This window comes from Falco rusticolus, chromosome 4 (genome assembly GCF_015220075.1).
Source record: "Falco rusticolus isolate bFalRus1 chromosome 4, bFalRus1.pri, whole genome shotgun sequence".
NCBI lineage: Eukaryota > Metazoa > Chordata > Aves > Falconiformes > Falconidae > Falco > Falco rusticolus.
Window position 1 is genome coordinate 110,555,237 of NC_051190.1, and position 72,089 is coordinate 110,627,325.

Here is a 72,089-nt window from a genome sequence, read left to right on the forward strand (position 1 = left end):
AGTGTATAAATGATACACACATGGTAGGAGCAAAGATACTTGCTTCTATTTCTTCAATTAATAAATATATTACAGGAAAACAGATATGATCACCCCCAAAAGTGGGTAAGATCTTAGAAAATGAAGAGCTCAATTTTTAATGCAATCCCCCGTTCTCCCTCTCTTATCTGTGAGGTTTTTGTGAAAACCAAAGCTTACAGGAATGTCTGTAAGAGATTGTTTTTGCTCAGTTTCAAAAGTGTTTTTCTTCGTTGGCATTCAATGGTTTTACAAGAGAAAATAACAAAAGCAAATAAAACCTGTAACCATCCCCAGTGGGACAGAACTCAAACGAGAGAAAGCTGATGTCTTTGAGCTGACTGAGCCACAATAGACAGGTCTTAACACAGTAAGGCATTCCAGAGACTGCATTAGGGACTGTCAAACCTACCTCACTAACACCAATTAACTGGGAGATAGGGGGATCTCAGAGTTTGGATCAAAGCCTTTCTTGTCCAGATGAAAGATCACATCAGCTTTGAAAGAAAGCTCCAGATGTCTATGGAGAAAAAAATAATAAAAATATCCTTCTTCCATTCAGCTTGCTTTTCAGCAAATTTTGAATTCCTTTGTCAAGAAGCACAAAATAACAACCCAGCTGGAGAATGTCAGATGTTTTGTTTAAAAACAATACGAAGTCAGGAAGGTGGTAGCCAACTTAGATGGGCCATTTTATCCTTTCCCAAGATTCCATTGCTTTTGAGGAAGAGCAATATTAAATCATTCGCTCTAACCAGTTTTCCATTTAAGAAAAAGCAATCTTTTTAAAAAAAACAAACAAACAAACAACAAAACGCAACAAACCAAACCAAATAACTGTGCTCTCCTCCTTCATACAAGGATGTCATGGCATCAGCAAGTAGTGTATGATACAGCAAACCACATCCAGGAATAGTGACCTCATTGTACTATAACTTACTAAAAAGTTTACGGTGGTTATCAACCAAATTGACTTAATAGTGTTCCATAAAAAGTTATATGAATAGTAAATTCAAATATATTTGATGCATTAGTGGATCAGAAAAACTTACCGGAAAACGGTATCTGACACCATGTTCATTGCCTCATCCATTTTGGAAAGCATATAGATGAGCTGATAGCTTTAGAGATTAATACACTCAAGTGCTTCATTGTTAGCAAGGAACAGACATACTAGGGAACATAAAAGAAATGCAGTCAAACATACTACAGGCTTTGTTTTGTGACAGAGAGTGCACACGCACACTTAGTGTCAGTGGGCATTTTGCCAGGGTAAGGCTGCAACACGGACCGATCCTCTGTTTACTTGTCGTAATTCCTTGCATATGCTTGTGTTTTAATTCTGAGTGAAAGCACAGTCAAGGGACATGTGAGTTTCTTTGTTATACAAGTGGATCAACAGTCTCGAGTTATTTTAGCATTTGTTTTGAAGGATTTTCAGGCAAGCTTTCACAGAGCACTTAGAAATGCATGATGTCAAGATTAAATTGTTGGAGCAAACAAAATGGATCTAAGCCTAGGCACTGAAATAAGAAGGTTTTGTAGCTTAGGAAAAGGTTCCTAACCGATGTAGTCTGCTAGTTCAAGAATGAATTCTGCTGTGCTGTACCAACTATATTATGTTCAGAAATAGTTTTGCCTGTGCCTTCTATGACTCTGGCCATTATTTAGACTCCCTGTAGAAATCTATTTACCACAAAGACGGGTTTCTACCAAAGACAAAGTACTCCAAGTTTTGGTGAAGTATGGATTGAATTCAAAGATGTTTTTCTCGGCTTCTCCTCGCTGAGAGGAAAAGGAGCACAGTGTTCCCTCCATGACTTAGAATTCACCTGTGTGCAGCGATCTTGCTTGGACAGAGATCAGTATGCCAAAGGCACATGCCAGAAGACTGCAGAGTGGAAAGCACACAATGGCTCAAAATACAAGACCTAAATTTATGGTTCCTTTGAGCTGTGTGAGCATAAGGTATTTGGATCAGGAATGTGCAGTACAAATTCCTGATTTTCAGCTTATTTTGAAAAGAAACAAGTTTCAGATACTGTGAACACTTGTTTAGATGGTGTTACTGCTGCTCATTTTTGCTCTGATTTAAAATTACAGAAGCAGAAGTAAAAATATTCCAGCCTCTTAAATATCAACAAAATGCATGAATTATCTTATAAATAAAAAAGTCCATAAAATAACAGACTTGGAAATATTCATATCAATATTCTGCTGTAAACAAACCAGTTGACTGAGCAAAATAAATTTCTAAATTTAGGGGAGAACAGCAGCAGAAAACAATGAGCATTCATTCCCTTTGGAAACCAAAGTGGATAAATAGGTTTAGTCATCTCTGTCCCAAGGGAGTCTCAAAGCATGCGGTTTTTCTCAATGTAAAGTGCAAAGAATTGCATTGCATTTTGAATTCCATTTTAAAACTAATTAAAGGTTTGATTGTGCCACTTTCTCTGTGTTGGAATGTACTTCAATATGTACTCAGCTTAAGGCATGTGCTCAAGGAGAACTACTCAAGCACTTAACGTCATTAACTATGACTTTATATGCTTTGCTGGATCAGGGCCAAAATGTATAGAGCATATTATTCATCTTGCAAGTGAATGACAAAAATTAATGTCATCTAGGCAATTAATGAAATGGATTTACTCCAGATCTAGGTTGCTATATTTCAGAGCAGCCTCCTCATTTAATTTAAGTGTTCAGGTTATTTAAGTCAGATGTGCAGGACTATATGGAAGATTTCAGACTTTGTTTACAGAGGAACCAAAATAGCATCATAAAAATATATTTAGAGGCCAGGTTAACTAATGGGGATATTTAAAATCTGTTTTGATATTCTTTCCTATCCACACTATATTTTTGTTTGTTATTATATTTTAGCTTAATGTCATTTGCAACAATAATTTGCCAACTATTTTTGATTGCAAACAAAGAGCTAAAAGAGCAAGTGACAATTCTTATCCCTGTTTACCAGTAAGGCTTTCCATCATATATTTCCCATCATATGCCTAAAAAAGCTCTCTTAAATAAATATCTCATGCCCCCGTGTGGTTAAATTGAAACAGTGCTGAATAAATCCTTTGGAGTTGCTTTTATGTTTTGTTTTATTCGCATACAGCACTGTACGCCCAAAGGAAGAATGATAACCAAACAACATAATAGCCTAATTTAGATATTTTACCAATAATTAAGGTCTGCACATAAGTAAAATTTAGAAAATGTTGAGCTGCTTTAAGCACTACCATGGCCTAACCTAGATAGAGCACACAAAAGCCTGACAATGCTTCACGTGAAATTGCAGTATTGCATTTACCAGTGCTTAGGAAGGCACTAGCTAAACCCACTTGTTAATATCTAGGCAACTTAGGGGTTTAGGTATAGCTTAATTAAAAATACACTCTGAAAATACCAACTTATGACCTAAACCAGTAGATATAGCATCAAGGAAGAGGGTGCGTGGGCTTTTTTCTTAAACAAATTTTCTGTCTTGAGTATTGCCAAAGAAGATACCAAGACAGATATTTTTTTTTATCATATTTCTTCACATTGCAGACTGAAGAGTAAGACAGAATGATTATCATGTGTCACATCCAGCACCTTATTGTTTACAACAAAAAGAAACAAAAGTTTCCCCACATGTGACTGATCCTATGACTCTGCACTGGTGATTTTCTGGATTAGAATTGGAGATAGCTCAGTATTCATAATAAATCTCCTTTCCAATAATTTGCGTTCAGCTAATATCACAGTCCTGCAGACATGTCTATTATATGCCCATTAGTCTGTGTGTGGAGACAGTGGTTTGGTTCTTCTTGGCCACAGACATACCTTTTAACCTGTAGTTAAATCACTGAAAGTTGTACTGAAAGATGTTAGTAGAGACACTGAGTTTTTCTAAATGCCAAGGTCTGTTACTTCCATCAAAATCAAAAGCTTCTGGGTATCCATTACCTCTCTATTTCAAATGCTTTTAACTCTCCTAAGTTGCTCCTCAGCACAGCTGCCAAGTTGTGATGACTCTGCTTTCAGTGCTCGGGGTACAATCAGTCCAGCTGAGATGATTGTTAGACGTTTATATTTATTTATTTGCACTAATTGGCACAGTTACCTGTGGAGCAGAATACGGCTGTGACACTACAGCAGCCTAGCACATGACACTTAAATTAGCTACCTACTGTGCTCATCTCCTTGTGCTGCGATTACCTCCCTGCCACACTCATAACTAATGAAATTAACGGTTAAGTCCATCTGTTCTGAACCAAAATCCATGGCATGGTGTTAGGGTGGGATCAAGCCCAAGATCTGCCTCTTGCTCAGGCCTGGTGTCCACCTGTGATGTACCACACTGACCTCCCCTCAGCCTTCTATTACGGCGACAGCCTGTGTGACAGCCTGGTAAGATGAACTTTAATTGAGAAATTAATATACAGCAGGGGGGCAAGAAAGAGAAAAGAAAATATGTGAAAGTGGGAGTCATACAGCTGTTTGTCATACAGAGATGTGAAATTGATAGTCATTATGCCCTCCTATGTCTGGACAAATAGCTGCTAAATTAAACAGTCTTTAAAGAGACAAAGAGAGGCAGAAAAGGAGCTTTTCCCCCCCTCCCCCCAGCCTTTGGCAGCCTGCTCCTAAAGAACGATTTTAATTTTTTCTACAAAAACAAATATAAGAGTATAGGGAACTATTTGATAGAACTAGGTGACTGTTATCAATATCTCCAGTGATGTACTGTTGTAAATAGAAAAATAAACAGCTCACTACTGTAAAAAATTACAGGGCTGTAAATCCACCAGGGGATTGTGGTGATATCATAAACTATAAGAGCAAAGCTCAGCTGGCCTTATACAGTCACCACAATCCAGCAGTGGAATTACAGCCCTATAACTTGAAATTTACTTAGTTCCTACACTTTACAGAGCAAGGAACAGAGCTTTGGATTGACACTGCACAGACTATTCAGGTTTGCTCTTCTGCTCTTTCTGCCTCTTACTCTCTTCCTTCACAAGCACCACACACAACTCATTGCTCCTAGCATTTCCCTTACAACGCAGCAACTGCCACCAGAGCTCTTTGTTATCGGGACTAAAACTTCATTTTGCCTCTAAGAAAATTTGTGCAAGGTTCAGGGAACTGAGTAGCAAATGAACTGACTTGGCATCCGATAAGGATTTTGACAAACTGTGTCATATTAGAACTTCCTCCAGTACATGTTTATCTGATGCCCAAGCCAATACATGAAGAGTTAGAAAGCGACTCTTCCAGGCCATTGCCAGCCCACCCCAGAAATGTTGGGCACTACTGGTAACTCCTAGCGGGATCAATAAATGTTCTTTACTCATAAAATCGGGACACACTGTGAAACAGTTTTGAAATGTTCTCTTTCAAAAAAGAGTAAGGTTGCACATAGCTGTTTCAGTATGTATGTGCCCCAAATCAGCACAGCAATTAAACTTGAGTAATCCTAGGGGGTTTTTTCTCTAGATTCTTTCACTTGAAAATGGTATGTCCCAACCTGTATTCAGGTGATAGATTTGTCCTCTCAGTGCCTTTTCTTTATATTTCTTCATGGGCTTTCCCCATTCAGCTGCCCTGAGGTACGACAGAGGAGCTGCAGAACAGGCAGTGCATGGGTGCCAGTACTTCCTTGCATCTTACCATTCCCATTAGAAACCTTCTGATCTCATGGCCACACCACAGGGATCAGATCTTCACAAGAATCTGTCCTCTATATTTCAGATTAACAGGGATGCACAGACAATTTAAAAAATAATAAGCTGAGAGAGAGAGAAAGCAGTGAAGAGTGATCCTTTTCTCACAAGAACATAAAAATTCCAGTGCTAAAGCAGCCAAGCTGTCCAGCTAGCCTAGCATGCTACCTCAAGCAATATTTAGTACTGCGTTTCAAACAAATCTGCATAAAATCTGCAATGATCAGACAATTGTCTGCATTGTTAATCTTGCCTGTTTTCAGTCAAGTTGGTACCTCTCTTCCCAAGCCCTACTTCAACCAGCCGACCAGCTCTTGACCTGTGAGGTGGCCATAGCAGGAGGTTTGCTCAGTGGCTTCCTGGCTTCTGGCAGGTCCTCCTTTCTTTCAGGTGAGACGACAGCAGAGAAGTCTGTCAAACCTTTTTCTGGCTCCAGCTTATTTGGGCAACAGCAACAGGAGCTAGCAGGCCTCTGGAGCTGGAAAGGAGTGGCAAGCTGCCTCTTGGTGGCCTGGTTTGTCAGAGGTGAGCACAGCCCTGACCCTGATGCAGGGGGATGCATGCCTGAAGTGAGGCAGAAATCCACCCCGCCTCTCCCCACGCTCATGGTGGTGGGATGGGGACCTTCTGAGCTAGGATTGTGCCTAATTATTTCTACGCAAGCAGCAAAAATAACTCCCAGTCATGGACCATGGCCCCAGGGTGGTGGCTGTGCTGCTTTACATTCCCTGCTACTTTTCCACAATGCAAAGATATGTTACAGACCTCGAGATATGTTACAGACCTCGTGGCTAACACTCAGCTCAAGGTCAGTTGATGGCACAGTCAGCTCCTCCACCACCACCTGCAAAGTTCAGCACTTCCCAGTGAAATGCTACTTTGCATTCCAGGATACCGTCTAGCATCACTGTTGTAAAACAGCAAGGATGAAAAGAACAGATTTTTTCTCTCTTTTTTCCTTTAAAACACTACATTTAGAAAAAGAGAGAGACAGAAGCTTTATTTCAAATAAGCTGGACCTGCTGCTCCAGCTTTGTCAGTAAAATGCTTGCAGCCTCTTTCTCCCTCCAAGAAACATAGGTGTTTTCCTTTTAATTTCTTCCCTGTCCTAAGTTGCTTACATTTTTTCCTAAATTGAAAATCAGACCCTGCAATCCACAATTCAGCTAATAAATCCTGTAATCTTCATGCTCCTCAGTGTTTATATACAAGGCACAGGGGAACTATTAAGTGAGCACAATATTTCTAGAAAAAAATCACTCTGAAAAAGGGGAGAGCAAGGAATGAAGTTATCTGTATCTATAACTAACCCAGGTTCCAAACTGAAGGGGGAACAGAGAATAATGATTCTATTAAGAGTCCCCTTGGTTAATAGTTAACTTGAATAAAAGCTGCTAATGATTTTTTAAAGTCCTGAGGGAATTTTAAAGACATAATTTAATATTGTATTTTTTTCTCCTGCACTTTCCATTGCTGCCTGTGGACTCTAGATTTAATCAGATTTCTTGTTCCTCTAAGACTTTATGAAGTCTTTCTTGATTTGCAGCCAACCAAAGCACTTTTAATAATGTATGGTAAAAGGGTTTAATTTTTAATAGACAAAAATGGGCTAGAGTTGCTACACACTGTAGTAGATTGGTAAGTACAGTATTACACTCTGCAGAGTAGTTCGTAAAAAAAGAATCTATTTATATAGCAAATGTTATTGAAAACATGTTTATTACTAACACAAATTTATAATTTAAGAACGTGTCTAATCTGGAATTATTGTTCACACCTTATTTACCAAGAAGATAAAGTCATTTTCAGCTTGTTACCATAATAATTCAAGCCTCTCATTGTTTTCTTTCTCTCATGCTGTTCTGCTGCTCCAAAAGCTCAGGGAAAAAAGAAAAAAAAACCCTATTAATAGGTGACATTACATATTCATATCCTGGAGTCAGCTAATCAAGAGGGAAAATACTTCTAACACTGCAGACTGCTTCATAGGGGTTAACCTTAAAATAAGATTATTTGTATTTTGATATTTGCATGCATTTGCCCTTTGTTTACTACTACCCAGCTAACAGGAAAGTTCAGAGCTACATGCAGATGAAAACCGAAGGTCTGATTCTGCATATCAGAGAGGGCTGTTTCATAAATGTTGTTTTTCCTTACCAAACTATAGTACGCAAAAAAGGGGGCTTTCATCATAAATTCCCTTATTCTTCTGCAAAATCCCAAAAGCTGACCTAATGCCTCATTAATAAAGATAGAAATTATTATGGTGCCCACAGTAATTGTACAGATGTTGAGGCTTTATACCTGCAGTATTTCAGCAGAGTCATTCCTGATTTAGTATTGGTTTCCTAATGAAATGGAGCAAATCTGTTTCTCTGTGCATAAGTGTGTGCCTGCCAATCACCCTTGATAACTTTGAAGTCTAGAAGCCAAGTTCAGTTGAATTTGGCAGGGAGAAATCTCACTGAAATTGTGCTTCATGGTAACAGGCATGGCAAGAGAGGACAGATCACTCTGCTCATGCAGGGATCCTACAGTAAGGTTAGTCCTTACCGGACCTCAGAGAACACACACTGTCTTTTATTCTTCCACCAAAAAGTCATGGGAAACCAAGCTTCACCGGTTCCACTGATCACTGGAATATCTATTGTCAGTATGAGAGGGACACCAGGCCTACATCCATGATCCATATACAATGTCAGGACACTGAGTGCACTGAAGGTTTGACTATCTTCTTAGACCCATATAATACTAGAAGCAAATACACCTTGGATTGTGCACCAGAACCAAAGCACAACAAAGCAAAGCCAGCACAACCCACTGCACACCATAGGAACGGGTGAAAAATGAACAGAATTGCTTGCCCATGAAAAAATTATACATTTAAAAATCTTCTTACTTCAAAACGAGCCACAGAATAGGTCATATAATACATAATGGCAAAATGAATATATTATGAATGATTTATCATTATGGAAATGCACAGATGCTCATTGGTGGCATGAGTCATATAACATGCAATTTTCATACAGTATGTTGTTAATAATGGATAAGGATTTATCAGTATATTCTTAATAAAGAAAGAGCAATATTAAAACTTTCACTGGAATCGAATAACTTACAGTGCATTGAGTTGCTTATGAAATTGAGCTACTCTTACCATTACTACTAATTACATTTTAATGTCAAATTTTTAAAGTAGCTATACATACATCAAGTCACTGCAGTAACTCATCACAGATCAGATCCACCTTACTGTTGTACCACTAAATGCTCTTTCCTGTGCCTACCTACACTAAAAAAGAAAAAAAGCAGCAAGCACTACCTTGTTCTAGTTTGTAGCATGCACCTGTAGGAAAACTTAAAATTACCCCTCCTTGTGAGGCTTGTGGATGGGATCCACATCACATGTGGATGGGAGGGCTCATTCGTATTTAACTGGGGAATTTTCAAAATAGAAGTTCAGTTATGGCCAAGTCCTCTGAATAGCTTGGCTAATGAGTGAGGTCAGATAGCAAGACAAAACAAGTGTCGGACAAGATGTTAGGAACTCAAAAGTTGTTTTGAACAATACTCAGAGCCCGATCCCCTCCATATGCCTTAATCAGACCCCTTAACCCTAGGGTCTGCTAATCCTAGTGGATCTAGCTGGAGTAATTCAAGAACAGACAGCCCTCTTTCCCAACACTGTTGCCACCAACAAATATGTCTTCCCTCCCCAAAGAAATAATAGTAATTAATCGTGCCAGGATGCCTCAGCTGCCTCAATTTGCTGTCTAAACACAGCAGAATTTGCAGTCACATTGAGGAAGAGTGTTCACATTACCTATTCTGGTACCTAAACACTAGGGTCTGACAAGGTCTTCCTCAGGAAAGATAATGAACAATCATTGTATCTGCTTGACTTGAAATTTCCAAGGAGTTCCTGCTGTAGAGCCATCACAGGCAAATTAACCCATAAGAAAGTACAGGGACGTACAAGTCTCTGACTGCCTGGCATGCAAAACACCTGAAACCTTCACTTTATGTTGATTAGAAAATCAACATACATGGGAGACAAAATGAATGTCAAGAAATCCTGATGTGGCTTAGGCAACAGCAATACATTTACCTATTCTGTCTAGGGAAAACAGAACTTGTATTTCTGCCAAACAGTGCAGGAGAGTTTTTCGTTCTTGCCAGTTCCTTAAATTAGAAAGCAGATATCTTCACACAGTTAATTGAAAGACCATTGATCAAGAGAGGTTCATAAACCAGCAGCTAGGTAAAAGGAAAGCCCAATGGTAAATGACCACATGTTAGATAGATATTAGGGCATGAAATGCATTCATTATTGCCTTTATTGTCACCACAAACAAAAGAAACCTGGAAAATCCATCTTTCCCACAGATGGAAGCCCTCTGATATGAGGCTCCAGAGAGTCAGGAACCCACACTCTGCCCTCACTGGAAAGAGACAACTGCTGCCCTGATCTGCCAGAGCACTAAGAGGACGTGGGTTCCCTTTAGAGGTTTTCTCCATTGACATCCTCCTTTTAGTCACTCTGTTTTCCAAAGAATTTGGCCCAAATTTGCACGCGCCAAAATTTTGGTGACCCCAAAACTCCATTTCCCTACCAAGAATATTTATTATTTTTTTAAAAAAATAGTCACCTGCTCTGAGAGGAGGGCTAATACCAAAGCATTCTGAGAACAGATGAAGCTTTCTCGTTTCCTACATACATTTATGTATGCACATACAACCACCCTTTGTGAATCATTACTGGTCTATCTTTTCCCTCCCATCTACCAGATCCCACTTTAAACCAGCATCTTGTGGAATAGTCTCAGAGAATACCAAGAGGAAGCATTGCCCCTTGAGACTGTGCAGAATTGTGCTTATTCCCATCATACGTCACTTTTTCCAGCAGTTTTCTGAAAGAAGCGCCAGATCTTTGAACCCAACCTTTTCTGCTGTCAGCCAAGGCCAGAAGGTTTACACACAGCAAACAAAGAGAAAATTAATGTAAATAATGTGTGCTACGAGGGAAAGCGGCACACAAAAGCCGGTGACTGATTAAAATGCATTCTTTTCTCACAGGGGCTCCTAATATAGCTTACTAATACTATTCTCATCCATCTTAACAATCTAATGGTCTTCTGCCACATAAAAAGTGAGCAGAACCTTTTGCGCCCTTTCCACCTGGGGAAGGTCACCTGAGAGAAACTGTTCCCTTTTCACTTCCAGCTCTGCCCGTGGGATTTCTCTCCCCTGGGAAGGGAGGTGCTTCCTCACACACACTGTGCCGAGCAGGTTCCCCTTAAGTACCAGTAGCGAGCCATCTGGGTAGACACCACTCCGCACCCCCTGCCCAGCTCCCCCCATGTAGCTGTGCTTCCAGATGTTACCACTACATCTGGTTCCTAAGTCAGCACTCTCACCTGGTTGACCCCTTAGTCTGAGCCCCACCAGAGGATAGGTTAGCACGGCAAACCAATCCTTTGATGTCCAAAAGTGTAGCAGTCCTTATCTCGGGGACAGGTTTACTCCTGATCCCTGAACTCCTTCCCTGTGGTTTGGAGAGCTCACGGAAAAGCACCTCCCAGGGCAGGTACACTATTTACAGTTATGTAAATGATTCACAATGATGACAGGTGGGCTGGCTTTGGAGCCGGGCTAAAAAAGCGGCATTTCACAGGAGTTTCCAAGCAAGATCATACACTGCCTGACTAGTTCACTGTTTGCCACTCTCCCATAGCAACATGCCAGAAATTCACTAAAAAGTATGAGTCTGGTAGCAGGCACTGTGCAATATCTCCACAGGTGCCTTCGTGTCATCCTCTCAAGAAGGTCCAGATTCCCTCTGAAACTGCTTACCTGTGTCCCTTTCAAGGAGACACCCACAACACAGCATCCTCCTACCCTAGATGATTCCCAGTAATTACAGGAGTTGGGAGAGACAGGAACAGGAGTTGGAAAACAGGGATTTGCTGCTCCTCCTGCTATTGGATAAGGATTAAAGTGTGGGAGAGGGAAAGGGTAAGTTGTTAATTCTTCCAGGCAGATCATTCAGTGGAATTCAGTTTTCTTTTTTCACTCTAGTGGCAAATACACCTTGGCTAGTGGCTCTAGTAAACAATTTAGATGATACATTCAGGGTTTCCTGTTATCTTGGTCAAGTTAGAGTAGCAGTCATGTCAGAGCAGTTTCCAACACACAATCTGTGGTTCTCATGAGCCCAGAAGGAGGTCTGAGTATTTTGTTAGCTCTAATACAAAGCTGCTTAAGGCCTTCAAGTTCTCAGTTTTTGTGAATCTAAGGCAGAAATGACTCCATGCATGTCACACAGCTGCAAAACCCTAAAAAAAGCCAACTTAATTCTAAAATGTGGTTACTTGCAAACTCCTCAGCTTCACAGTGTAGTAAACACAGTAACATACTGCCAACAGATAAACAGTCCATACTATTCATGTTGCCCACAGGATAAAACATGTTCTGTCAGAACAACAATGCCAGTGCTGCGATAAACGGACATTTTTCAACCCTGGTATTGAATTGCAAAATAACTTGCCTAATGCCCAGTTTTCCAGTATGAGTATTTAACATAAGGAATCACATTTTCTCCTTATCCATCTGATTTTAAGTATTAACATATGAGATTTAGGCAATAATTTCGAGAATTTAAGAATAAAAAATGGAAGAACAACACAATATGTTGTTGGGTTTTTTTACAGCAGCCTGGCTCACCAGCCTATCTAGCAACTAATTAAATGTGCACTTTAAGGGCACAATTAGAGTGAGCCTGAATCCCCTTCTGGAACAGAACATAGACGGGCAGTCCAGGGCTTTCACCATGTGCAGCAGAAAGGCGGATGTCTTTTTAAAAACTGCTGTTGGAAATTTGGCCTTAAGAATATAGATGTAACATAACCTTTGAAATTTCTAGAAACTTAGCTGATGGGCGGGGTTTTAAAAGCATGTTCTTAATTCACTCTGAATGCAAATGAACATGCTCAGTTTAGAGCATAGACACTATGTACGTCAATAGATCTCACTGATGCATAACATCTCTTATGACCTGATCAACAACTTCAATATTCAGCATTTGATTTTAATGGGCCAAATGTCCCTAGCTGTACATAACAAACAAGCATTGTATGGTGCAAAAGGACCATTTAAGCAGAGGAATACATACATGGGGAAAGCTTTCTTTCATAGTCCTTCTGAGGACACTGATACAAAAGAAAGAAACAGGGTGGTTTTGTCTACTGGTGATGCAACATTGTGGCTGTTGTATGCTACTGTCATGGTTCTCAAATTTAGCTAATTAAGAAATATTTCACCAGAAGAAAATATTTGTAAAGTCAGTGTGTCCCTAACAAGAAGCTATGTTGGTTAAAAATGTTCACAAAAGAAATTCCCAACATTTTTCAAATATATTCAAATTACTTCCCTAATTAATATTAAGAATGGAAGCTTTTGAGACTGATGTCATAGGGAACAAAATCTTTTTGTTTTCTGATCATATAAAATGATGGCAGTTTTATTTTCTGTACAGATTCTGAGCTCTCTAAGCAAGCTTAATTTGAGAAAAATGAAAGTCATCTCAACCAAGAAGTTTATCCTATTTGCTTTACCTATAGTGGTCTTTCTAACATCAAATAGCATGTGCCTAGATGAACCGATGAAGTCCAGTCTGCAGAGCAGAGAAGACGATGATGGTAAATATTACGAGGTAAGATCTATATTACTGTGACATTATTTTGGGGAACTGTGGGTTAGATCCTGAGCACTTTGAATTTCTTGGCAAAGGCTCTCCTAACCTCATTGCACAGTATTCAGCATTACAGCACTAGCAGAATGAAAAAAGCTTGTTGAAAGAATTTTCAGGAAATTCATTTGCTTCGACACACATACTGTGCAAATCAATTCATGTTTCAATTTTCTTGCAATACAGCCTTGCGATTAGGTTGAGACTTCCTCTGAAATGTTTCTTACTTACACAGTGGGGCCTCAATTCACGTTCCTGTCAGGCATTTTATGCACATAATATAACAGATACATTATTAATAGAAAATTAATAAAGGCATGCTTGTAATACTCAACGAATAATGATAAACTGAGAACATTTTAAATCTAATATAGTTAATGGTCTTAAAATTCTACTCTGGAAATTGACTATAAAAATATCTTTGCAGGGTTACACATTTATTGTGTCTCAATAGATGCCAATTTAAATTTGCACAGCTCATCTGTATTATTTTTCTTGTCTGCCCTGTAAATACTCCCTGGGAAATGAGAGCCAACCTCTCTTTTTGACTCATCATCATTGGTGTAATAAAGATCCCTCAAACCAAACTACAACTTTAATTATACTAGCAAAATGGTCTGGTCTTCAGCTCACTGTCTTTTATATATTTCAGAAGGGGTGTGCAGGTGCAATCAGTTGGATAATTTATTAAATTTTTTAATCATGGAGTATGAACTAGAATGGTTCATTCCCCTTCTCTTCGAGTAGCTGGAGAAGCTCCTGGGGAAGTTACCAAATAGGGGCAAGGAACTGAAATTAGGACTAGTAGCATTTGTGTCTTTAACTGAAATTAAACACCATATTTGTACATATTTGCTGTTGAGGCTTGGAAACTTATTTTTGTCTCAAAAATACGTGATTTTTAATATGCCCAGGGAAGGAACACTGCTACATAAGAAAGGGTCATGTTGATACAGCTATTTTTCAGGACACAGCTGCCCTTTACATCATGAGACAGGCAATATACTAGGCTTAGTTCTCCGTTGTATGCCAGCATAGACACAGAAAATAGATCTTGTGCTGGCTGCGCAAGGATTGGGAGCCCAGAAGCTCCTAATGCATCTTGTGTACTAGTAGAGGACTAGAGCAACTTAAAGCTCAGAGCGCTTTAAGTCTCTATGCTGCAAGGCCAGAACAGGCATGATGTGGACCTGACCCTTCCCATTAATCCCTGTGACTGTTAGCCCAGCAGAATACAGGGTCAAAAGCATCCACTCAGTGCTTAGGAAGAAACTTGGCCCATCCTCCTGTTCATCCCAACCAGATAAGTAAGAGGCTGGGTCTGTGTCAAGTCACTAAATACAGTCAGCATCTTCCCCCCGCAGACAACTTCAATTGATATTAGCAAATGGGGACCTGACAATGACTCGTGTCCACACTTAACTGATGGCACAGGTACCGACACCTAAGCCCAGAAATATTTCCTACTGACACCATTTGAACAGTTGTGGATACTGATACAGATATGTGCTCTTGTGGCCAGTATACTGAAAAGTTGAGCAGGACAACGTCTGCATATGAAATAATCCATACGAAGTAGCTCACATTACAATGGAGTTTAGCAAATACAGCTAAACAGCATTAGATATCCAAAAAAGAGTGTCAGCCAGCAGTTTTCTAAGGAGATATGGAAATGAATACTTTGTGTGATTGGTAGCTGGAGTAATGCCCTATAAAATGATAGTATCTTTTTTAAAATTATTTTTCTTTAGATTAAAGATAATACCTTGGAAGAAAAGCAAAGGAGTCTCAATTTTGAAGAAATGAAGGACTGGGGATCAAAAAATATGATTAAAATGAACTCTCCTACAGTAAACAAGATGCCAAATTCAGTTGCTAATTTACCTCTTAGGTTTGGAAGAAATTATCCAGAAGAAAGAAGCATTAAACCAATTGCTAATTTGCCTCTGAGATTTGGGAGAGCTTTTGGAGAGAACATACCTAGGCATGTTCCAAAGGTATCACACAGGCTTGGGAGATCTCCACTTGTTAAGAGTTCCAGTCAATCACTTCTGAATTTCCCACAGCGATTTGGGAAGTCACTGTCTGTCAATCTGTCTCAAGATGTTCAGGAATCTGAACCAGGTAATACTATGCAAGCGTTCAAGCCATAGATTAAAATGCACATTAAATCATAGGTAAGCGATGATCAAATACCAGACTTCCTCAAGGGATATTCCCTAAGCATTTCAATACGAGTCCAGTTTGTCAAAAGAAAGATCTGCAGTCCATCAAATCAAAAAGTCTCAACACAAGAGCTAGTAGAGAACCACTTTATGAAATCTTTTCTAATAAGAAGATGTCAAATAGCCAAAGCTGAAAACGTTCATGACAAGATTAGGTTTGACAACACTTTTTTTAGATCAGGTTTCATTTTGAAAAGTTTAAAGCTCTGGTGAAAATGGTTCAAAATCATTAAAATATCCCATTTCAGCACTATAAAATAATGAAACAAAATTACCTAAAAAGTTACTCTTCCATTTTCTAAATCTATGCAAATCTGAGTTAAAAAAAAAAAAAGACAACATTCCAAGCTGAATTTTTAAATGCTGCCTTTTTTCTAATCTGAACGTGGTTTTTTTCCAGATTGTCTTACTGAGACAATGCTTGAGATTTTGATTTTTTGTTCCAAGTTAAGATGAAAAATGTTTTTTAACATCTCAGAATTTTTTTCAATATAGAAAAAATATTTCCTGCCTATTATTAAGAACAAACTAAGCCAGCTTTTCAATAACAATCTTCTTATCATATCTGCTGCTTTATCTGAACTGTCCATTTGTCTTATAACCAAGTTTCAGTTGTCTACAACCAACTTGCATCTGACACGCGTAAAGTAGAAGTTCAGGCCAGGAAAGATAACTGATGTAACAGAAGCCAAGGTTCTTTCCTATTTAATTTGATTCCTTTCATTCCTTTCTCACTGTCTCACCTCATTATAACAGATCTTGTTTTATTTGTCTGATATTTTCAGGAATATGAATTCCACCAGTTACGTTAATACTGGAATGAAATCATGAAGACAGAATCTGAAAGACCTGGAAAAGCTGCAACGTGTTTTCAAAACTAAAGGTCTTGAAAAGGAAACATGAGAACTGAAATACAAATCTGTCCTCATGTTATGAATAATGTATTTATTCTGTACAAATCCTTGATGTATAAGGCAATGATATTTGTAGTGACTACTGTAGTAGCTTACTTTAGTGGCAGTGCAGTATAAATTCTATCTAGTTCTGCGTGACATGTCCTGTTGGTTGTAAACCTAATTTCAGAACAATGGCTGTATAATTGAAAGCACTTTAAGCAAAATTAAAGAAGCGTGGTATGAATAAAGAAGCATGCTACAAATAAAAATAAGCCTATGATATGAATAACAAACAGCAGCAGGATCAAAAGCACTGGTACCTTTTGTGTCAGACACAGCTAAAGAAAACCAAGTAAAAGGTAGAGAAAGCGCTTTTCCTGTTGTTTATGAGTCATGTTAGACATAAATCTGAAAGGCAACTTGTCAAGTATTTGCCACAAATAAAACCTAGCATCCTGGATCCCCACAGAGGAGTAACATCTAACCAAAGTCATATCGTAATACAACTATCTTGGGTTTTGTATCTGAGATAATGCCCTCCCTAATGTCCTACAAGATCTGCCCTGCGGGTGTCCCGACTCCTCTGTTAATGTGACATTACAGCTACCAGATACACATGCAGAAGTGGCTACTCCATTATAAGCCCATATTTCCATTTCATATTTCTTTCGAAAACCATTCCCTTCTAAGTAGAATATCGTGTGGTTAGGCTTTCTCCAAAAGTTTTCAATATGCTTTGAAAAGAAGCTGAATTCACACCTGTTACAGGGAAACCAGATCTAGTGGACTATGGGATCTAAAGGATTCTTTCTTCTGGTCCTCAGATGCTGCATTACCTTGACACCATGTCTGACCAATGGTGGGGCTAAGCATCCCGCAAAAACACACCACACGTACATACACACACTATACAGCCACAGCAGGCTACCAACAGACAAGAGAGCAGCACCTTTAGAGTCTCCCCATACACACCAAGATGACTGACATAAACATACAAATGGGCTGATCCTCTTCTCACTCACAGGCTAATCAAACTGAACACTGGCTAGCATGTCTCCCGCCCAAACACATGCAAACAGATCCCTCCAGCAGCTGTTCCAGACCTGTGGCCTCTCCAGCAGCTGGCTCTCAGACCCTTGGTCCCTCCACTGTCCCAACCTATAGTCTCTCTGGTAGCTGGCTCCCACACCTCTTCTGCTGCTCATTAGCTAGTCCGGCACTAAATTCTAACAGAATCACAGACACAAACGGGTCCCTTCAGCAGCAGCTGTTACATGCTCAGTCTGTTCAATAGCTGGTATCCAGACAATCGATCTCTCCAGTTGCTAGCTCTCAGACCTGCAGGTCCCTTCAACCCTCAGTCTCTATCCCCAGCTGCTGATATTCAGACCACTCACTCTACTCACCAGCTAGTCTGGCTTGAAATTTGCTAGCAGATCATGCACACACACGTGCATGCGGAACAGAGCACACACACAGGAAAACATTCCATTATTGAGTTTAACAAGAAGACAAGGCACACTGTGATGATCAGACACAGGGCGTAGCCTGACAAAAAATACTGACAGCAGCTTGACTGCATGCCGCTGACCTCTTTTATCCCCCTCTTTTCCATTTTCCCATGCTTGTTCTTCCCCCATCTGTCTTGATCCCTCCCTTTGACTGTCTTTGGCTCTAAACCTCTAAACATCCCAAAATAAGTTTAGCACTTTCCCACATCCTTTCAAACATCCCATAATAAGTTTTATGTGATCCCACAAGCCCTCTCAAATATTCCATTGTAAGTTTGTGTCTTCCCATGAGATCCATGATAACCAGATGCAGAGCTCTGGCTGAACCTCCTCAAGGCATTGAGTGGTTCCTTTTAGGTCCCATCAATCACTGATCTAAGAGTTCTGCTCTTTGTTACTGTCTTGTTATCTCCTCTTCCTTGGGGTTTGGCTATCTGAGAGTTTAATTTATTACTTCTCCTGTCTCTTGTCTTAGCCTTTTATGCTAAATAACCAGTCACCAGATATCCTTACATTCCACATATCTTTAGAGGAACCTGGAAAAAAACCTAATCAAATCGATCCTTTTTATCAGATAAATTCATAACTGGAACAGAGCCTGAGTTGCCATTCCTCTGTGAAGTTAATGAGGCTACTTGAAACGCAATAGCATTCAACCTGTGGCTGGTGCATCTAATTTGATCCAAAGTAGTGAGACCATAGTCCTAGAATATCTAGTCTCTCTTACTCACTCAGACTTGAAATATCACAGATAGGGACATCTAAAGAAATTACAAAGATTGCACCTTTTGAAAGTAAGAGTTCCAAATCAGTCTTTGGGCTTGCTTCTGAGTCTCAGAAAACACTTTACCTAACACGTGCTGGTGAAAGACAAGTTTTGCAGCAGAACACTTGGGTACTGCAGCCAAGTCTACGCTGAAGGACACAGGTCAACAAATTGTGGGGGGGAAGTCCAAGACCCAGCCTATGAAGCAGAAGCCTTGTCATTGCCTGCTACCTGTCATTCTTTGTTTTTAGTCAGGAAAACTGGGATCTATCTTTAAATGATTTACAGTCAAACGAACAGCAGAAGGAAATGTCCTGAACTTTGAGTTGTGTTCTGGTCCTGCAAAACTCACTGCACATCATGTGAACCAACAGCAAACAAGATTTGTGAGAATCCCTGAGCAGCAATAGAAGCTCCTTTTTTTAAGGCACATATCACCTAGCAACAGGGAAAGGGTAGTGCGTCAATTGGCATTAATGATGGCTGTTATGGGAGGAAAGCAGAAGCCCAAACATTGGCCAAGCAGTAAGTACAATTAGGTTGCCCTCTTATTGCAAGCTTCACAGCACGGATGCAGCAGATGGCTGTTGATTTATTTTCCCTCAGCAGAGGAAGAGCTAGGTGAAAAGTACATACAGGAGGAATTATGCTATGCTGTGCAAAATTTCTGTTTGGCTTGAGAGCATGTGAGCCAAGAAAACAATCACTGGGTAGTGCAATGAGAGGAGAAGGGGCACAACAGGCAACATACATTGCTATAGCTATCACTCATCAGGTTATTTATTATACATATACAGATATTATTCACGAGTTGGGAAAAAGCAAGGAAAGGACTCAAGTAAATTAAGTGAGAGACTATTGAGGCTTACCAGCGTGAATTCTAGTAGGGTTCAGGAGCTCTCATCCTTTCTTGCCACACTTGTAATATTTATGTCTGTTATTAAAGCCTCTGTGCAAAAGCAACACCAGGCTTATTTTGGATTCTGACTTAAGCTTATAGAGAAGACAGCTGACAATCTACTGATTAATTTATAAGTCTGAGGGGTCATCATGTTGTTGATTTCAATATATCATTTGGACAGATATAATGGAATGTAGAGAGCCACTGTTGTTCTACTCTCAGAAAGAGCCAAAGCCTCGGTCATCTGGCATTTGAAATCTGTCAGTCTTAGATTCAATTCAACCTCTATTGCAACTGCCTTTTGCATTTTCTTTCTAGAAATTTGCAAACCCTAAACAGAACATTTTTTAAATTGCCCTCTCTTGAAGAATACTCATTAGCAGGAATTGAAAATGTTTTCATTAGTGACATCCACTAAAGTAAGCTAGCTAAGTAAATCTAGCACAAATGCATGGATACCCATAGATACCCAATTCGCCCTTGTGCTGCTCTCCTGATGACATAAGATATAGAAGGGCCTCAGCCAGTACCACTCAGATCTTTTGTAGCATGGAATATGGATGAGAAAAATCTGTGCTGTTAGGAAGGGAAAAAAAGGCTTAAGGCATCCTTATGTGTATTTTATCTCAAGAATGATGGAGAGTGTAAAATACATTTTTTCTTCTTTTCATAACTATGTGGATCCTATGAAGTGATTAGCCAGAAGTTCAGTCCCATGGCCTTACCTGGAACCACATCCAATTAAAATGTTGGTAAAAACCAGCAAAAAATGGGTTTCTCTTACAGATGGTATTCTAGATATGGATTTTCTGAAAGCCCATATATTTTGCGGTCTACAGTTGTACTTTTATTATAAGAAAATTACATGGTTATAATAGTTTTCTAAAAACAGAAGGTATTAAATGCTACTCAAGTTCATTCCTTCCCTTTATGACCATCCTCCAACCTGCTGATAGTGCATAAAGTAAAAGGAAAACCAGAAGGTTTTTTCTATTGTTTGCAAGTCTTAAAAAAGGAGTCAGGTGATTAAGACATAGATCAGAAACACCCTGCACAGAAAAATTCATTTTGCTACATCCCAGATTTTCAGAGGCATCTAAGTATTGCTTTGTCTCACACAGCAGCACCTCAGCAGATAATTATTTCTTTTATGGTCCTGCTTTCAACAGGACTTTGGATCAGATGAACCCAGAGGACCCTTCCAACCCAGACGTTTTGTGATTCTATGATTCTTCAAGCTTGGGAGATGCAAAGGTAAGACAAAACTATTACTTCACAAAGGAATCTTTATTTCTATTTCCTTATACACTTTTATAACTCTGACCCCAACTCCCTCACCAATTGTAGGTCACTTGCCACAGCAGAAGGCCTCCTAGTCAATAGCAATAATGGTGCAGGTAGTTAGAAGCCCTTAGCTATTCCCATCTTCTGGAACTTGCTGACCACTTAGCTCTTTCCCCCTATTTTGTCATATTTAGGACACCTGTTCTTGTTTTGAAGCTTTTGCACTTAAAATATATTCAGCTCAGGTCTGATGTTCTTAACAAGTGACTTCTACCACACTTTCAATTACTATGTTTATTGTCCTTAGTATGACAACCAGCTACTTGGTCTCTCACAACACACTGAAAATTCTATGCATAAGCCAGAAAACAAATAGAAGTTAGTTTATGGTTCAACAGAGCTGAAAGCAAAGCGTGTATCAGAAACTTCCCTCTTTCAGAATTCTCTCAGAATTCCTGCAGTTCAGATGTACCTAGAGGGTTGGTCTTGCATATATAGCTAGAGGCAACCAATAACCATTCAGGTGATTTTTCAATCCTTTCACTTACAGCTTCACGTTCTACCTATTGCAAAACATTTATTCTCCTTTCTTCTCACATATATTTGATAACTCAGCCATAATGAAAGAAATGGTTAAACATTAGAAACAGGAGCTAAACTTCATATATCGCATACCGTAGCACAGATATGCACAATGCAATATGTATATTGCAGGGCACATTAAGTCATAGAATAGAATCAGAATGGTTTGGGTTGGAAGGGACCTTAAAGATCATCTAGTTCCAAATCTCCTGCCATGGGCAGGACACCTTCCATTAGACCAGGTTGCTCAAAGCCCCGTCCAGCCTGGCCTTGAACACTGCCAGGGATGGGGCATCCACAGCTGCTCTGGGCAGCCTGTGCCAGTGCCTCACCACCCCCACGGAAAAGTCACCATACCTGTCTTTGCAAATACCACATTTGTGCATAAACTGTGACAGATCTATCAAGTGATAGATGAGCAATGGTTCAAAATCAGAGGCAACTATTAGGCATATCTTAACTCAAAACTTTGCTTGAGTTTTGACCCTTAGCTGCTAAAGCACCTAAATTACTTTGCATCACTAAGATTCAAAGTATAAAATAGTTCATCTTACTATCTGAGGAGCTTTATACTAACTTTTTCAGTTGCAAGAAAATAGATTTACAATTTGTGGAGATGCTTGTGGTGGGTTGACCCTGGCTGGACACCAGCTGCCCACCAAAGCTGCTCTACCACTTCCCTCCTCAGCTGGACAGGGGAGAGAAAATACAATGAAAAGCCTGTGGGTTGAGATAAGGGCAGGGAGGTCACTCAGCAATTACTATCACGGGCAAAACAGACTCAGCTCAGGGAAATTAGTTCAATTTATTGCCAATCAAATCAGGGTAGGGTAATGAGAAACAAAAAATCAATCTTGAAACACCTTCCCCACCCCTCCCTTCTTCCTGGCCTCGGCTTCATTCCCGAATCCTCCGCCGCCTCCCCCACAGCAGCAGAGGGAAGGGGGTTGCTGTCAGCTCATCACTTGTGGTCTCTGCCGCTCCTTCCCCCCCAGGGGGAGGGCTCCTCATACTCTTCCTCTGCTCCAGCCTGGGGTCCCTCCCACAGGAGACAGTCCTCCATGGACTTCTTCAACATAAGTCCTTCCCACAGGCTGCAGTTCTTAAACTGTTCCAGCATGGGTCCCTTCCATGGGGCGCAGTCCTTCAAGGAAGGACTGCTCCGGCATGGGTGCCCTGTGGGGTCACAAGTCCTGCCAGCAAACCTGCTCCAGTGTGGGCTTCTCTCTTTCCATGGGTCCTGCCGGGAGCCTGCTCCGGCACAGCTTCCCCCAGATCACAGCCTCCTTTGGGCACCTCCCCGTGCTCTGGTGCGGGTCCTCCATGGGCTGCAGGTGGGTATCTGCTCCACCACGGACCTCCATGAGCTGCAGGAGGACAGCCTGCCTCACAGGGGTCTTCACCAGGGGCTGCAGGGGAAGCCCTGCTCCAACACCAGGAGCACCTCCTCCCCCTCCTTCTTCACTGACCCTGGTGTCTGCAGAGCTCTTGCTCTCACATATTCTCACTCCTCTCTTCAGTTGCAATTGCAGAGGTGTTTCCCCCGCCCCCTCCTTAAATATGTTATCACAGATGTACTACCACAGATGTACTACTCAGCCTTGGCCAGCACTGGGTTTGTCTTGAAGCCTGCTGGCATTGACTCTATTGGACACAGGGGAAGCTTCTAGCAGCTTCTCACAGAAGCCACCACTGCAGCCCGACACCTCACCCCACCCCCCCAAAAAGCAAAAACAAAACAACCCCAACAACCAAACAACTTTGCCACACAAACCCAATACAATCCTGAACAGAACCAGTAAGGTCTGATGAGCTCCATGTGCTGTTCATTCCCAGCAGGACTCAGCTGGCCTATTTGCATGAATTTGTGAAGAACAGAAAGGAACTTTTTAAAATCAGCTGCTTCTCTTACCTGTTCAACTATGTGGGTACATAAAATACATCTGCATCTTGGGGTAATAAAAGTATTTAGTACTAACTATATTATATGGCCAATGTGGAGAATTTTATTTGTAAAGGAATGGAGACAAACTTTCTTTGAACCCTGCTGTTGAAGAGAGAGGCTCAAGCTAAGAAAAAAAAGCATACATTGGGTGCTGAGCTTGTCTTTGAGTGTGGTTACCTATTTGACCAAGTACCTACTTGTCCTTAGAGACCATCATCAATTATGAGAGCTCCAAGTTTGCATCTCCCTCAAGAGACATTTCAAATGAAATGGTACAGCCTAATTCAGCAGATGATTTATTTTGGCAGCTATGAAAGAAAAGTCACAGGTTTAATTTAGATGCCTGTGAAGAAATCAAACACCAGTGAAGGTACAGCAGGGTACCTATAGTGTAGTTATACTGGGATCACATAAGGCTTATGAAATCCTGAAGGAAGTGCAAATGCAGGTGATTCTGAATTGCTCTTGAACTAGAAGTATCAGCCTTGTGTAGAAAGAGTAAGGGAGGGGAAAAGAGCAGATTGTCTTCAGAAGGTACTTCCTGTGCCTACTCAGCCACCACCATATGCTTCTTGAAGTTCTGTATTTCAAGACATTTCTTAACAAGTGTATTCTTACACATATTTACACTGCATATGAATTTATGAATACCCAGGGGTGGCCTAGAGGATTGTAGAGCCCACCCCCATCTCAAATGTATAACTGGTGATAAATTCTCTGGGTCTTATTTCCCTCTCCTGTTAAGTGCAGATGGTGCACAGTTTGGCACTGGCACAACAGCAGCACAGGCTGTGCCTATGCAGTGCTGATTCTCCAGAAATCAGAGATGAGAATATGGTAACTTGGGCTGACTATGAAAAGGAGCACATAGCAAAAAGTTTGCAGGTAATGTATAAAGTAAAGGCTTTTCCCCCTCCCTGTTTTCCAACATATAACAGCAAAATATTCTCATTTGTTAGTATTATCTCGACAGTGAATAATCTATTCTTGTTTTGTATAATACTGTTCTCTTAAATCACTATTGTATTATATGCTTTCACATGTCTGCTACAGAATTTCTTGTTCAGATACTCACTAGCTAACAAGCACCAGAAACACCACTGTGTATGCATGTAAACCTATTCAGTCTTTGCATACTGGACCGTCAGAAACTGTTAAAAGCAGAAGCCTTAACTGTAACAATACTACCCTCTCTAAGCCTGTATTTGACTGCATTATTCATACAAGTGATACATGGTAACCTTTAAACTGTATTGGATGTTCGTAAAATATAGATTGGCATTGTGGCCTAATTGTGCTCTCAAGTCTGGGATAAATCTACAGTAACCACTGGAATCCATGGATTGATTGATTGATTGACGTGGCATGGAAACTGAGTGCAATTTAACATGTAGATAAGTTGAAGAATCACTGAAGGTGTGAAGAAGCTGCCACATGCATTTACACAACATTTTTCAGTGTGAACAGGCCAGAAGTGAGGCACAGGCCCTTGAACTAAAACTATTTTAGTGACTAGAAAACAAATTATCCTTACCTGTTTCTTCTAACATGCAAGTCATATCTTTGTATTCCGAGTTATGATGAAAAACTAAGAAAATTGTGTATAATTAATTTGATAAAAAGTCACATGCTGTACTCAAATGAAAGATATAAATACATTGTATACTGAAGCACTAGCTCGGAGACACAAAATTTTATCTTTTCTCTAAGGTAAAAGCAAAATATTTGGGATTATGGAAATGCAATGCAAATCTGAAATTCCCGTCGCTGCAAAAGTGGCCTGTGGCCACGAGAGGGCAGAAAGAACGTTCCTTGTAAAGCTGATTTTGGGGAGAATCATGTATTACAGAATTTGGGCTGTAAATCGCCATAAGAAGCTGCTGGAAGAGTTAAGAAAATGCAAACTAGAAAGCTTTTGTAAAGCTAACTATCTCATGAACTGTCAACATTAACAAAGTCTGGTCATATTCAAATTTCCATCTTCAAATAACTATTCCTAGAACAAGTAAATAAAAAAAAAAAACCAACCAAACACAATGGCATTTGACATAAAGCCTGAAAAGAGCATTTCTTGAAATGTGTATTAAGCTGTCTAGCACTGCTTTCATCATCTTAAGGACAGGAAAACGTATAATTTCTTACTTCAATAAACAGCTTGCTTTGGCTCTTTTTGGATCCAAATGCATATGTAGTTCTCATAACACCATGGCTATCAAAATCCTTGAGAAATCCAGAGAATGACATCTCAGTCCTCTTCCCTGAAATGCTGATATTCCTCTATTTTCTCCACCACAATTAGAGGAAAAATATGAATTAGAGAAATTACTTTTCTCCCTATTCAGCTGAGCTGGCCTCACCTTCTTTCTATCAGCCCACCACCATGTAGGTAACAGAAATACAGCTTTAATCAGTTAGAAGAGATCTTTCTATTTCCTGTTTCTACTGGCTGTATCACATTACACCACCTGAAGCTTATTCAGTTTCAGCATGGGGGGGTACTGGTTTAATAGCTGCCTCTGCAAATCCTCATCTTTTCTGCATTAGTCAACAGGAAGGTTAAAAAAGTTCTGATTTGACATCACACGTCTACCAGAGCCAAACACAAATGACTCTTTTATCTGTCTGTCAGAGCCATCAAGTGATTTTATTCCCTGAGAGCTGAATATTTTGCTGAAGGCGGCAGATTATGCTTCCAACGTGAGGTGCCTTGTTGCAGGGCTCCTTCTTCCCTTTGCCCTAGCAACAGGGGTAGTTTTCCTTATCCCACTTCCCACATAACTGCCACAGCACGGGCACATCTTCAACAGCCCTTGACTGTGGGACTGTAGGAGCAAGCAGTCAATAGGGCACTGGGATAAGAGAGGAAAACTGTGGGCAAGCTCTTAAGAAAAGCCGTGGAGGGTTAGAAATGGAAAGCCTACAGGGGGAACTCACTGCAAGGCATCTTTAAATGCTTGAGTAGACAGCTTAGTAAAGTTGTCAGCTTGTAATTGTCATTTTTAGGGTTGCATTGAGGTTACCTCTTCTTGGGTGTCCTGAATAGTCTGGGAAGAAATCTTAAATGATCATGCTTCTTAATGCTACCTCATTTTTGCTTTTGCCTTCTGACTTCCACAGCATTTCCGAAGTAGAACTGGTTGTAGTAAGCTTATTCTTTATATTCTTTATGACACAAGATGGTACCAAAAGTCCAAGAATACTTTACTTAGCAGTCACAGAAAAGCCTTTTGAACACACCTACACAAGTCTATGGGCCCTGATGGGATGACTGTTGATAACATCTCAGGGCAGCTCTAAACCCTGAACAATTGTGGCAACTGTGAGAGGTGTCTGAGGACGGGAAGGAAACAAATGCCATCTGTATCTTCAAAAAGGGCAGGAAGGAGGACCCAAGGAACTACAGGCTGGTCAGCCTCACCTCCATCCCTGGGAAGGTGATGGAACAGCTCATCCTGGAAACCACTTCAAAGCACATGAAGGACAAGAAGGTGATTGGGAGTAGTCAGCGTGGATTCACCAAGGGGAAGTCATGCTTGACCAACCTCACGACATTCTACAATGACATGACTGACTTAGTAAGCAAGGAGAGAGCAATGAATATTGTCTACCTTGACTGCAGTAATGCTTTTGACACTGTTTCCTATAAAATCCTCATGTAGAAGCTGATGAATTCTGGTCTGGATGAGGAAACTGAAAACTGGCTGAATGGCTGGCACAGAGGATGATGATCAATGATACAAAGTCTAGCTGAAGGCCAGTAAAGAACAGCGTACCCTAGGGGTCAATACTGGGCCCAGTCCTGTTCAGCATCTTCATTAATGATCTGGATGATGGGGCAGAGTGCATCATCAGCAAGTTTGCTGATCATAGAAAAATGGGAGGAGTGGCTGATACACCAGAGGGTCATGATGACACCCGAAGGGACCTCAACAGGCTGGAGAAATGGATTGACAGGAACTCATGTAGTTCAGCGAAGTTAAGTGCAAAGTCTTGCATGTGAGGAGGAACAACTCCAGGCACCAGTACATGCTGGGGGCTGACTGGGTGGAAAGCAGCTTTACAGAAAAGGACAAGGGCATCCTCATGGACACCAACTTGGACATGAGCCAACAACACACCCTCACCGTAAAGGCCAATGGTAGTGTGGAGTTCATGAGGCGTGTGCCAGCAAGTTGAGGGAAATCATCTTTCTTCCTCCCTATTCAGCACTGGTGAGGATGCACCTGGAGTACTGGGTCCAGTTCTGGGCTCCCCAACACAAGGGAGAGATGGAGCTACTGGAGAGTCCAGAGAAAGGCCACTAAGATGATGAAGGGTATAGAACATCTCTCATATGATGAAAGGCTGAGAGAGCTGGGACTGTTCAGCCTCAAGAAGAAAAGGCTCGCTCAGAGGGGATCTCATCAGTGTGTACAAAGATCTGAAGGGACATCACAAAGAAGATGGAGCTAGGCTTTTTTCAGTGGTGCCCAATGACAGGACCAGAGGCACTGTGCACCAACTGAAACATGGAAGGGTCCACAGGAACATAAAGAAGCACTTTTGATTGTGAGAGTGACTGAGCACTAGCACAGGTTGCCCAAAAAGGCTATGAAGTCTCCCTCCTTGGCAGCACGGTCCTAGGCAGCCAGCTTTAGGTGGCCCTGCCTGAGCAGGGTTGGATCAGATGACTTCCAGAGGTCTCTTCCAACCTCAACCATTCTGTGATTCCCTAATTTTGTGATATCCATCTTTCCCTGACCCTTTGTCATGGAACAGTCACTGTAACCTGGTAAGGGAGCTATACAGAGAGGTATCAGGGACCTTAATCCTCCCAATTAGAAGAAAGTCACCAACCTGGAGATACAGATGGCAAAGATACATCCAAGTTAAGTACTGATAGATTCACATGTGGAGTGACCTCCTGTGTGAAAAGATTTAGAGGGTAGAAGTAATGTCCTAAGCCTTTTTCCTCCAGTCAGCACACCCTCTATAATAACAAAAAAGGCAGGTCATGGCCATAGTATCTTAAACCACAACTCTAAATCTTCCATAGTATTTTTCTGGAAGGAAATAACAGAGTTTTTCAACAGCTGAGTAATTAATGAAATGAAGGAAAAGTTTCTGCTGAGCCTTCCCATACATTTAGCTCTAAACTAAAATGAAGCATGAAAAAGAAACACTGAAAATATTTTTTTTTCAGAATATATTAAATTCGTGAACTCTGGGAATTACTGATACAGCTATATCACTTGTACATGGCACAAACATTAAAGTATAATTCACTTTAATGTGATGGCCAAGCCATCCATGTTAAAAACAAACCCGTGGTCCAAAATCATAACAAACAAATTACCAGCTCTACTGGATAATAATAACATGACAGTGCATTTAATAGGTATTCAGAAAAGCTATTTATGTATTATCACTTGCCAAAAGACTTGCTTCCAGCTTTCTTCACACTGCTTTTCCAAGAAAAGTAAGACCTCCAGCTAATTTTGCCTATCTGCTGAAAGAAACAACAGAACAAAAGCACTCTTTTCAAACACATCCATTTATTTTGATGCCAATTCAACTCAAACAAAAACCACATTGAGAGAAAAGAAAAGGTCAGCAGAAAAAAGTAAAACAGATCAAAATCTATGACCACATCTGTCAAACACAGGAAGGCAGAAACACCCAGCAAGCCAATTAACCAGAATCCAAACTCCACCAGTGGCCAGGTCCAACTGTTTTGAGGGATGGTGTGAAAATCCCACACAAGATTTAAGCAAAGAAGAACAGTATCTCCGAGAATAAGAAGCAGCAATTCACAGACATCCTGCTGCTGTGCTGCCTGCCTTACTTGAAATGCTCTAGGCTCAGCCAATTTGTTAAGAATTGAACTGACACCCACATGACTTTACACAATTCTTTCTAATCAAATTTTCTGTAAAAAAATTCTAAAAACCTTTTGGCTTGGCTTGTGGCTATATTTACTGCTTTATTCAGGACAGGTAAAACAGCACATTACCTACTTGTATATTGGATCCCAGCCCTCAGGTATGCTCTAGCATCCTTCCTGCTCGTGCACTAAGTAACAATCTGCTGCCATCACCAGCTGCCTATTTCCACGTATCACCCCAAAAGATCCCCAACACCCTCTCACTGTGATGTTAAATACTACCAGAGCACAGGCCAAAGCATACTCACAGAGCACTGCACTGAAAGAGAAGACAGGCTTAGTTCATAGTTCTCCCCTACACAGTTTTCTATTAATCTTTTTTTCTGGAGACAGACAGACAATAAAGCTTGGGATGAGATGGGCTACTCCCCAGATATGGTGTTCTGTTTTGAAATAATATCTCTTTGGGGTTCAGTAAACACAATATTTGAAAGTTACATTTAGAAATTAATTTTTACTTATATATCATTCCTCAGAACGTGAATGTATAATTCTCCTATACCTTCCTGCCTTCTCCCACTGGAAGCTTTTCCCCATCAAAAGACTTAAAGTAAGATCAGTCTCTTAGCTGTGGATTTCTGAAAGCTCTGGGGCTGAAATGTGAATGATCATACTTCCTGCTTTGAAGCAACAACATCCTGGAAACTAGTGATTCCCTTTGTGGGTGATTTCCGCTGTATCAGTAAGAACTTGAGGACTTTGGTCCTGCCAGCACCTGGTTCCACCTCACGTCATCATCTTTCGCCATTATCTTACCCTGTCCTACGGCTAGCCCTCTAGGCTGAGCGGACTCACTGAGCTCTAACTCCCTCGGCTTCTTCTGCCCAGGAATTGGGACAGTTTGCCAGGGAAGAGAACTGGACAGAATGTGGGTGTCCTTCTGCATGCATTGGGTGCGTCCAGACAGCATTGTTCACAGGGATGCCTTGACCCTGCATCCTGCTGCTAAAGGTAAGGTGTCAAGGGCTGGGAATTTCAGGTTCCCAAGCCAGCCACCTGGAAATGCTGTGCAATTAATGATGTCTCTGGAGCCACAGGCAGGTTTTAGGATCTGTGTGGTGGCTTTGGACTAGTGCAGCTGCAGGGACATGGGACGTACGTGTTCCAAACCTCTTTGATGAGGGGCTATGGGCTACGTACTCTACCTATCAGTGTGGCTGGTGTTGGTATGATGAGTAAGGCTGCAGATGGCTCTAAGTCTGCATGTATATTGTGGATTTGGAGTTGAATGCAATCTGGTGCTATGGATGATGGTTGAAATGCCAGGAGACTGGTGAAGTAAAATTGGTGGTGTAGATCCCTGCCTCAGCAAGCAGCTGCCATCACGGAGCTGCAAAGAGAAGCTATGAACCATGGCATCTCCCTATATATGCAACAGAGAAGGGCAAAAAAGTTACTAGTCACAGGCCTCAGCTGTAATTCTGGCAGCCAGAAAAACATTTCCCAGAAAGGTTAATAAAACTGGATAGAAAGAAAATTCTGCTAGGGTCTGACCAGTGTGGACTCAGTTTTCGGGCCGCTCACTACAAGGAAGACATTGAGGTGCTGGAGCACGTCCAAAGAAAGGCAATTAAACTGGTGAAGGATCTAGAGAACAAGTCTTATGAGGAGCAGCTGAGGAAATGGGGTTTGTTTAGCCTGGAGAAAAGGAGGCTCAGGGGAGACCTTATTGCTGCCTACAATGACTTGAAAGGAGGCTATAACAAGGTGGATGTCAGTCTCTTCTCCCAAGTAGCAAGTGATAGGACAACAGGAAACGGCCTCAGTTATGCCACAGGAGGTTTAGACTAGGTATTAGGAAAAAATTCTTCCCCAAAAGGGTTGTCAAGCATTGTAACAGGCTGCCCAGGGAAGTCGTTGAGTCACCATCTCCAGAAATATTTAAAATATGGGTAGATGTGGTGCTTAGGACACATGGTTTAGTGGTGGACTTGGCAGTGTTAGGATAACAGTTGGACTTGGTGATCTTAAAGGTCCTACATTACAGAACCACAGCAGTCTTGCTGGAAGGATAGTCTGGCTTCTGTTTCTTGCCCACTTGCAGATTGTGAATCAACAACTCTGAACATTTTTCTCTTTGCAAGCCAGTAGTACTTGAATCTGAGTCATCTGTGTAAGATTCCCATAGTGCTCATGTAGATACCATAGCAGACCACCCAACACTCTAGCAACTGCCAGCATGACAGAATTCATTTGAATTTTTTCCCTCGAACATGCTACGTCAGCTACTTTTCTTACAATACACATGGCCCAAACCCCCAGACATCCTAGAAGAATAACATATTCCAAATATTTTCAAATTAGTTTCCTGTTTTAACAAAGCAAAGCAAAATCTTTTGTGTTTCACTGGCGTATGCTAGAGAAGAATACTAGAAGAATGCTAGTAAGCCAGGGCTTAATCAAAATATCTTTTTTGTCGAAGTTTTGCCAAAGTCACAATAGCAAACATGTACCAGTGAGATGAACATATATTGGTCCTTTCTCCTTGAGACTTTCCTCAGACTCCTCTTGCAGCTGTAAGACATATCCAAAAGCTGGCAGACCATTAAGTGCAGAGCAATGCAGAAGCGGCCTTAAGGTAAAACTCAAATTGTCAGGAGGTAAAACAAAGGCCTCTCAGCCTTTCCCATGTGATAAGCCATTGTTTTTAGTTAAAAGGAGCCTTGTCGCAGCTTGCAGAGAGAAGAGTGAATTCAGTGCTTCCCTTTGTACCTGTGAAGTTCTACTAAATGTTATTACACACCTCTGCTGGGCTCGTCACAGAGCATATAGGCTCCTGAGGGCTTTCTCAGGAAACCCAAGCGTTATCCCAGAAGCAGCAGGGCACAGACATAAGGGAATGCTCTGCTGGCTCCTAGTGGATATGGGGGAAGCAGTAGTGTTTGTTCAAAGACTTAATCTAAGAAATTGCTGGTGTTTTTTGAGAGAAGACTCTTGATGCTGTGAACCAGAGCTTCACTATGTAGAAAGTACAAGTCCTGGTGCTTTTCCCTTGCACAACAGTGCAGCTCAGAACAGAGGCAACTTGTTCAGATATAAATGCCTGCATAGCGTTCTAGAGAGCAGAGAGTTTTATATAATATAGCACCTCTCCTCACAAAGAGCTAATCAACCAGTGCTGAAATACAATTGCAATCAAGTGAACTGAGGACTAAAGCATTTCCCCTGAGCACAGAGGTAGAAAGGCAAAAAATCATGGCAATTAAAGAAAAAATTGTTTTCTGGTAAAAGTATGCTGGGTTTAATATCACCCTTTTCAGAGCGGGACTGGAGCTGTACAGTGAATCTGAATTTACCAGGTGAGACTTTCACAAGAGACTTTCTGAGTCCAAGTCCAAGCTTCCTCCTCCCATTACTTGAAAGCTTATTTCTAGCTTCTGTTTATCAGTAACACAAAGCAACAGTATCACACTTCTTTAATCCACCTCTTGTCTGTTTTATTTTTTAACCTGGTGCAAATAACCAGAAGCAGTAGTAAAAGCAACCATTGTTTCCTGTTGACACTCACCAGAATTAGGCAGAACTCATCTATGTTTCTTCCTTATCACCCAGATACACTAACAAAACCTTTGATTGGTGTTTTATCCCTATATCTTCCCCTAGAAGCTCAAATACAAAACATGCAGCTGCTGCATGACCTGCCCCACTACTATAGAGAAATTGAGGGAACTGAAATCCTATCAAGAACCTTTGAGTCCAATGAGGTATTAATTAACTCCACTTCAAATTCCTCCTCATCTAACTGTCTCATAAGACAGGTAAGAACAGAACTGGTAAAGGTAAATGATTCCATTAACAGTATCTCACATCTGTTTACTGTTAGAAAAAGTATTTTCTAATGGATATGTTTTTCTGGCAAGACACAATTTTTTCTTTTTGTTTTAATGAAACAAAAGGTTTTCTACTTTGCGTAATAGTCTGTCAGTTCCCTGGGAAATATGTTGATTACAACTGAAAAGAGGACTGCTAAAATATGTTATACTGTGGCTTTAGGGCTCAAAATCTCCTGAAATAATTTTCATAAAGAATAAAATCAACATGTATATTGTATTTGTAATTTGGAAAAAAATGAGCATATTTCACAAACTGATCACCGTCATTTATCATGTTATCTGTGATCTAGTCCTGTTTTGAACTTTTTTTTTCTAGATCACAGGTTGACCTAGAATTACTGAGATAAACTTCAAAATTAAAATTTAAAATTACCGGCAGCCTGCATTTTGCTTTTGTAGTCATCTAGGTGTAATCATGAAGTTTCAGGAACCAGTATATTTTTTTACTGTATTTTACAGGCCAAATTATACTGTTAGCTAGGGGGCAGGATATGGCAGAATTCCTGCAGTTTTTAAAGTTCTGGAAAGCTGAACCTCCATGTTGCTTAGTACTCATGATAAGGGGTTTTTTTAATCTAAATTTCTATTTTTTACACACATGACAGATTCCAGAGTTAGCCTCAGCCCTCCAGTGTTCCTTCATGTGAGATTTTATCTCTTTGGTTAGCAAAATCAATTCTGATTTTCCATCTTACTGACAGCCATTTGGTTTACTAACCACTACTAACTTCTGTTATTTGTAATGTCTCATATCCAACATGTGAATTCCAGTCAAAGTATTTTGATATTATTGGATTATCACACTTATCAAACTGTGTCTTGATGCCTCCCACTTAACATATCTTCCCTGAGGCAAGTTTTTTTTCTATTCCTTGCATTACAGGAATACGGGTGCATTGCCATCTGAACTATTTTAACTATTAACACTTGAAAGTTTACTGAATTATAGGCCTGATCTATATTTTAGTGAATGTACAGGAAAGATTCATGTTGGCTACACATGTTACCCAGCCAAAGGAAAAATTAAGCTCAGGCTGCCATGTCAGGTTCTGAACGTACCAGCAAAGTATTTTTCAGATGCCAACTATGTTAAACCCAACTCTTAAAACACAAAAAAGAAATAAGCATGGCCAGGTCATAACATTCTTCCCTCTGTGAACAGGAAAATCTGTACTGTAACACTGGCAGTGAGCTACATTTTTCTGCAGATGTAAACACACACTCACATGGACTCACAGATTTATATCTGAAAAGAAGGTGGCTGCATGTTTTACAATATCATATATTAAAAATTTTTTTTCTAGTCACATAATTACAAGCAAATAAATCCATAGAACACAGTTGTTCTCAGCTTTTAAAAACAGTGCATTCATAGATTTTATTACATTATTGTCTTGGACTAGAGTATTTGTCACCAATATTTGCACTGATAAACTTTGACAAACTAGCATTGATAATGCTGTGTTATATATATATATATATGTGTATATATATATATGCACACAAAGAAAGTACCCTAAGGATTTTACCCTATGATCAGATAGTCAGATTCAGCATTGATATACTAAGTTGATGTATGTATTTATTTATATGCTTATTGAGCATGAGTTAATTTTAAAAAGTTCAACCATTCCCACCCCCCAAAAAATTCACTGAATTCTAAGTCAGTATGTTGCTCGGTGACTATGTCTGCGTTGGCAAGTATTGTGGACTACAGGAGATGATGTGTACAGTGAAACAGTTGGTGCAGAGGATCTGAGATCCAGAAAAAATGCATTTCAGGTGGTCTTTATTTTGGATTACCTCTAGTGTGATCCCAGCGACTGAGGATCCATTTGTGGCTGTGGTGCCCTTCTGGTGCATTCCTGGAGTACATCTTTCACTTGATTTCATCCGAAAAGCATTCCAAGACCAAGACACTGCAAAATAGAGACCATTGGGAGATTTATGTCAAAGTGCACTCCTGATCCAAATTAAAATGTCAGTGTGAATTCACCCCACGTGAAGTCATACAGAGGCAGGTCCTAATCCTATCCCTTTAAGAACTCTTTCAACAGACCTTCTGGAAGCTGCTGGCAACATGTCCTCTCAGATGTGTTGGCTTCATGCAGTGATCAAATCAGTTACTGGAGCCCTTCACAACCTCACAATACAAGACACTGTATTCATACACTCTGGCTTGAGCTCCCCTCAACAAAACGAAGGTGAAGGGAAAAATATAACTTTTTAAAAATAAAGGAGGCACTAGCAAACTGATGTTCTGAACCCAGAACGAACATTAGTGCTTTTATTATTTTTTTTTGTCAGAACAAAAGAGCCAGAAAGCTAGAAGTTAGTTGTCAAGCTTCAGAATACATCTACAATTGTGGAAGTCAGAAATGGTAATAGTCTCTGCTAAGTCATTTTCTACATTGCTGAGACTCTTAAGGATTGTTCATGATGTGCTCTTTAAAACTCTGTTCACTCTAGCCCTCTTTCAATATTCTCTGGGCAGAGACACTTTTTTTCTGTGTCCTTGAGATCTTCATATCACTGGATCAATATCAGCTATAAATCTGTCTTTGTAAGAAGGAGACTTTGAAACATTTTAAGCTTAACAAAGTCCTGTTTGGGCTGAAGAGATCATCATACCTTTGTGTGCAACACTTCTCTTTTCTGTCTAAGGTAAAGTGGTAAAATGGTATGGAATATCCCCTTGGCTAGTTTGGGCCAGCTGTCCTGGCTGTGCCCCCTCCCAATTTCTTGTGCCCCTCCAGCCTTCTTGCTGGCAGGGCCTGAGAAACTGAAAAGTCCTTGCCTTAGTATAAACATTACCTCGCAACAACTAAAACCATCTCTGTGTTATCAACATTGTTCTCACACCAAAGCTGAAACACAGCACTACACCAGCTATTCTGAAAATTATCCCAGCTGAAACCAGGGCAAGCGGCTAGACCACAGTCAACAAAGGCACTCCTACTGGTCTGCAACCATGTCCAGCTGCTTCACTCATCAGTAAGGAAACACCCAATATCAGAAAAAGATGGTAGTAAAGATGAGGTCTATCTAAACCAAGAATCAGGGCTACTCGGTGATGGGAGGGCTGACAACAAACACAGACCCAGCTGCTGGTTCCCAATCCATTCACCTAAACATCACTCCCTGGTTTCACAGGAATGAAGACTGCACCCCAATAAAATATCCTGAGGGTGACCACCCCCATCACATACCACAATTCATTACTTCCTTGACAAGGTTTTCAGAAAATCCTGGACAACAGAGTGAGATTTAATCACTCACTTTGGCTCTTATACAGTTATAAATCCTAGAATATCTCAAGTTGGAAGCATCATTGAGTCCATTACCTGCTCCTCCCAGGACTTATCTGCTTAAGAAGAAGATGGTTAGTTGTGCATATGTTCTCCTGACTGGAAAACTGCTGCCACCCAAAAGAAAAGGAAGCTTTAAAGTTTCTGTGAGTTTGGTGTCCATATTTACAACACTGTAAACCAAAACTTTGTAGAGGTGAACAAGCATCCAAACAAAGTAAACTGCTTGATTCCAAATGACATGGATGTATGGAAATGTACTGAATAACCTCAGCCACCAGCACCTCCATGTGAAGTGCCTGATGCAGCTTGCATTCAGTGTGAATTACAGCTACTAAACAGTAACATTTCTCACCCCTCTCTAGAGATAGAGAGGGGAGGTTTGCAAAGGCACAAATAACAAATTCTGAAATCAGTGCGAATTAGATGCTAAGGCTTCCATCTGTGCCATTGCATATATTCACTGTCCATATGCCACTTACGTAGTACTGAAGGGACAGTGCAGGTATCTACATGCTGGCAACTGAAAAGCAGTTACACTGTAAGATGTAAATGCTGCATCTATCTATCACCTTCTTTCTTCTTCCCACCGATCAAAACGCAATAGACTTGATTCAACCTTCATTAAACAATTGCCAATCACCATTGTACTTCCCTCTCCTAGTGGCAGTTCACCATAATAGCATTACCCAGAAAATAAGGCTGAGTAATTCAGCCAAGAAAATAAAGCCAAGTTGCCGTTGTTTACAAGATCTCAAGTACCCATCACTGTTGCTGCCAATAAAGGTCACTTTGGGTTTGTTTTTTTTCTTTCAGATACAAAGAGTTCAGGGAATCCCTTCACTGCTGCAAGCTTCCTTGCAGAGCAGAAAGGACGCATGGAGGAGCTGCACTACCTGTATGCCAGAAGACAACAGGGCAAAGGATAAGTCTCCATGTGCATTTGTCAAAGGACATCAACCTTATGGTAGTGGTATAGACCCTTGGCCAACGCAAGCTAGACATATATGTCTCACAGTCAAAACGTTTAAGTGAAGTGCTTTTAACAAGAATTGCAACAGACAGCTAACAGGTTAGACCGAGATGTGCAAATATCTGCATTCCAGAAACGGGCAATTTAAGCTTCTACTCTTTTCACAATGCCCTAAATATTAATGTGGGAATATACTGGTACCCACAAATCTCCACACAGTGTTTTGCTGAAACACTTAAAAGTTCTAAATTTCCATATTTATTTTTTGCCCATCATTTGGTAATTATTTACTGTTGGCTATTGTCCCAAGCAGCCTTCCTGACCTTAAAAATGTCACTACTGGTCTAATTTACACTAACCACAAATCCCATAGGCATAAAAAAGAAGTCACTGCTCATCTTTTTCAGAAAGCTGTTGTAAAAGAAGAGATCTGTCTAGACAACAGCTAAGGGGAAGAGCTCTGGGGTATGCCTTCTGAGTCAGGGCTTTTTGGGGTTGGGGTTACCTTTTTTTTCCTGATGTCCCATACTAACAATTGCTTTGTTTTCCATTGTTTAAACTCAAACACAGGCATAGTGGCGTCGTCTCTTCAGATTCTTTCCAGTGATAAGCACCACGCAGTTTGGCTGGATTCTGGGAGCTTTTTGGCACCAGAAAGAGCAGAAAGTGATCCCTATAATATAGAAATAACTACTTATAGGGTCAAAAGTTAGAAACTGCACCGATTCAAGGCATTCCCACAGCTCCTACCAAGTGTTAGGTGTGTATGGTGAGGGGCTGTGAAGGCCAAGCTTTCACAGGTAGAAATGCTCAGTGTTCTCAGGAACTTTGGATTCAGTCATGGGTGCTCTGCGCCTCTCAAAATGCAGCCATGCATGACTTAGATTTCAGAACCCAGGACAGATTTCCACACTGGCAGCATCTATGAGTTTGGATATTAAGAGTTATATGAGAAATCAAGACAAAACCATATCAAATTATTTGGATTTTTATAAGCAAATAGAGCGTTAGCTCTATTTATGCTTTCTCTTTGCACAGAGGCCTTCCCACTGAGGAATACTATGATGTCACAGCTGAAAAAAGTGATGTGCGTATGAATGATGAACTGTAAGTTTAAGTTGTGCATTAACCAAATTGTGAATTTAGTGAATATAACAGCAAACTGAATATTCATTCCACTCTGGTGATATTACACACATATGATATGAACTGCAGATATGATAGGAAATCTGAAGGGCCATGTTCTGTAAAAAGGATTAGCTAGTAACAAAGGAGAGCAAACACAGCTGGGATAGAAATTCAGAGTACAGCTTTGTGCCCCTCCCATTCAGTATCTCTTCAACAAAGGTCTCTTGAGTTTACTTTACAGGTTGTCCACATCTATCAATTTGTAATACTCAAAAATAGTAGCCTTTCTACTAGTTAAAATCCAGATTAAACTGAACACCATGTGTATTTCACTCCATTCTTCTGGTGTGTGCATATACGCGTGTGTGTGTATGCATTTTTGGAGAAGTCTTGGCAAAGATTATTTTCCTCGCTGCTGCTGTTCGGAAGAGCAGATTGAGTGAATTTGGCTGCTGATGGAGTTCTGCAGTCCAACGTTTTGCCACTTGATGGCACCAGCAAAACGCTTAAATTTGATCAAACTACTGAGACTTTAGATTAACGTAGTTTGAAGTGTTAAATATAAATTCTTCCTAAGTAAAAAATGAACAAGTTACAACTCTTATATTAGCATTGCTAACTTGAGCATATTAGAAACCTGAGAATAATTCTGCGACAATTTCTCAGTTATCTTTATAGGGCTGTGAGGGACATCGTTTGAGCCCACCACTCTCCCTTTAGCCTCCCTGCATGTGAAGTACTTGTCCCCATTTCGTGTAAACTCAGACATTCTAGAAAAGCAGGTGAGCTAACCGTAAACAGGCCACAGAAGCTACACGAGGAAACCTGCAACCCTGCTCTTTGTAATCCACTGCTTTTCGCAGGCTTCTCTCTTTATTGCCTCATTACAGCTTGCAGCACAAGCAGAAGTGAGTGTGATCACCTACAAGAATGTACAAGCCAAAACTCCTTTTTACTGGGACAGCTCATGGCTTTTGACCAGCAACGCACATTGGAGACATTGGCTGTGCTTCTTCCGCAGAATTTGATTACAAGCTACAAGGAAGTAGCAAATTTCCCTGCAAGCTTCTTCCTACAAGTTTCCTAAGCACTAAGTGACAAGAACTGGCCTGTGTATTTTCGTAAGACAATGGAACACTTTTAAGGCTGTTTTAAAAGCAATATCCATGCAAAGTGGGCACTTTCATGTTGCACAGTCAAGCTGGGTGGTTCTGTTCTATTACCTAATTCATCCCCCAGAAAACTCCACTGACTGCAGTAGAATGATGCTGGGGAACAATTTGGTCTACTGCAACTTGCTAGTCAAGTAAGTGTCCTGTTACGTGACATTTATATTGGTATCCCTGAAAGAGCAGAAACACAGACAAATAGTGGAGTAAAATTAAAAACTGCACTTCACATGGGGTAGGAGGCCTGATGTGTTTTCAGTAATTCCTATGTTGGCCAATATCAAATGTTTCTTGGTTATGGATGCTATGGGACTCATCCACTTGACAGCAAGAGCATTCCTCGTGCCTGTTGCTCACCAAAATGGATCATCCATGTACACAGGCTGAGGCAGTGATCACAGCCTGTTTCTGGGGATTTGCTTCCTTAAGAGGAAGGAACCAGGGACTGCTGTGAGTTTATGCCCTTGTGCTAGCTGTACAAGGAGGAAGGAGGTTTTATACAGGAGTATATCAAACTCTGCCCCCATACATACTGAAAAGTACACAACTTGGACTCTGAATATTTGATCAACAGCACACTAATGTACTTTTTTCTCCATTATTTTAAAAGCACTCACATCTTAACCTGAAACATGCTGTGTCTCTAAAAATATTTAATGATCTATGCTTTGTCTTAGTTCGAGCATTTTCTTTTCCTATAAGGTTGCATTTTCTCAGTCTTCAAATGACTTTTAATTGAAGGAAAGCATATATATCCTTTAAAACAAAAAGTGAAACACACACACACAAAATAAAATCTTCCATGTTCACAGTCCAAGGTCTTTCAGAGAAAATATCCTTCCTGCTGTCAGGGGCTATTAAGCAGTGACAGCCACATGGAACCTTTCCTGAAAAATGCCCTCTGAGCGGTGCTCTGCAGGCCTGCCTGGGAGCTATTGACACTCGGTTTATTTACCTTATAGCCTGTGAGGGCTCCTTTCAGCCATTACTGTCTTTTGTGGGAAATTAATTACCAGGTATTTGCAATAACTCTGTACACTTTCACGGAACAACTACGCTTTTGCCTTAAGCATGCATACTACATATCCTCGTGCAGTTTTGCACTAGAGTGAATCAATCACTGGGTTTGAGCAGATGTGCTTTTGTAAGTGCATTAGCAGTGGGACACACACATATGCCCTCCTTGTCAAATGTACTGGAGAAAAGTAGTTGCCTCCTCCCTTCTGAAGGTGTAGTAAGACCCTCAAGTTCATGTCAAACAAAACTGCAAAAATCATGGAAGTCCTTGAGAAACACCCTTCAGCCATTGCCAAGAACCCTAGTTATGCACACACAATACATCAGGCTAGAGCGTTTGCAGCTGTCCTTCCACAAATAAGTCACACCAACGGGGTTTTCAGTAGGTTTAGTGACAGCACAGACTGAATGAAAACTGGCTTTTTTCCATGTGGGTTTTAAACTGCTTTCACTGTTTATTATGCCACACAGCACTTACATTCCTCTGTCTGTCCCCTACCTCCTTGATTGCTGGTGGTTCCCTGACCAAGCGGGTTTTAAGGTTAGGCAAGATAAGTGATTGCCTCCCTTTTACGAGTAAAAGGCTCCAGAGAAAGCCAATTTACACATGTGAAATGTTTTATTCCCCAGTCATAATTTCCTTCTTGTTAAAACTGGCAAGAGTGATACATCTTATTCTCTTAATTTACTGAGTATGTGGGAAATTAACGGGAAAGAACAGCAAAAAAATTCTCTGGCCTGATCTAGAAAAGAAGCTGATGGTCACAAGGCTTCCCACACTGCATCACTTTCAGGCCAACACCACAGCTGAGAGAAGAAACAGATCTTCAGAGGCTCCTACCACGTGTCAGAGAATAGAAAAACAGTGGTAAGTGTGAGTCCTCAGGAAAGGTTACACCGGTTCCAATGTGTCTTTCATTAGCATTACTGAACAAGTGTGTCTCTGCACCTAAGTGCTCTCCACTACATCAGGAGGGGAGCTGCAGAACTCCTGCAGGTGAAGCCACTGTGTCCCTAAGAACACTCTCATGTGAAACTTGGCTTATGCCTATTTTATCAAAAAGTGTTTGAAGAGTGCCCACAGTGCACTCATGGCTAGGGAAATAGGATGGTGTCCATCTGGACCGCTCCCTGGATTTTTTTCTGGGGCTTTCCAAACTGGGAGGGTAAGTCACTCCAGCTTGAGTCTGACTTCTTTTCAAGAGACTTATAGTCTCCATATCCTCTGTGGACTGAACATAAAGGTGCAGATAACACAATACTGAGCGACTGCTTCTTGTGTGATACTGGCAGACTTCAGTAAACATCTACAAGAACTCCAGAAAAAGCATCTCAGTGCCAAATTTGAAAAAGCTGCTATTCCTTTCTTTCTTTCCAGCCAGAGCTCTACCTTTCTATACTGACACCCATTCTGGGTGGCTTCAGGCTTGATTGCCCAGTTTAAGTTTTAAAAATAGAAGGAACACTCTAAACAACTGTCCACCTTTGAAAATGCAAAGCTTTGCTGGCTGTTACAACCTGAACTCACAAAGCTTCTCTAAATCATAGTAGAGTCATGAAAACGCATGTTCATCCTTACTTTATTGCTGCTTTAAGTTTAGGTATTATAATGAAAAGTGCTCTACAAATTCAACAAAAAGTTCTCTTAAGAACTACTTAAGTAGTTCTGCCATGCCAGAGCACAAAGCAGACTGACTGTCCTTATTCATGCATATTTGTATCAGGAATATGGCCAGTAAATGCAATGAAGTATGTTAACAATTCACATTGTAACAGCGTGAATGGAAATGGCAAATGGAAAAGAAACACTAAGGAAGTATTCTCCTTCATGTCTGCAGAACCAGTAGACATACAGCACCAGTTCTAACTGTACAAATGGAAAATTAGTTAGAAGTATCTGTGGAATAAACTTTTAAAGATTGCTGTTCCGTAAGTATGGCTATTTCTGTAAAAAACTTGATTTTCAAGACAGACACAAAGGTTGAATCAGAACCCCAGGTCATCACAAATGTAACAATATACAAATGGTTAGCAGAATCCAAGACTTGGTTTAAGTCCTGTTGTCTTTGTAGTATCACTGATTAAAAATAGACCTTTTGTTCGGGTCATCTAAGGCATGAGTTATGCTGGCATGGTAATTTGTGAGATAATCACACATGTTGATTGCACCGAGTCCTGTAGCGTCACAGCACAGATTTCACAATGAAAAGCATGACTTCTGTATGTTGTATCAGAATGTGTGAACAAAATTGAACTGGCACTTGAAGTTTATCTTCAAAACACTCATGTCATGGAAAGAAATAAGCACAGGACTGTATTTAAATTATTTGAGCAAGGAAGCATATTCCCTCTTTGTAACTGTGCAACACCTATTTTTACAGAGACTAATTAAATGATGGAATGGCCAAGTTGCAGCTCTTGAGTCACAGGTGACTTGAAGACAGCTTGGGTGCAGCTCCCATGCCGTGGCTAGGTCCTAACCCAGGCTAGAGTGATCCCCAGCTGTGGGAGGAAGAGAGTTCCCATGGGAACTGCTAAGGCTGAAATTATGGAGTCCCCATGGGGCTTATTAAACATCCCACATGGCTTAGTCCTCAAACTAAGTGGAGGAGCCCTGAGAAGTTATCACCATCTCCAGCTTGGGAATGAATCTGGAGGTCCCTCTCCTCACTGGGAAAAACAAAGGGGTTTAGCAATATGAAGATTTTGGTACATGGCTTGAAGGATCAAGGACCTTTGTGTGATCACTGTACAAATAACAAAGCCTAAAAAAAAAGACTATCATCAGACAACCTCTCCTACCCACATACGGTAAAGACCCTTTCAAACAAGAACTGGTAAGCAAGCCTGTCTCATGAAACACATGAGATTTTGGAGCTCCAGGTGAACCACTTAGAATAGTCCTGTAATACTGTATTTCAGACATTTTAATTTTTTTCATTATATCACAAAGAACCATTACGCAAATTAATTATTTTTTAAATCTTAGATATTTTTCTGACTTGGCACAATTGCCAAGAGACTCTTGGCTAGACTCAGTGATGAAATTCTTGCCCTTTAAAGTTAGTGTTTTCTTTTGATTTTTTTCTTAATGTATTTGAAGCATACAATAAAGTCTCCATGGTAAAATATAAATGATTTATCAGCATGGAATAAGTTTTCTCTGCAAGTATAAACATAATATGTTTTTTGGTTTACATTACTGATAAAAGGATTTATTTTTACTAGCACATACTATTGTTAATTAATATAGAGCTTATTACACAAAAGTGTAAGAGGCTAGATATTTCCTCACTCCTTTTAAAAAGACATTCTACCCATCACTCGTTCCTAGTGGCTTTTCAGTCTTTGGCATCTGGCAACACAAAACTTTCCTCATGTAATGAGTGGCATCAGTAAGAATATTGTCTGCATTGTTTGCACAATGATTTCTCCCTAATGTATATTGATTGCACTGATTCAGATAAAGTATGGGAGGTGCAAATGAACATGAGTCACTTCAGGTAACATTGTTTTTCTTCCCTAATATAGGCTCCACACACCACCAGACAGTTTGGCCTAAGTCCATTTCACCTACATTCTATCTTATTTTTCCTTGATGAAATAAAAAGGCAAGTTGTTTCTCTTATAGCTGTAATTGCACATTGCAGGGTCTTTGGCAATAAGCAACAGTAACACTATGACACAAAAAGACTCTCTCATGAACGAAGCACGTAACGATAGCTTTAGCCAGTTATCAGTATTTGCCTAGCACACCCGCTCTCCTAACAAATACTGACCTTGCTGACTTGCCTATGTGCTAATTGTTTTTTCTTGGCCGTGTTGTTCATGGCCTTTTTACCTAACGTGAATTAAAGTGTTTGGGAGCATCTACCAAGCACAGCTAAGGGATCTAGAGTATGCATAAAGCAGATTTATCAGGGAGAAGCCTTGGAAAAGCCCAGTTTGCTAATACATCTTGTTATATCATGCTCAGGAATGGAATTGATTTCGCTGCTGTGTAAGTTTGTGACTTTGCTTTATACAGCCATTGGGGAAAAGTGCTCTCAGTACACTGCTGTATACAGCTGTGGTAAAGTTTAGAAGAATCTAAACAGGGTGCTAGTCTCTTTTACTACGATAAACTGCTGCTTTCATTTTCCTCAGATTTCAAGATTCCCCTGTTTTTAATAACTTTTAAAATTATTCTATCATGAAAAACATGACATGTGGTATTAATGGTATGTGGGCACTCCATAAAATCTCATTTCTCAGTATCCCATAAAACTCTCCAGTTGAGCTTTATTCTCCTTCTTCCCAGAAATAAATGTCTTCTTAGAGGCAAATTTTGATTTCACAAGCACAAACTCACTCACTATTAATTGGAGCTGTGCAAGAACCAGAAGCCCACATTTTTTTACCCCTAAGCCTTATAAAAGTAAATGTGAATTGGTATGACCAGTTATGTACAAAAGCTGCAAGGGAATTATGATGGTGAATTATTTGCAAGACATAAGCAAGAGGAGATTAAAGAACTAGAGATACTGCCTTTCTGATTCTCACGTCTCTCCCAGTTCTTGCAAAGTGTTATATTTAATGATAAAACTCTGTGAAATGTGAAATAAAGAAATTTTCTTTCTGTCCTTCTTGACAATTCAAAACAACCCAAGACCACTGTGCCTGCCATTTCCTGCCTCTCATCCCTACCAGACACACATCTCTAAGTATGCCATGCTCCCAAACTTGAGGATCGAGGCACTGGGATCAATGCAAGCAGTCGTCAGCCTTTCCATCCCAATATCCCTACCAAAGCTTTTGATGTGGTTGCTCTGAGGAAGACCAGAGGTAAGAGAACTCCGCTGATTTACCATTTATTCTTGAAACTTAGAAACACTACTGAAGTCATAACTGTCTTCTACTGAAGTTTAACAGAGCTAGAATCTGAATACACCAGTGGTCAAGCTAAGCATATCGGCTTAAATTGAGAGCCTCCATGGAGGATACCTCAGCACTGAGAATGATGAATAAACCTGACTCATGACCACCTTGTAGCCTCAGAAGGCAACAGAGCTATTAACATAGCTGCTGATCCCCACAAAAGCAAGATGAAACATTTACTGTATCTGATATCTTCTGGCAGAAAAATAATTCTTCACAGTCCAAAACACTGGAAGAAAAAGGAAAAAAGTGCACCAGTGGGACCAAAAACTAGCCATTTTGGGGCCAAAGTCATGCCTGCCACACCTTTGCTGAGGACAACAGAAGTACCCCTGAAATGCACACTGAATTATTTAAAATATTTTACCACTACACAGATAGTAGAACGAGGTCCAGGGAGAAAATGCAACTCTTTCTATCCCTTACGAAGACTGAGATGAAGCCCTAGACATTAAATTTTTACAGAACACCATGTAAGCCATCATGAGGTGTTTGTTTTAACCCCAGCAGCATTTTACCCTGAGAGTGTTTTACATAATATATTGGAGGAAAAGGACATGATTTTTTTGTTCTTATTCTGCTTTTCCCTGGAGGCATTCTACTACATTGGGATTTTGACAGGTATTTCATTTTGGAAGACTTTAAAGATCACCTGCATGAACTGATAAGGAGTCCTTGGCAGCTGCTGACCACACAGGGTTATGGGGAATTTGAGACAGGAGAAAGCCAGCACCTATGTGCCATGGCAGTGCTTGCCAGGAAGGGTTTGGCAATAACTGTGTGAAACAGAAAAAGTGTGCACTGGCATGGGTAAGAAGCTTTTCAGTAGAGTAAAAGCTGACAATGTTAAGTACAAAGTCAATTTGTATTAATTAGCTGCCATTCCCAGTCATCGGCACAGCGCTGTATGGTTATGTATATAATTGGGTACACAAGTCATTTTTAGTAGACTACTTCTCCATCCAAACCCAAAATCTTTCCACAGAATATATAAGGCTAGGAGTAGTCATTGTTAGTCAGTTTTCATTGATCATTAGTCAATTTAAGAAACACTAATCGTGTGGAGGTGGACTTACAAAGCCTATTTTTGCACAACAGGAGGATCACCAGAGGCCAAGACCTATTTCCAGCAAAGCTTAGCAGGTTCAGAATTACAAGCTAAGGGGGCAGCTACCACTGGCACTTAAAAAATACTTTAACTTCATTTGCTGTTCCCTCCATCAGTTTGACTTCCTCTGAGATCAGGACACTTCAGTTCTCAACCACTGGAGGAGAAATCTCTGGTTAAGTACAGATAACCCAGACTATGCTCAGGTGACTTTTACCACCAGAAGGTTGTTTTTAAAAGCTTTGTGCCTTTCAACAGCTCACCTTTACAAAACTCAGAGCAGCCATTACGTAGCTAATGCTGACAGCATCATTCTGAGGTAAATAGGGAAACGGAGGCAGAAAGACTGGAGATAAAAGCAGTGATAGAACGAGGGTTGGAAATTAAGCTTTCCAAGCATGCACTGCAGCTTCATTTTTGTAAGACATCTAGTAGCACTCAACTATTCCTCTGATGGTGACATTACAAGTTCAGAGCCAGCTTCACAATTCACCAAGCTTTATTGTTTGTTGTTGCTGTTTGTAAAAATCATGCACAGAAAATGCAGTAAGAATCTTCCCTGCTGGTGTGTGAATCAATCCAGAGCTCCTGCAACTGGCCACAGGCAGATTGCCTTCTGCATAGGCAGTTTTATCTGGTGTAAGATCAAGCACTCAGCTGCTTGTCACCACCTCTCTGCCTGAGACAACTAGTTTTGCAGATCTGGTGGTGCAGATAATCACATTGAGCGCTTTCAAAAAGACAGCTGGGTAACTTATGCTGCTTAAATGGGTAATCTGATCTAAGCCTTCTTGTTTTGTACCAAAAGAGTGAAGATGAGTTCTGTCTGCAGATCCATGAGGTCAGCCTTGCAATGCAGAAGCAACATTAGCAGCAGCTCACAGAAAAAACCTCTTCCACCAGCACAGCCGTCTTTACAGTGAACATACATCTACAGCCTAAAATGCAGACCTATCTGTCATTCTGATCCATGGTATTCCATTAGAACACATTACATATTTCCCCTGCAGGTACTCCATAGAGGTACAAAGTTATCGGTATTCCCTCTGAGTCCTGAAGAAGACTGTGCACTGGCCAGGACACACATACTCCGTATGAGTACATAGTTCATACAGAAAAGAGCAAATTGCTCTTCTTTTTCTTTTTTCTTTCTTTTTTTTTTTTAATTCAACTTCTTTGAACCTCCTTCTTGGGAAACATTTTTACACAGAGCTCCTGTACTGTTCCAAACACTTGCAGGCCATGAATTAGACATCACACATACAAAGAATGAAAAGCTTCAGAGACAGTTTTCAGCCACCTCAGCAATATGTAAACAAGATCAGAATCTAGCAGGCTGTCCTGTGACTTAAGTCCTTTAAGTACTAACTAGCTCTCATAGGCCTAGCCAAGTAGCTCTGGAAATAATAACAAGAAGCAGCAGTAGTAGCTGCTGACCATACATTTGGGGGAGGGGGAGGTTTAATTCAGAAGCTGAGATTATGCTCTGCAGCCCTTCAAAGAAATGGTTTGGGCAGCAGTAGACCTTTCCTCCTCCTTACCTCTCCACAAGTCCAGCCAACACACTGATACGCTGGTGTCTCTATTTCCATGTCTTCAAGAAAACAGACCTCCTCTTTGCGGACGGTCTTTGACTCCAGCCATGCCTTCCCCAGTGTAATGATGGACACCGAGCTGGTCCCAGAACAGAGGAGTGAATTTGTTCATGAATTTGTTCACGTTTCTACTATTCTTTGGCTTGGCTAAACATTAGTTCTCTTCCCAAAGGGATGTAGCAAGTTTGATGACAGTTAAAGGTCATGAATAGTGTAGGAAAAAATAACAGTGAACAAAGAAAGATAAAGTCTTTGCAGACACATGGTCTCGTGGATGTGGCAAGGGAAATATTAAGCAGCAGTTCATTTTAAGGCAGTCTATAGTTGTGACTACCAGAGAAAGTTTATATACCATGTAATGTTCTGCCTACCATCTGTGGCTACCATGGAGAACTTGATTCCAAGTTATCTGAATTGAGTTCAGCTGAATTATGTATTTGTTGAATCTTCCACTTGATTAGTAATACTGTACTGAAGACGTTTTCCCACCACATTTTTACTTTTATTAGCATTTACGAAACAGATAACTGGGGAGGGGAGGTGACATGACACCTGTTATTTGAAACCTTTAAAATAGTCTTTTCCATCCAGCACACATATTTGGCTTATACCTTAACTATTTCTTCTTATACTTCAGCTTCCTAAGTTTGCTGAAGAAAATGCAAATCCACCAAAGATAGTGGGTCCCAACTCCACTTTTAAAGAGCTAAAGCATAACCTCTCTCCAAGAACAACCAACAACACTATGAAACTCTGAAAGGGCTCTGGGGATCACAATATACAGTCAGGACTTCACAGGTAAGCATTTAGGATAGAAATGAAAGACCACAAAGTGTTAGCCCCTACATTTCTCAAAGAAATTTATTTTTTGCCATTTAGTAACAAAGGCCACACAAACTTTAAATTGTTTGAAGTTTTTCAGCAGGACTGTGCATTACTTCTGATTTTCCTAACCAATAAAAACATGTGACAATAAAGTATGTCTCCATTACGGAAGAGGTCCTATGAATCCCCTTAGCCTGGAAAACTATTACATGGAAGTGGCTGGCAGATTAACTGGAGAACTAGTTGAAGACATGGAACTGGTAAGTACTGCATTTACTAAGAATCTCATGCTTCCACCACAAGTAATACTGGCAAGACTATTACCAGATTCAGCTAGCAGAATTAAGCCTTCCCTGTAGTAATCCTTAAGTGCAGGGCAAAGCTCACTCTAAATCAGAGGCAAAGTTCAGTACACTAAACCAGTCCTGACAGCTAAATCAGCTACTTGACGGAACTTCTGTAATGGATTAACAACTTGTTTGAGGTTTTCAGTGGAAAAAATTATTGTGATTATCTGCTTATTTTTTATCTCATCATTTAAAGTTGCCACCAACACATGATGACACAAAACGACCTTTTGCCTTGATAAGTAACATGAGTAACAGTCTCCATAAAATGACTTGGCAGCTCTCTTGTGAATGGTGCAGCACTGCAGAGACTGAAACATATTGGCTAGATGTTCAGATGGTATTAATTAGGACAACCCCATTGAGCTCATCAACTTACTGTCTTTATTGCACATTGTGCATTTGATAAGTGACCTATTACCATTGCAGACTATTGCCTCCTGACTAACTACACCAGTTTAAGTTTGGCACAGTTTCTGTGATTTCATTCTCCTCCATTTATGTGAGTAATTTGCCCTTCTTCCTTAAGGGTAAACAGTAACATTATCAGATTCTATTTTAACACCAAGACTTACTCTAAAGAATATATAAAACTGTATCAGAAAACTCCATGTCTATTTCCTTCAACGATTTTTATATTCTGTGTGATCTGTATAAAAGTGAAAAGATACTATTTGTATTAAATGCTGCTCGTGCAAATGAAGCATAACATGATACATAAACATAGCAAGTCAAGTTGAGCTGCATTTTGCTAACACATCCTTACCTGCAATAGCTTAAACCATTCAGTGACACCTGCATTTTGTCATGCAGAGTACATACACAGGTCTAATTGACTGTAACTGACTAAGCAATTCTGCAGTGAAAACAGAAGGAATGGATTCCTGCTCCGCTGGCTTTACAGCGCTTCAGGGTTCAAACTCAACAGACATACAATAAGCAAGGCTACTCAGTAAGATGCTGTCATTTTCTTAGTTACAGTCCAAAAATGGCCGTGGATAAAAAGTCCCCAAAATGTCCTGCTTTTTTTCTATTGGATTAAAAAAAAACCAAACACCAAAACCAAGTATCTGGGCTGCTTCACTTTGCCCGGGAGACCCCTGACTGAGCCATTTCACTAGTGTCAAGCAATTGTCTGATAAAATAAGCAGTCTCTGCTAAAATAGGAAACTTAGATGACTGTGTAAATCCTGGTACTTCCTCTATAGAGAAAGGAAAATTTCTGCCTAGTCTCTCACAAGTGAGACCTCTTGAAGGTCACACTGCATGTTTACTTCAAGGTCAACAGTCAACATCCCTGTGAATCAATTCTGCAAGAACAGTACTCCTCCAGTTCAGATGCCCCCGCCTTTATTCAGGGTTCCTACTATCACATCCAGCTAGCTACTCAGGCACAATGCTAAGTAAAATAAAAACAGTGGCCAGTCTAGGTCAGGAGCATAAAGAGACAGAAAGCACAGACCAGAAATGGGATGTGAGCCAAAAGCAGGCCACTCTGTCTCAGACATGCTATCAGAAAGTTCATCATCTGGACACAAGGCCACCAAAAAACAAACTTCACAAAATCACTGACACATTGTAAACAGAAGCATTGTACAGGGGGCAGCTTTCAGGAAGGCCTGAACTTTTAATTCCTTCCAAAATCTGCATATTCCCTTTCGTAAGAAGATTTCAAGCCCAAACATTTGGATCGTAATATAATACAGGAAAATCCAGTTAGTCTAAGTCAGACAGGCTTAGCACTGGATGTGAAAAGTCAGGAAAGTAGAATTTTGTTGCACAAGCTTTGGCATCAAGTCAGCCTGCATGGAGACCAGAGGACAGGCCAAGACAGTAAGTACTCCCTGAATGGATCCCCTAGCTGTGAGGTTCCTTGGCACCAAACAGCACGGTCAGAGCTGCAGCATTCCTTCTCTAAGACAGCAGCACAAAAATGTTTTTTATGATTCCATGAAACAGGAGAGACAAAAGACCTCAGAGATAACATGACTGAGGGAAAGAGACACAAAATCCATCATTTCCATGCTTTTTATTTCTTTAACTGACAGATTCCTTGGTCCTTTAAAAATAGAGTAACAAATATCAAGTAGCTCAATACAAACGGTCTGGTTTGTTCTCTAGTCCTTTCCCAGAAAGCCACAATAATTTCAAACAGTAAAGAGAAGAGCAGTTAGGGCAGCCCAGGACACGTGCTGTTTGAGAAGACTAGAAGAGCTTGCCTTGGTCTAAACGCTGTGAAAACATGAATTTTCTGGAGAAACACACTGGTAGTTTAAACACTGGTTACAGAAAGAGCTGGTTCATTAAAGGCCAAATGGATTCACAAATGAGCATTACAGTCTGACTGGGAATGAACTTACGCTGGGAATCACAAGATGATTTTTAATGGTCACAGCAGAGAGGTTCAGGAATAGTGCCTCAATAGATGAGAGGATCAGAAAACAGGCTGCTTCAGAATGGTCCTGACTGGTTTATGAAAAGAGCTAAGACACAGTTGTCAGCAACAGCTGGGAATCACAGTTACTGGCCCAATAAGGCTCTTTGCAGACCCTCACAAGCACCAAGCTTCCAGGTCAAAAGGATCCTCTGCTAACCTGCAGGGAGTCAAATGCCAGTTATGTCAGCCCTACCACACATACACAGGGACAAACATGATGCTCATGAGCTGTGGAATCTCTTTGTGCACAGCACATTCCCAAGGTGTCAATCTTCTAAAGCTGACTGCGGCCTCCCCAAGCCAACATTCCTACATCAGACCTATTATGGCTTGTATTTCAGACTTCTCTCTTTCCTTTTTGACTCATTGTCTAAGACAGGAATATTTAAGAGAACTGGAAAGGCCACAAAGACTGTATTTAAACTGCAGTGAAGACTGGCAGAGAGAGAATGGGATTTAGCAATCCCTGCAGGGCTTTGAAGGTGCTTTAGAATGAAGAAGGAAACATGTAATTACAGAAAATGTAATCTGTTAGGAATTAGCCCTAGATGGCTGCAAGTGGTCAATATAGTAGCTAAGGATTAATAGTGGGCATTAACTTGGTGCTTATAAAAATAGTTAAGAACAAGAAATATGGACAGAACAGCTCTGCTGCTGTGTTGTGCTTACTTAGCTGTTTAGGATTCCTGAAGCATGTGAACAAAAACCAACCAAACAAAAAAGTCCCCAAATGCGATGTATTTAAACACCTTAAATCATTTTTGTAAAGCATTTTGAAATTAACAAAGCAACAAAAGAAACTTTATTGGAAAGCTCTCTCATGGATTAGCAATTGGCTTTGCAAAAAGAACACAAAGAATAAACTTAAATTGCTACTTTCTGTGTGCTGACAGATTAATATCTCTGCTACCCAGAACTCAGGAACATAGCTAATATTGGTTCAATGAATATCGTAAGGAGCTGTAGCCAAGCGAGGATTACAGAAACAAAACCAGCACATAGGCATTCATTGGGGTTTTTTAACTGTTTAATTAAATGAGATTATTCAATTGTTTCCCAGAGAGGACCTGAGGAGGGAGCAAAATGCCATTGTATTTTTCATTGAGATTTTTTTTTCATTGCAGTCTTCTCAGTTGTCCTATTAAGAGGTCAGATACATATTTCCCTCTCCCTTCAAGCAAATTGCCAGAATTCAGAAGACTGCCAGGATCACACACTGAATATACAGCTCAAACAGAAACATGCTTCAAGCTAGTCACTATCCACTGGACTTTACAAGGAGAGATACCAGCAAAGAACCATGGCAGAAACGTAAACCCCTGATTACTTTATTCGTGTGTGAGATCTTCAGGAGGCCAGTCAGGACACAACGCCCCAGCAGTGCACTATTGTCTGTGCAAGCATTCAGAGTACAAAGGGCTCAGTGGCTACCAAGAGAATATAAGGAAAATTATGTGACAGGAGTCAGAGCTTACTTTCCATTAGGAGAGGATACTCATTTTCTATCCCACCATTACACATCTCAGAAACAATCATACTTTTAGTCCTTAAAACAGAGATGATTGATAGATGTATTAGGATAGAAGAAGAGCACAGGAGACTACAGGATTTGGTACAAAAGTTACTGTCCAGCATAACAACAGATGAAATATGAAAGTGAATTATGAAGACACACTGCAAAGAATTGTTGAAGACAACTCAGGCACAAATGAGTTTTAAAATATTTGTTACCTCCTGGACAAATGATTTCAAAGTAAGTACAGACTTCTGCCTTTTGCTCTAATCTCCTGAGTGGTGCTAAAGGCGATGTTAAACTGCAGAGAAAGGAAAATATTATGCTATTTCATAATCCTTGTGTATCTTGCATTTAATTTTGTTCAGCACATTTCATAAGTGACTAAAAGCAAAAAAAAGTCTGGAAAAGAGCAACAATTATTAAAAATGTGATTAGTTAGTTACACCCCAAGAAAGATATGTGAAAACTGAACTTGTTCTTTCTAGGAAAAAAAAAAACAAACAACAACCAAATCAAACACACACACACACACACAAAAAAACCAAACAAGAAACCATACACACAAACAAACAAAATCCAAGAACCCCCCCAACCCTATAAACTACAACTTACTACAACTTAACAATAAGTATATAACACATTTACTATAGACAAGTTTCATCAGTCATTTGTATCATGTATTTGTAAGCCCCCAAATGAAAAAGCAGTGGGACTTTTTGTTTGGTCAAATTTACCAGACAAAAGAAGAAACTTAGAAAGTACACTCTAATTTACTTGTTTAGTTTCCTGCTTGGAACATGATGAAGGCAAAGAGCTTGGTATCATTAAAAAAGCTTGGAGACATATCCTAGGAGCATAAGAAAAACATCTGCAATGCTAGTAGTTTGGATCAAGTGTTCTCAGTGCCCTGAGACTTCATGTTTTAGGATAATAAGCTCATCCTGGGCAGTTTTTAGTGTCTGCAAAGCATCCAGTATTGATCATTGTCAGAAACAGTGCTAAACCACTGATTTGCTCCAATACAACACTTGACACGTTCCTACAGTCATATGTAAAACCAAGCAGACAGTGAAGCTGGAATAATTAAAACCTGATTCTAAAACTGCCAGCCAGGTGATTACTGGGTTACAAGTCTTGAAAACTTGACACAACAGGCAGCAAAACTAGCATAAAATCTCAGCAGGAATCCCACCCCTCCAATGACAGAAACATCCCATGGGTGCTACCACCTGCAGCAGCAATTTCCTCTCAGTGAAGAAGACAGCTTGTACATCTATGAATCATGAACATGTTGCATGACTTGGTCAGGCTTCACATTCAACAGCTTATCCTGCTCTTAGCTCTGCAGAGAACTGGATATACACTTAACAGCACCAAGCCTGCCATAGCACACAAATTTTATTCCTATGGGAGAAAAGAGCTAAATTTAGCAGTTTATGACCTTATTTCTAATGATGTTATAAATGGTTTCTCCTTTGAAAATCCTAAGGCAAGCAAAGCTTTTTTTTTTAAGACTCTCACCTGAATTGTGGGGCCATGCTACTGCTCTTATTTCATGAAAGGTCCTCCTGTCTGGTCTACAGCTTAAATACAAGAACTGTACGCTTTAGTAGATCACACTAGATTAGCATGCCAACATTACGTACAGAGACCCAACCATACAAATCTCCTTACAGAAGGAGTCTTAATTTGGAGCTTTTCTCAGGGCTCAGTTGATTCTTTGGAGACTAATTTGACAATATCTTTGTTTAAGCTGCTGCAGAAGTACTTCTTACTCTACAGCTTAGATCATTCAGAAGATGATGTCCCAGCTGACAAATGTAAATCAGAGGACAGTAATCTTTGGCTTGCACAGATACACAAGGCAAATGTATTATCAATGTAATCAACTGTCATCCTCTTCAAACAGGATAAGGCTGAAATTCTTCCATTTGATTCATCAGAAAGAAAAATCCTTTTTTAAAAAATTGGAAGTGTGGTAGCTTTGGCCAGTGACTTGCCACCTAAGAATATAGATTGAGGCCAGTAGCAATTACTGTTCTTGTAAGATGTTTTGTTCTCAGATGGAATCAGACTCTCAGACAATGCTCAAGGACATGTATTATACCTCTATTATTTTAAGTTTTCCAGCAAACTGTGGCAGACTCCATAATAGCATAAGACTAGCTTTAAAGTTAAAAACATAACAGACTTAATGAAAAGATAACCTTTTATTTGCCTTTCAGTTCTTAAGCCTTTAATTTTAAAATTCTTTTCCAAAAGCAACAAAATTACGGTTTTAATAAAAACTGAACTTCTGACAAATCGTTAGGTCCTGAATCTTTCAAATGTGAATGTCCTTGTGAGTTAATGAACTTTGGCCTTGAGTCAAAAAATGTTCTTTTTTTAAATTACTATCTTGAATCACCTATCTTTTTAGCCTACTTTCTCTATGGGAACTGATTTATAAAGACTCAGGGTGAGTTTTCTGACAGTAAAACAGAAGTTGATGTAGCCTTGTCCTAGGACAACTCTTGTATTTGGCAGCTATTTCTTGCTATTCCATGTTTCACTGCAAATTACCTGACTTTATGCATTCATGTTTCATACTCACCGTTCCCCTACACTCATCCAAACAAGGTGCTCCTGTTGTGCTACTTGCCTCAAACCATGAACTGATTACAGAGAAGTTGTATCCCACACTTCTACCTTATACTGAGGTTCCAAAGCCTCATCATACTCTTCTGTGAGTCTACAGATAACTAGCCATCTATTGGTCTACAGGCAGGTACTAGAACAAATGCTTGAACAGGCCAGTCCAGTACCTCAACATGGAAAAGACAGGCACTGAGTCAACGTTCTCCTCCTAGAGGTCTGTGACTAAGTTGACCAAAAGTGACTTCTGAACCCTGGATCTTCTTAATCTACCCAGCTCCCCACAAGCCAGATGCTAGGAATGTCAGAAACCTCTACCTACAACAGTCTTGGGAATACTTCCATCATAAAATAAATGGCTCCCAAATAAATCTCCACACCTGTGACGTAAATCCACAGCATCAAAGTACTTTGGTATTTTCACACCTGTTAAACTCATCATTAAATTTATCACTCAGTAAGTTGTGGCATTATAATGGTTGTGTGATTGATTCAGCTATGAAATATTTTGGCAATCTTCCAGCTGCCTGCTCTGCTTTGCACTCTGGGTGGATTAGCTGGTGTCTCTACCTGTGTCACCTGTCATTTTTTTGACAGTTTACTGCAATGGTGAGCAGCAATGCCTCACCCTGTGCCTACCTGGAGTCTACAGCAATATTCTGGCCAGGCAATTCTCAGCCTCACTGCTCACCTGAAACCTCTCATAGCAGAATATCCCTTATCTCCCCCAGCGCCAAGCAGTTGCATCCACAGCCCTACAAAACTCTCCAAAACCACAGGAACAGCAGATACAGAAAGAACTCGTTAAGTTCTGCCTTCATCTGCTAACATCAAATCCTTCAACTGCCACTCTGCACCCTGGCAGGGTGCAGAAAATATTTCTACGTCCAACTCCCAAATACTTTATCTTTATAAAAAAGGTATGTGACAATACAGTAGTAGTTCTTTTTAATTTGAGAACAGCCTTTATCTGTTTGATAACAGAAAATAAGTATTGAATGCAATCCAGATATTCAAGTCAATACAATACTTATTTTAAAAAAATAACAATGTTGTCTGAGACAACTGCAAAAAGCTTAAATACGCTGCCACATGAAATTACTATAAACAGAGCTCAAAATAAAACCAAGACTTCTTTGATAAAAATGTTACAAAAAAGCAGATGCTATGCACAAATTTAGCTTTGTCTTAAGAAGGAGCCTAATACGTAGTGACCCTCAGCAACTGCCACATCTCAGAGACTCCACCTTTCCAGCTGTTCCAAGCAGTAGCACACTGGGATGTGTGCTTGGGAAGCCCCATCCCTGGCAGTGTTCAAGGCCAGTTTGAACGGAGCTTTGAGCAACCTGATCTAGTGGAAGGTGCCCCTGTTCAGGGCAGGGGGGCTGGAACTAGATGATCTTTAAGGTCGCTTCCAACCCAACCCATTCCATAGTTCTCTGATTTGCCCTCTCTGTCTTAAGACTGTATAAAACACAGCAAGCTGCGAAGATTAGAGACACTCTATTCAGAGGCACACTATTTTCAGACTCTTAGACTCAACAGGCACGTTTAGACTCTTTAGAGACTCTTCATTCTATAATGTTTGCCATCTTTGTTCCTCACCTGTTTGGGTGAGCAGGTTGCTGTCTTCCATCCAAATGCCTTGTAAAAGACATGATAAACATAAAGCTATCAGTATATTCCGAATAACAGGACTTGCACTCTAACAGTGTTGAAAAGTAACCCTCAAAGCATATGTTTTCCACTACAGTATATGTTTGAAGGATCCTAGCATCAAGAATTTTTGAAGCCCAGCCCAGAACTGCTCTTTCATGCTGATAAACCAGGCTTTGAAAAAACTATGGATAGACCATTCTCCCAAACAATTTCAAAGGCAAAGATTTTTTTTTTTTTTTTAAAAAGCAAGTATTCTGAACAGCTTCAGTACAATTCAGAAATCCTAATCGTGCAAATTAGTCAGTACTGTTTTGTGATGAGGTAAGATTTACGACTCAGATCATATTCTTAAAACCTGCTCACCCCACCGTGACTGCAGCACAAATCGCAGACTCACCAACACTGATAACTAGCAGCACCTCGGGCTTGGCCTACTTCCATGATGTAAGAGGATGAGAAGAGGCCAAGGTACTCAAGCACCTAGTCCCTGATGATATCAACGCAAGGAATGGGTTCTAAGGTATCCACCAAAGAACAAACAAAACGTTCACCACTGAACTGAGAAAACACTGATGTTCTCCTGAGTTCTAGTCTAGGCCCGTAAGGCCATCTTTCTTCTTTTATCTGCAGTGTACCTCTTAAAGAGAAGTGGTTGGCTTTTTTGCCATTTTTCCTTTAGTATTAGACGTCACATGTTGGGTTCATTTTTCCTTCCTTCGGGACAGAATTATACAGCAATAATTCTGATTGCAGAATAACTATTGTTCCAGTGTGTAATAGTCTGAGGTAGTAAAGAGACAAAGGCATTTCAGGTGTAACCACAGTGAATAACTGAAAGGCTAAAATACAAACCTTCTAGGCAAACCATACCAAGGCAGTCTAATTAATGTTAATACATGCAGCAAAGTAATAGTGCATTGAAATACGCCCTGAGTCATTTTAGCCTACTTAAGCAATTCAAACCCACAAAGCCAGAAAAGCCCTGACCTTGCCTTCAGCATTGCCTCTGGAAGTGCCACAACATACTCTGTCCTACAGAGGAATTCATACGTGTGCAGGATTCACACATAACATACACTACAGATGCTGCACTTAGAAGAAATTGTCCTACCACAGAATGTTTCAAAAAATAAAACACCGGGCACCTTGAACAACCCCCCTTCCTGCACCTTCCACTTTACTTACAGACCAGTTCTTACCACTGTGTTGCTCCAGATTCACATGTACTTATACCAAAATGGGCTTAAATAAGTAAGTTCTCTTTGAGATACCTCTTCTTACTGGTGAAAACACCTTCTAAACTCGTATATGTTTATATTAGGCAGAACCTCTGCTTCCACTAACCATACAGGTATGCAAACCCATCAACACTCCATTTGTATCATTTACACCTTCATGAAAGGGTATTACATCATGACTGCTGCAGACATCTGCATGGTCAGGTGTAAAGCAGAGAAGACAACAGTTCATTTCACAGACTAATTTTTAGTACACTAGTCTTTAGTGCTGAAAACCTCACAGGTTCAGTATTTTCCCTGAGAGTATTACTTCCTTATTTCAAATGTTTAGCAAAACCGATTCAACCGTCTTGAATTAAGGCGTGGTTTTCAAAAACAGCTTCCTGGAGAAAAATTAAAGTAACATTTGTAATACAGTGTCCCTCCACATGCATGAGAATGGTTAACCATGAAGTTCAACATGCAAGGTTCAGTATGGAGCGTACATATTTACATGGCAAAACCCAACAGAAAATGAGAATTACATATGCTTGAAGCCTGCATTCTGTGACGAAAGGGAGAACCTTTGGATGGGCGTGAGTGGCCATCAGTCCACATTAAGCACTTAAAGAAGCTTAAGAATTTCTACTACTGTAATTTCTTAACACAGCTTAAAAGGTACTCTCAGCTCCTTCCTCTTTTAAAGATAAAGAGAAACCAGCAGTCTTATGAGTCTTGTGATAGTAAGTTACATACATCTGGCTCCTGAAATCATGTAAGACACAGAAGCCTTACTGAACAAAATTACATTCCCTACAATCATGGTAAAAAAATCTAAAAACATGAGCAAAGTGCACCATGAAGATTCAAAACCAAATGGCAAATAAAAGGAACAGAGAACGCCTTTAGCTTCTAAACTAGTATTTTTCCAGTCAACCTCGTAATTCCAGGAGTCTGACATGATTTGAGGTTTGAGTTGGGCAACAGGAGGTCATGATGCAAGTTTAAAGTGGTTCCATTGCACATGTATTACCTCACTCCCCGTAAGGTATATGAATTTAGCTGTATATTATATGCAAATTAGTTTTATTGTGGTAAGTGTACTGCCTACAGTGTTAACTGTTAAAGTTTACAACTATATTAATATTTTGTATACACCTTCTGATGAAATGTTAGAAACTGCACAAACATGTCTCTCATGCTGTAGACACCACAAGCGCTGGAAAACAACGTACTCTCCAAACCTGGAAGTGATGTTTTGCTGAATATTCTTATGAATTGTCTGCAATATTCTACCATCAGTGAAACTTTTGTTATATTTTTACCCTATCCTCATTTCTTCTTGCTTCGTTGGCACTTCAGATGAGCACTGCCTCACAGGGCAATCACTGGAGCAACTTACACCAGTTCCAGCACAGCATAAAAGCACACACAGGAAAAACCTCTTCCAGTGCCAGATAGTGGTAAATTCTCAGTTTTAATGTCTACAGTTAAGGCAAACAGTTCACCTCTTGTGATCACTGTGTTTTGATCACTGGACGTTATTACACTAGGCTTTTTTAGGGTTTTTTTAACAGCTTTTCTTCCTGGCCAAGGAGAGCGAGTTGGGGTCACATCTGAAATTCATTATTTGAATTCTGTTTAGAAGCCCACAATGTATGGATACCAGCACATCCTCTTCAGGCACCACAATGCTATCTAGCCAGCTGGGAAGATGCCTGGGGTATCTTCTTTTCTTGTGGTGGTCAGTTCTGTAATACTCTCATCTTCTTCAAAACTGCAAGATTTTCGGATGCCACATGAGATGTAGGCTTCAACCGCGCACCTGCTCCCCCGCCAGCAGCATATGGTGGCCACAGGCGAGGGGTCCCGGCTGGCCCTTGTCCAGCCCCCGCGCTACCTGAGGCACTTCCCGCTCTCCACCCCCTGGGCTCCCTGGGGGCAGCTGTCAGAACGGCCAGCACTTCCCTCAGGTTCGCCTCAGCGCTCCTTCCCTCACCCCTCGAAGGTGCCAAAAAGCGCGGGCGGCAGCGGCCACCGGAGCGCAGGGGAGGAGGGGGGGGGAGGAGGGGGGGCGGGGGGGGAAGGGTGGGCGCCGGCTCCCGCCTACGGCACGCGCAGGGGCCCCGCCCACCGCGCCGCCACGCGGCCGCCCGAGCCCGCCCGCTGAGGTCGCCACCCGCCCGCGGCGGCGCGCGACCCTTGCCTCGCCTCGCGCCCCGTCGTTCCGTACGTACTAGAGTTACGTCTGACGCCCTTCCGCAGGGAGGGGCAGGAAGCCGGAGGCCCGCCATCGCAACCTACCCCGCTAGCCGCCAGCGCAGTGACGTCAGCGTGACGGACAGGAGGCACCACCAATCAGCGGTCCACCGGCCGCACTTGATTGGTTGTCACGTCGGAAGAGGCGGGTCGAGAACCTGCGTAGCTAGGTTGCGCCAACACCGGCTTACATAGGGCGGAGTACGGCGTGTCCTTGGGCTCAGACGCCGGACGGTGCGGGAGTTAGCGGGGCTGCGGTCACCGCCGTGGGCGCAGCGTCAGCGGGGCGGCCGGCCAGGCAGGTGCGGGCAGCAGCTGCGCGCGCGGCCTGGCCCTGCCCCCGGGCCCGGGCCGTGGTCCGGGGGGACCGTTGGCTCGGAGCGGGGCGGTGGGGCAGCCGGGCCGGAGGGGTGAGGGACGGGATGGGGCGGGCGATGCCCTCGTCTGTTCCGGGAGCGCCATTCCCGCCTCCGCGGGCCGGGGCGGGGGAGCCCGGGGTCGCGGCCTGCGGAGGCGCCGGGTTGCGGCGGAAGGTCACCGCGGGGCCTAGTGGTCCTACCGCGGGGGTCTGCGGCCGGGGGGCCGGAGCGGTGGCGGGGACCCGGCCTGTCTGAGCTCCGCCGGCGGCCGCTGCGGTCGGGGGTGGCGCGGCCGGGCCCGCGCGCCCTTGCGGGGTGAGTGCGCCGGGCTCCGCTGCGGGGTCGCGCCGGGGCGGCGCCGCTTGCCCGGAGGGGCCCCCGCGCCGCAGCCCGTCCGCCGCCTCAAGGTCAGCCTGCGCGGGGCAGGGCACGGCCGGTGCCGTTGCCCTTGGTCGCGCTCGCCGCAGCCCGCGCCGGGAGCGGTGCCGCCGGCGGGAGCGGGCCGGGGCGCGCCGCGGCCCTGTCCGTTTACATAATTGCGATTTTACACAAAGTCACGGCTAGGAAGCCTTGCTGTTATAGACGCACAAGCTATGTACGTGGGTGTTGTGTTCAACTTACTCTTCAGAAGTTATCTCTGTACGCTCCAAATGCAGTGGGGCGATTACTTTGCCTGAGGGAATGACAAGACCCTCAATGTTTATCACCTTGATGCCTTTTATGTAATTTAACAATTATGTGCTAACCTTGAAACCTGGGAGCTTGTGGATGGAAGGTGTGCTGGAGAATTACTAGACTGATGGGCCACGTATAAGGTTTTATAAACGGGATGCTTTTAAAGTTTCTGTTGATAGGTGACCTTGAAATTGTGATACTGACCTCTGCATGTGTTCTTGGTCTAGTACTGAAAATGGGAGATATTGAGAAGGGCAAGAAGATCTTTGTCCAGAAGTGTTCCCAGTGCCATACAGTTGAAAAGGGAGGCAAACATAAGACTGGACCCAACCTGAATGGCCTGTTTGGACGCAAAACTGGACAAGCTGAGGGCTTCTCTTACACGGATGCTAATAAGAATAAAGGTAAACTTTAAAGCTGCTCTTCCAGGTTACTAAGTACAAAATTACTCTGTTATCAGTGATAGTTCTAGGAGTACTGAAATCGGCCAAAACATAAAATAACATAGAGGACAAGAATATAAATGTGTGTGTTATTGTAAAGTTGCCAACTACCCTTTTTTTTTTTTTTTTTAGGTATCACCTGGGGTGAAGATACTCTGATGGAGTATTTGGAAAACCCAAAGAAGTATATCCCAGGAACAAAGATGATTTTTGCGGGTATTAAGAAGAAGTCTGAGAGAGCAGACTTAATAGCATACCTCAAAGATGCCACTTCAAAGTAAAAGTGATCTGCTGCCTTATTTATTTCAGAAAGGAGATGGCAATGGAAATGTCTGTGATGAGATCGGTTTTTAAACTTTCTATTTTTACATGTACTGTGTCTAAACTTAAAATCTGTCTCGCCCATCAGATAACACTGCTCACAGTGGGTCACTAGAGTACACGCTTGTTTGGCAGCCGTTAACTTCATGGAAACTATGTAATTGCATTGATTTAAAAATGACTATAATGTTCAGTCATTCTTGGTGGTAGAATTAAAAAAAAAATAAAAATTTCCTGCCTCTTCATTGTTTAAAAGAATTATATAAATAATCAAACAAGTAATTGTCAACAGCATAATAGCTTTGACAGCCCAACTCTTTCAGGTTTAAAAACAGGGTGGTTTTTGGCATCTTCCACCATACATCTTCAGTTGCATTACTTTAAAGATTTTTAAAAACACAAACAAAACAACAAAAACTTAAAAAAAACAAACTCAAAAACAAAACCAAAACTCCCTCCACCAAAACCCCAAGATAATATTTTTCTAAATTTAATCAGTACTAGGTGTTACATACTAATCGAAAGCTTGCGGTAAGAATGCATTTCATCTGACTTAAGTACTATTTGTAAAATGGCAGTTGTGCCCCGCCACTTTTTTTTTGTTTTTTTTAATCTAGGGGAAGCATGTTACCTAATTTATCCAAGACTCTTGACAGCTGCATGCACTAGTAGAGTATAACTCCCCTTCAGAAACATCTTCAGCTTTGAAATATTATTGAAACCCTTTGTTCAGTAAATCTTCTGAAAACAGCCATCTTTAGTGTAATGAATAGAACAGAAGAACATCCTATTCTGGAAATAAAAGTGCTGAAGATCAAGCTGAGGGTTATTAAATCTTAATTCAGCAGAAGCATTCACCTAAAATCTACTGTTACAGGCCATTTCAGATGAAGGGGTACAGAAATGAATGCACTGGTAGACTAAAGGGAAAGGGTCTTCCTCTGTGCCTGGCTGCAGCCGATGTCATTACTTCCAAGGTTCTGTTTCGCACAGTGTAAAGCAGACTTTTTAATGTTTTAACTGCATTTTTTCATACTAAGTGAATTGTTCAGATGAATGTGTTTACTGTGTACTAGCAGTAAAGCATAACTTGGAGCAATCAAAACTGTAAATTAAAAAAAATTAAAAGTCTTGTTTGCTGTATGTGTCTGAAATTAAGTGAAAACCAGTGAGAACATAGAGAAAAGTTGGGAGTCCAGCTTTACATCATTAGGATACAAAGCGAGCAAAAGCTCAGTGTGGGGAAAAATAAAAGTAGATGCTAATGGAGTTGGTGTGAGAAGCATGAATGTGGCAAAGCTAGAAAGTAGTTGGGACTAGAATGGGCAAAGCTGAGCTTTTCCACTGGTGTTCTCTTCAATGGCGCTTTTGCTGTGCTTCCTGAGAGAGACAGAGGAGAAAACTTGTAGTTTGAAAGCTGTAGTGGTGAATTGGCCGAGTTTGAGTCATGTCAATAGAATAGCGTGCTTAATGACTTGAGTTGCAAAGGGCTGTTATTCACAGTAAGTGGGAAGCGTTAAGATTACTAACAACTTGTCTCAATGGTGGTTACCCTGTATGTTGTGTTTATTAACTTTTTTTAAAAAAAAAACCTAAATGTGCAAGCAGTATTTCTTCCAAACAGAAAGGCTTAATATTAACCAACAGCAGCGTCTTTACTAAAAGCTTGTTAAGAGACACCTTCAAATTGTAGTAGTCTATTAGTGTTCCAGTTTTCAGAAGTGATGTTTGTTATAGCACCCTTATGGCTGTGCAGAACTCAGTTTTCACTGTGCCAAAATCCTGGTAGAGCAGTTGTATGTACAGAATGTAACCTTACCCAGCCCTACAGTATTCTGAAATGATTCTGAAATGAAAGTGGATTGCATGGAGGGAGTTGTGACACTTTCTGTTCTGTCAGCACTTCTGTGAGTTGGAAGAAGACTGTGATCTCCAAGCTGCTTTTCTTCCCTAGTTGAGCCAGAGAAGAAACGGACTGGAGAACAGAAATTTGCAGTAAGGTGGCATTTATTTCTGCACAGGCAACAATCTACAAAAAATGAAGTTATCCATCATCAGAAAAACTTCAGGAGAAAGCAGTGTGATTCTTTGGCCCAAGTGAGTAGGGGACACAATTTAGCTTGGCTTATTCTACCTGTCAGTACCTCGAAGACCTTGGCACAACAGCAAGTGCAGCTTATACATACCACTGAAGATGGAGAAAATTGAACTTCTTAATTCTAGGCTAGGCATGCATCCTTGCTTATGTTTTAGGGAAAAGACCCTTCTTACCTTTAAAATTTTGTATTTTCGTCTGTATACAGCCCTAGACAACAACGATTTGTTGTAGTAGATAACTTAGCAACCGCTTACCACTGGACAAACACAATGCTGTAGTATTTCTACAAGTGAATTGGTGAAGCAAGAATGTTAAAATGGAAGGAGTTAGATTATCACTTGTTGAGAGAAATGTTAATGCAAGTGCCTGAGTTGGGTCTTTTGGAGGCTGGGGGAAGGCGTCCGGATTAGTTCTGGAATCAAGCTTTAGTTCTTTGATTTGTAGCGTAGGAGGAATGGGGTTTGCCTTTGTTTTACAAAGTAGCAAGTTTAGTGTTTTTTCTTTCCGATAATGATACCAATCTAGACACTTGGTATTTCTGTAGTTCCTTTACAGTTCCAAATTGGAATCAAGGCACCATTGCCAAACATTGCACCATCCCATAAAAATGGTTCTTGGCTACTAGTTTACAAATTTGATGTGGCATGTCTTTAAAACTGTTTTCACGTGTACTCATGCAAATGCCTAAACATTGTCAATAATGATGTCAATATCAAAAATGACTGGAAAAAAGGTAAAATTCAAAAGTACACCTTTTCACAGTGCGACTTTTCAAACCCAAAGTGGAATAGGTAGGGTACTTTTAAAATGGTAGAAGTTATTATTTATGCGCCCCATTGAAATTTAGTGACATAGAAGCTCTTGTTTTATTTAGAGTAACAACTTGAGCGTAATCACTCTACAAACAGCTTAATTTGGGAAAATTCCATTCATAGCTGTTCGTGCAATTTTAGAGAATCGCTTCAGTTAAAGATCTGTTCCTTTTAATAAATCTCGTCTTGTATGGAATACTTTCCTTTTTGTGTAAAATACAGTATTGGTGATCCAAAACAAATGTGATGCATTATGCTTCTCTTATGGGGGAGAACAGAAACTAAACAGCTAATAGTTAAGAACTATTAGATATTCTACTCTCGTGTATATCAATGGCCATTGAAGTGCGCACATTTACCTCTGTAATAAGCCTCGTCATTTGCCTTTATCTAAAACGCATCCTAAAAACTCTTCCAGGGCCAAAGCCAATAGAAGTCTCTGTCTTACTGCATATAGGATGAGTTGAGCCGTTTCAAACTGGTGTCCTGCAAATTTTTTATTGTGGGAGATGAGCAGCCCAGAGCTAGCTGTAGGAAGCGTTAACCCTGGGGAAGGGTGTGAAATCCTGGCCCTTTCCAGTGCTACAATGGCTGAGTAAGGACTCCAGGTAGTTACTACCATCTGCTCATGATTCAGAGCTTGCATGTAAGTACTTGCATGGTTTTTTCCAGGATCATTCTTTTGATTTGAAATACAAAAACCACTATGGTCACCTTTTCAATAATTTGTTTCTGATTAGAGGTCTCACAGGAGGTAAGAGGTGTGGATGACATTTGTTTCTGTGACAAGATCCAGATTCACATTCCCAGATTTCCGGAAGGCTGCATTAACCACCAAGCTGAATGTGTATGCTTTGAAGAAGATGCTCTGTACCTCTGTTGGAGCTGTCATTATACAAAAGGAGAGCCGGAAAGGAAATTGGCAACGGAGGAGCTAACTGTAGCATAGTGTTCAAAACAACACACCCTGGAGCGGGAGAGGTGTGTTCTTTCCAGGTTGTTTATGCATTTAATTTTAAACAGACTTGCATAAAAATAAACCTGGCAGTGAAGATCAGAAGTCATTACTCTGCTGGTTCTACATGTTACTAACACTTCATCGCTGCTTGCTCAGGCAATGTGAAGCCCTGCGTGAACCCCTGCCTTGTTCCTTTCAGAATCACCCACGCTCCAGGCGCATCTTCCCCTTCCTCATTCTCTATGTGTTAGACCGTAGTTTTGTATATAAGACTGTGCTGTCCCTGCCTTACCGCGCTGCCTGGCTTTTGGTCATCAGCACACAAAAGCTGTTGATGGAAACATCAAGCGGTGTTTGCATCCTTACAGTAATCTGCAGAAATTCACTGCTGATGTCCCCATTCAGTTGTGACCGGTGACAATTTTTTCTTAAGACAGCTGATGGTTCTTAATCTATATGACATTGCCTTTTATTGATCTTTTTTAATTCAGATTTTTTAGTAGAGCTAACTAAAGCAGGTAGAGTTTTACGTGGCTTTTACCTGCACTGTCTCAGGGTTTGGTTTATTTTTTACTGTGAGGTGCAGCATGATGATTCATCATTCCCTGATGTGTAGTGCTTCCAGAGAAGTTGGAAAAATGCACCACATACACTGAATTTTAAAAATTCTGGTGTCACCTACATGTCATTGGTAGCCTCCTCTTACCCATGTTTCATTGCAGGAATGTGCCTATGCTGACTGTAACCATTCCCTGAAAGCATTTCTCACATTTCTCCTTCCGCTGCTGATTCATTGTATGGAGAACAGAGAGAAATGGAAATCAGACTTCTCCCTATCTTACCATGTTTCCTCTAGGACTCTGTCATTTTATGTGCAATTATTCTGTCACTCTACCTGCTATTGATACTGGTTCTGGAGTTCTTCCAGCACTATTTTTAAAGGAAAGTTACCACATTTTCAATTTCACAGATTTTTGCCATAGTAAATGATTTTAATTCTAATTCTCATATACAAATTATCACTGGTTAGCTTACCCATCTGGTCTTTCTCTTCCTCATTTTACAGGTTACTGTTACAACTTACACTTCTTTCGTATTGGATGAACTGCCGGCAGCTTCTTCACTGTTCAAATGTACTCTTTAATTTACACACCTCTTAACTCTGTAGTAAACTGTGTTTTAAAGTTTCCAGGTAATTACTTTACTTATTTCATTGCCTTTTTCGTAGGTTAAAATATTTTTTTTAAAATTCACTGAAAAGGGTTTGGTTTTTTTTAAGCTGTCCCTCACACATTGATGTTCTATTTAACTATTTTGTATACACCACTGTTTTGGACCCAGATATTCTTATGTATTAAACAAGGACTGTGTCCTTCATATGGATACCTGAGAAACAGTCTTATGAGCCTCAGAACAGGCTTCCAAAAAGCAATCATGGGAAGTGCTGAGAAACTTCTCTAACTGGCGCGGAGCCGGTTATTGCTTGCAGTAAATGAACAGGAGGGGGAGCAAATGTACTAAAAAGCTGGAGGAAAAAATGACGTGCACTGGAAGGTAATTTTGAGCAAACCTGGGACTGTCTGAAAGACAAAGTTCATTTGTACAAAAAGCAGTTTTACTGCAAGTGCCCAGCAAAAAGCGCCGGAGGTGATTAGTACAGCTGAATGCATTTATATGTCTGCAATAAATTTAAGGTCTTCTGAATTCTTAAACTAATTAACGTTTCATATTTTATCAGGCTAGCCCAAGTTTGAAATAGCCTCTATTAAATTTCAACCTATTCAAATGGTATAAGATTATTTAGAAAGCAAAATGTTTCTTTCTGACTACTCAAAGAATCTTAATCAAAAGTGGCAAACTCTAATGCATACTCTGGCTTTGTTCCTACTGTGGAGCTCACTGATACCATCAGTTGAAGTACCGCACTCGAGATGGATATACAGACTGTAATGTAGTTTTTCCACTTGCAGTTAGGTAGGAACACGATGACCTTTGTTAGTAAAAATGCACTTTAAATATGTCTTTAATACTGTTTTATGGATGGCGTTTGATGATAAACTCAAATTACTCTGCAAACCATGGTAAGTTTTATAATGCAATTATAACTAAATACCAGCATTGTTACTACCTAAGGTCCTAGGAAATCTAACATTTGCAACACTGAGTCAGAATTTTACTTACCTGGGACATTGCTCGTGGGGATATCAATGTTAATTTAACTATCAGTATGGATTTCCTGGCACATGCCCGAGCACAAAGCCTTTGCAACTCTTCAAATTACCCTGTTGCCTTTCTTCATATCAATCCGTGGTCTACATGGATGTTGCAAGTTAAGCTTGTTTTTCAGTGCCTAACTCTTACCAGCCCCAATGTGATCAGACATTAAAAATTTCGCTCATATGTGTGTTTGCTGTCACTCTGTATTCTTAGATGACATCTCTCTTTTCTACCATGCAAGGACACATCAGAAAGAAACCCTGCATAGAAAGAAGCAATCCAAGGGAAGAGCTTTGTAGTTGAAAGGTACTGCCACACCAGAAAATCTGTCAATAATATAGAGAGTCTTCTACAGATGAACAGGGCTACAGGATAGAAATCAAGATGGCACAAATGAAGCAAAGAAAGGGGAAACAAGGCAGAAGTGAAACAAGGTTAGTACTGCATGAAATATTACATATTCTCATTACGTGTTCAGCAGTTACAAAGACTGTGCCTGTGCTTTAACCTAGTGAGCCAGGTATTGCAGTATGAAAGCAAAAGCAGGGGAAACCTAGAAGCAATAAAAACCACACTTGCCTACCTCCAGCTGAAGGTTTGGCAACTCTGTGTGTGTTCAGTGAATATCCCTTTGGTTGGATGCCTTTAATTTTGCTTCAGTTCTGTGAAGTCATCCAATTGAGGCTACCTGGCTCCAGCAGTCTGTACTCCCTCCACTGATTTTAGTGATATATGTTCCACATTAGCAAATCAGCCAGCTGAGAAATGGTGTGATGTTTACTCAGTGCACATATCAAATGATGTTTTGCAGGGCTGTAAGCTCTGATCCTTCTGTAACACTAGAGCCTAACATCCCCACTTATGCAATATGCTTGAGTTACACTGCAGTTGATGGCATAGGTTTAAATTTTGCTCCAGTTTCAGATCTTACCTCAAAAGTACAGGCCAGTAGCTATGGTGAACATAAGATAGACAAAAGGGCCACAAGAAGGGCTCTAGAACAGCAGAGAGTAGTCACGCAGTAGAGTCAGCATGAAAAACAGCCTTTGTTCCTTAGCCAGAATAGACGAAAAGCACTGATGGAGAGCATGGCCTAAATTACATTTACATTACAGATTATTTTCTATGATAGTTCTCTGAGCTGCTCTGTGCCAATCCAGAATTCAGTTGGAAGTCAAGTTATCAAGGAAGTCATCAACAAGTTAAGATAAAAAGATCCAAAGCCCAGTGAATCCACATCTGCTACAGTGCCCTCTGTCTGGCTCTCTTAACTGTCTGGCTCTTTAACACCAATTTTCATTTTCTAGATAGTGCAGCCTGATGCTCAGACTGATCAGGTAGCAAATTGATGTTTTTCTCCCAGGAAATAGTTTCCTATAACCTTTTTTCATTATTTCAAGATTTTAAGGAAAATATTCCTTTGGTAAAGCAGTTGGGTTTGTTTTTCTCATACCAGTCAAATCGGTGTCATACATAGCACTGATGCTCTCACCAGGAGAGCAGGAGAGGGAAGTCACAAGCAAAGGCTTCGTCCGCTGCCTGCAGTGAGCTGGGGTAGTGCCCTCCAAGGGTTTCACACCACGGCCCAGAGACAGCACCATCACAAACCGTGCAGCCACAACCATTTGGTGCCTGGCAGCTGGGGTTTTGCTATGGCTCTGGGAAGCCCTTCCCAGTCCCGTTTTTGTGATCTAATGACGGCCAGTCTATGCCCACTCCTACTGTGGTTACAAAAGGGGATGGAGGAAGAGACAGAAACTGTTACCAGTTTGTCCACTGTGATGCAGGGGTTCAGTCTGGGAGAGTTTCCAGTTTGGGCTAGTGTGCTGAGAGATGTCTTGCCACCCAGAGTTATCTTTAATCTTGACCTTCCCACTGCCCATCACCATTAGTGCCTCTGCTGCCCCTCCCTGCAGCTCCCTTTCCTGCATAGCTACAGCAGTAACCTCCACCAGATCTTGGGCATGTTTGACTTCTTCAAACAGGGGGACAGTCTCCACTGATCTTGCAAGGTGGGCGTGATTTCCTTTCTACTGTGTTACAATTTCCAAACATCCTTTCTTTCTAACCTTAGGGTTACAGATTTTGGTTCTTCTTTAAAGTGCAGCACAGGATGCTTTCTGGAAGAAGCTAGTCACTTGAATTCTTCAGGTCTTTCTTGGGCAATCCAATCACTCTTGTTTGTTTTACCAGAAGAGTTGGGCTCTTCATTTTCTGGAAGATCTTCTAAGTTCAGCGGGATGAGTTTTTCTGGGTTGTTTGTTTGTTTTGCAAGAAGTAGTAGGTTTTATTTGAGAGGGTCATTTGAATGTCCCAGCTAGTCCCTTCCTCATGGGAGAAGAACAGAACAATATAATCACAAGGGCTTTCCTTTTTTTCCTATTTCTCTGACTGCTTGAAGGTGACTTTGAGGGACTTCAAATATTGGGTAGGTATTTCTTGTTACTTTATCTGCAGAAGTTCAATTTATTGGTGCATCATATGCTCACCTTCTTTTCATTTATGGACCTAATGTAATTTGAGAACTTGTAACTTCACTGAAAACAGTAGTAAATATCAAGTGTGCATTTTATGACAGCACTCAACATCAAGAGGTTTCAGAGGAAATTTTCTTAACTTTCAGTAGCACAGGTGCATAAGCCTAAACAAAAGCTTTATACCTGCACAATGAGAATCCTTAATTTGGAAGTTTCGTATTAGAACAAGAAAATACTAATGAAATTCTAAAATGCTTGATCCTCTGTTGACC

The 72,089-nt window shown here is 40.9% G+C and overlaps 3 protein-coding genes across 4 annotated transcripts; all 3 read left to right on the top strand.

Annotated features, from left to right (window-relative positions):
• Window positions 1–13,271: 13,271 nt before the first annotated feature.
• Window positions 13,272–16,957, top strand: NPVF (neuropeptide VF precursor). Its single transcript, XM_037385959.1, has 3 exons — window positions 13,272–13,446; window positions 15,234–15,606; window positions 16,493–16,957. Exons 1-3 carry the CDS (start codon window positions 13,306–13,308, stop codon window positions 16,498–16,500), a joined length of 522 nt encoding a protein of 173 aa, XP_037241856.1. The 5' UTR covers window positions 13,272–13,305; the 3' UTR covers window positions 16,501–16,957.
• Window positions 16,958–27,029: 10,072 nt separating this feature from the next.
• C4H7orf31 (chromosome 4 C7orf31 homolog) lies at window positions 27,030–51,780 on the top strand. Its single transcript, XM_037383854.1, is given in 20 exon segments — window positions 27,030–27,210; window positions 30,344–30,466; window positions 33,119–33,222; window positions 33,224–33,273; window positions 37,473–37,552; window positions 37,555–37,648; window positions 38,668–38,736; window positions 45,593–45,663; window positions 45,666–45,767; window positions 47,979–48,020; window positions 48,023–48,058; window positions 49,196–49,302; window positions 49,304–49,365; window positions 49,561–49,648; window positions 50,946–51,023; window positions 51,025–51,064; window positions 51,214–51,365; window positions 51,367–51,529; window positions 51,532–51,590; window positions 51,592–51,780. Coding segments are annotated over 20 exon segments (1,890 nt in total).
• A 9,851-nt stretch (window positions 51,781–61,631) lies between these two features.
• Window positions 61,632–64,386, top strand: LOC119147159 (cytochrome c). Of its 2 annotated transcripts, none has more exons than XM_037385787.1 (3): window positions 61,632–61,759; window positions 62,719–62,895; window positions 63,067–64,386. In XM_037385787.1, the coding sequence occupies exons 2-3, from the start codon at window positions 62,727–62,729 to the stop codon at window positions 63,213–63,215; spliced, it is 318 nt and encodes a 105-aa protein (XP_037241684.1). In that variant the 5' UTR covers window positions 61,632–61,759; window positions 62,719–62,726; the 3' UTR covers window positions 63,216–64,386. The 2 variants fall into 2 exon arrangements, with proteins under 2 accessions (XP_037241684.1, XP_037241685.1); XM_037385788.1 differs by having other exon boundaries at window positions 61,658–61,755.
• Window positions 64,387–72,089: the final 7,703 nt, after the last annotated feature.

Bases quoted from the DNA above. Each gene is read 5' to 3' on its own strand.
- NPVF (XM_037385959.1), top strand. From the start codon at position 13,306: ATGAAAGTCATCTCAACCAAGAAGTTTATCCTATTTGCTTTACCTATA. The intron at 13,447-15,233 runs GTAAGATCTATA...ATTTTTCTTTAG, and splicing joins ATGATGGTAAATATTACGAG to ATTAAAGATAATACCTTGGA.
- LOC119147159 (XM_037385787.1), top strand. From the start codon at position 62,727: ATGGGAGATATTGAGAAGGGCAAGAAGATCTTTGTCCAGAAGTGTTCC. The intron at 62,896-63,066 runs GTAAACTTTAAA...TTTTTTTTTTAG, and splicing joins GGATGCTAATAAGAATAAAG to GTATCACCTGGGGTGAAGAT.